Source organism: Dendrobium catenatum, unplaced genomic scaffold, assembly GCF_001605985.2.
Source record: "Dendrobium catenatum unplaced genomic scaffold, ASM160598v2 fragScaff_scaffold_266, whole genome shotgun sequence".
NCBI lineage: Eukaryota > Viridiplantae > Streptophyta > Magnoliopsida > Asparagales > Orchidaceae > Dendrobium > Dendrobium catenatum.
Window position 1 is genome coordinate 304,854 of NW_021318728.1, and position 57,652 is coordinate 362,505.

Genomic DNA, 57,652 nt, shown 5'->3' on the forward strand with positions numbered 1-57,652 from the left:
TTTTGACATCTCTAGACAAAGGAGGCATACCCCTCTCGATTCAGCCGTTGATTCAACAGTTCCAAGAGGTGTTTTAGCCACCTCAGGGATTGTCATTGCAGAGGGAGCACGAGCATGCCATCATGTTGAAGGAGGGAGTGTCGCCCATCAGTGTCCGACCTTAATGCTACCCTCAGTTCCAGAAGGATGAGATAGAAAGGTTGATTAGAGAGATGCTGGAGACAGAGATCATCAGACCCAACATCAGCTCTTTTTCTAGCCCTGTTATGTTGGTGAAAATAAGGATGACAGCTGGCATTTTTGTGTGGACTACAGAACATTCAACAAGGAAATTGTACCTGACAAATTTTCTATACCAGTCATTGACGAGCTGCTAGATGAATTGAGTGGGGCCGTGTTCTTCAACAAGATAGACTTGAAATCGGATTATCATCAGATCCGAATGAAGAAGGAGGATGTACCCAAAACGGCCTTTAGAACTCATGAAGGACATTATGAGTTCCTGGTGATGCTGTTTGGCCTTACCAATGCTCCAGCTACTTTCCAGGCCCTCATGAATAAGGTTTTCAAACCTTATCTCAGATGATTTGTACTGGTATTCTTTGACGACATCCTGGTCTACAGCAGGACAGAAGAGGAGCATTGGGAGCATTTGAAGAGGGTGTTAGTGGTACTACAGGAGCACAAGCTGAGGGATAATTTGATGCCGTTTGGCCTTGTATCAATCTTATCAGTCGCATCATGTTCATGTATCGATCATATCTTATATTATGTATATATCATAGTATATCATATCACTTACACAATTTATTATGTATGCTCATGTTATCTGCATATACAATCAAGATAGAACCCTTATCTACATGTAGTATATTTCCTATATCACACCCTGTAGGCCAACCCTATAGGAATCAATTTCAATCATACCAGTCATATTGTCATGAATCAATCTTAAATCACATGTGACAAGTCAGGTGACTTTCATGTAATAAGTCATCACTTCATGCACATTAGCATTATTGATGTTCTATGTTGAGTAGTTAAAGACATTTTTCCAATCTAAAAGCTTTAGAGAAGGATATGGAGTCTTCTTGTTTGTAGAAGAGTGTCTAAATTGTTTGTAAGAGAGAGGAGGTGAGGTTGAGAGAGATTTTTCCTTGAGGGTGTCAAGAGGTGTGAGGGTTTCACATGGTTGTTCTTGTCATCATGCACTTTAGGTCCTCTATGTTATGGTTATGTAGCTCTTGGAAAGAGTTCAAAGGAAAAGTCTTTAGGGGAAAGATTTACTAACTAAGGATGCTAGGGGATAAAATTTTCACCTTAGTGAGGAGTTGAAGGGGGGAGTGACATCTCCACCACGGGAGAAGCAAAAAGAGGATTTGGCATCTCCATTATACAAGGAGCAGAAGGATGGAGCAACATCCCAGCCATCCCAGGAGGCTGAAGAAGGGAGAATTTTTTAGGTCAAAAGAGTGTAAAGATCATTCTCCACCTGGTAAGGGAGAAGAGTTTCTTAGTCTAGTTGAGTTCTAAAGGAGCGTGAGTTAGAATAATACTTAAAGAGGAGAACCTTAATTTGGAGAGAGAGAGAGAGAGAGAGAGAGAGAGAGAGAGAGAGAGAGAGAGAGAGTGTGTGTGTGTGTGTGTGAAGCAATAGTGGAATGTAGAGAAAGAGAGAAAGAGAGAGAGAGAGATAGAGAGATATATATATTGAGAGAGAGAGAGAGAGGAATGGAAATAGAAACCAAGTTTGCATTTTTTTTTTATTTTCTACACTTTATTCTAGTTTGGTTTTGATTATTTTTGGGAGATTTATGGTTGATAATATATTGGTTGAAATTTTGATTAAAAGTTAAAAATAATTATTTTTCTAAAAGTTTAAAAAATAAAAAAAAAATCTAAAAATATTGAAAAATAAAAATATTTTCTTTGTGTTTTTTAATTGAAAATATTTTTTAAAACTTCCGCACATTACTTTGATTTTAAGAAAAAAGTTTAAAATATTAATTTACCTCCCATTTTTGTGTGACATAACACTTTAAGTAGCTTGACTACGCCGACGCATGCTGAGTTTGTCACATATTATCATCAATAGCCTCGATGTATGTCATCACCTATAAAGCTAATGCACACTATCGACACTAATGCTGACCTCCAATATCTGCACTTAGTCTCATATTGAAGTTCATGGCTCGTAGTTTTCTCTCTTCAAAGGAAAACAATCAAACATACAATAAACGATGACTGAAAAATAGCTCCCCATGTCACAAGGCTCTTCAACTTATACTACAAAATCTATTATATGCAGTTTATGTTCACTATGTTGTATCGATATCTTCCACAATCATGGAGACGTATATGTAAAACCCCTCAGAAGCTGATTTTTGTGAGTGCTGTTAGTCCGGACGAACTGACTTTAGTACGGGACGAACTGAAGAAAATTGTGAAGAATCTGTCAAGTTCGTCTGGACGATCCTGTAAGGGTCGGGACGATCCGTCGGGACTAAATTTGTACCGAGAGCAAGTCGTCCAGGGACGAAAACTGTTCACGTCTGGACGAAATTCGTCCAGAGGACAAATCGTCCTGGGACGAATTCGGATCGTCCGGGACGATCTGAATGGATATATATTGGATGGAGATATTTTTGATCATTTGAAGAGAGAGAAAGAGAAGGTAGGAGAGAGAAAGATAAGGAAAGAGAAGGAAAAGTTTGATTTCGGAGGCCGCGGAGCGCTTTTCATCCGACGATGCAGTTGGAAGATTTGTTTATCTCGCAGTAAGGAATCCGAATCCTATTTCTGATTTCAAAGATTTTGAGTTTTGGCATTTTTCTGCTTAGTTTTGTGTTTCCGTTACCGAAAAACGTGTTTATCTTTGTGTGGACGAAACTTTTACCGCGTAACTTTTGGTATGTTTTTGAGATGATGATTCTGCATATTTTGAGTATTTTCTGGAAAGTTTTTACCGGATATTTTGAGTTTTGTGTGATTTTTATCGAATAGAAAATTATTTGGCTGTTGGAAAGTCTTGCTTCAGTACAAGTAAAGCTTTGAAACGTTGTTTTATTCGATTTCTGGTAATTTGGTACGTTTCGAGAATTGTGTATTTTTTTGCAACAACTTCTGTCTACTATACGATAATTTCAGGGATTTTCGACATTGAGCTAGATTGTGTTTATTGATCGCAATACCTTGTGGATATGTGATTGAATACTATTACTTTACTAAAAGACAAGTGAAGACTGGTTGAACTGTTAGTTGGAGATTGATTTGACCTGTACAGGATGGTGGGCTGACGGACTTTCCATTAAAAAGGGTTTGGTGTTATTCTCTATGGATCATGGATACAAAGATTGGGAGTCATAAAGAGTTTATGCCGACAGGCACATAGTGACGACTCTTATTGAGCCAACAAATATGGATATAACGACACAGCGATACTGTAATATCAGTTCTGCTCCAGGTTCGTCCGGGACAAAGTTGGATCATCCGGGACGATCGGTACAGGTTTGTTCAGAATTGTGAAAATTGGGCAGTTCGTCCGGGACGAAATGTGGGATCGTCTGGACAAAAATTTTCCAGAGCCCAAGTCGTTCTGAGACGATAATTAATTTCGTCTGGACGAGAATTTTCTAGAGCCCAGATCGTACCGGGATGAAGTGCGATCGTCCAGGACGATCTGAGTATTTTAAAGAGGAAATGAGATATTTTGAAGAGAGAGAAAATAAAAGAAAATATCAGAAATTCCATCCGTGAAAAAAGGAAAAAAGAGGAAAAAGGAAAAGTTGATTTCATGAAGCCGCGGGTCCGTTTTCGTTCGTCGAGACTGTTGAGGATTTTGTTGTACGCAAGGTAAGGCACAATCCGACTTTCTCAATTTTCAGAACCGTCGCTGTTGGCGGTATTTTCTGTCCGAAGTTCGTTTTTGTTAGCGATTTTCGTCCGTATTTTCCGACTGGTTTAGTTTTTACCGCGTAACTTTCTGTATGTTGTTGACGTGCCGGGTGTGCACATTTTGAATATATTTTGGGGATTTTTGTCCGGATCATTTTAATTTGACGACGTTTTATTCCGTCTGTATTTTTCTGTGTGAATATTAAATGCTGTGGCAGTAGAATAAATATTCTGAAATGTTGTTATCTATATTCTGTGCAAATTTGGTGAATTGTGATTTTCAGGAAAAATTGTGTAAATTCCGTATACTGCCGTTGTGCTGCCCGATTTTTGTCTGTATTATAATAATTTTTGTTTTATTTCTGATTCTGATATGATTTCTGATACTATTCTGACACGATTCTGTTCTGTTCCGATAGGATTTGAATTCTGAATTATGTACGATTCTGATTCTATTGATTTGATATGTCTGATCTGTTCTGTTTCTGATTTGATATGACTTCTGTTTCCGTACAGTTCTGTTTGCTTTGATATTTGTTTAGTTCAGTTCTGATCTGTCCGATTTGATATCTGTCCGATTCTGTTCTGATTTCTGTACGGATTTGTCTGATATGTTGGTTTTGGATTCTGAGAGTTTTGATTGGAGGTTTGTTGTCTTGCTGAGCTGTTGAGCTCACCCTTGCTTTCTGGTGATTTTCAGGTTCTGGGAAAGGGAAGGAAGTCCAGGACTAGAGTTCAGAGTCTGATCTGTTATAGGTATCTTTTGTACTTTTTGATTTTTGTACAGTCATGGCTCTTTCTGCTTTATTTTTCTGTCAGCCATGTACTGTATTTTTAGATGATTGTTTTGAGAAAAAGAAAGAAAAATATATATGATTTGTTCCGCTGCATTTGATATTTTTAGTAGCTCTGGTCTGTTTTGTATAATATTTGGAAGATTCAGTTCAGTAAGCAAATTTCAAAGCCATATCCTGGTTAGTTTGTTAAGCTGGTCGGGATCCGGCTCGGGCGGGATCCGTCCCCATCGGGTCGGGTCGTGACAGATACATCGATACTTGAAAAATGCCTTAATAGCCAGTGATTGTACTTGTCGAGTAAGACTATGGTATTGTATGGCATGTGTAAGTACTGTTCTTATGATCTCATTATGAATTTTTTATTGATCACTATATGCATTTATTTATACCGATGGCTTTATTGATTTTGAATGAATTTATAGATTTCTTGATATTTATGGATTTAATGTATTGGATTTATTTCATGACGAATGGATTTACTGATGGATTTATGGGTTTACTGATATTGTCGATTCATTGATGCTGCATATTGTACGTGTCACTGTACATAGATATTGATATTGATATGGATATTGATGTTGTAGTGATTCATTGATACTATGGACATGGATAATATTGATTCATTGATATTGATTCATTGATACTATCGCTTCATTGATACATCGTATTGAACTGCTGCATGTGATTCATTAATCAATATGGAATAGGTTTTATTGTATTGATTTGATTTCAACCGTTCTTACGTTGTATTGGTTTGATTGTTTTATATGATTTCATACCGATTGATGTTATTGACCAAAGGTGATTGATTTGATTGATTCCATTGTTACGATGTTGATGTAATTGATATTATCGAGACGACAATTTTTTTTCTCTATCGATTTGACTGATCGATTTAACTGAGATTCTTCCGAATATAGATTTTTCTACTATTTATGGATTCTTCTGAGATTTGACGTATGTACTGATTTATTGAGCTTTATGGATTTCTTCCTATTGTTTATCGATTCTTTTATCGATGATTGTGAATTGTATCGATCATGCATTGACTATTGATTTTTCGTATCTGCATATATTCAATGATCATGTACAAGTAACTGTTATGGATTTGATTGATTGACATGCATATTGTTTCAGTACCGTGCTTTTATTTCAGTTGTAGGTATTAGGTGACCTGCTGGGCTTTTTGAAGCTCATTATATGTGGTTAATATTTTCAGGGCAGGGCAAGGGAGCAGGAGATTGAGGTTGATCAGGGATTTTTAGGTTTTTGTTCTTTTTAGTTATAGTCATTCTTTTGTACTCAGGGCAGGATACATTTCATATGATTATTGTGTAAAACCTGAGTATTATATATGATCTTTTGGTAAATGAATAGAATTGTACATTGACGTTTTAAATTATAGAATTTTTGTTAGACTGTTTGTTATTAATTGAAGACTATATATAGCTCTGATAAATGATTGATGATTTTAATGGATTGACTGAAATTCTTTCCAAATTAGATCTTGGGGCGTCACAGTATATTATTTGTATTCAATAATAGGGCATTTTATAAAAAGGAGCGGGTTTTAAATTTTATTTAGCTTAAGGAGTAGATCTTAAGCAGATTAAGAAAAAAATTTTAAAAATAGTAAATACGAAACTTAATTTTCCAGTTTCAATAGAATTCAGAACTTCATTATCCAGTTTTTACTTTGATCATAGTTTTAAAAGAAATTGAACTTGAAATTACGGTTTCTTAAGAAACCATATTTAAAAATTTTGGTTTCTCAAGAAATCGGAACTTCTTAATTCAGTTTCTTAAGAAACCATATTTTAAATTTACAGTTTATATTAAGAATATTTTGTTAATTTTATTTCCATGTTTGATATTTTAAGAATATGAGGCTTAATTAAAAAGGAGCTTTAACATATTAACTTTTAAAAAACTGTTATGTAACTTTGTTACTGGCTAAAATATACGCAATGATAGAGTTAGAGACCTACGTCTTAGAATTGCACGGATATTCAGTTCGCACACAGAGAACACAAAGTTTTTTATGTAGAAAATCCTGGAAAGAGAAAAAACCACGGGGCCTGACCTAGATGAGAATAATTCCACTAGAACTCGAGTAGATTATAGCGGGCTGACTCGTCCTTAAAGCCGATCAGATTACAAATGTCGATTGTAAAGTTGAAATCTAATGATGACTGACTGGGGATGATAGTGCAGTGTTACTTGGTGGTTTGACAGAAGGCTGTCGTGACTTAGAAATTCGGATGTTAATTACTAGTCCAACAAAACTCCAAGGCCTCAGGTGGTCGTCCGACAGAAGTCAGGGCCTCATCTGATCATCTGGTAGAAGTTAGGGCCTCATGTCATGGTTCGGTAGAAGTCCGGGCCTCAGGTGGTGGTCCGGCTGAAGTTAAGGCCTCAAGTGATGGTTTAGCAGAAATCCGAGCCTTAGGTGGTGATCCGGTAGAAGTTGCTTATTTTTTAATGATAGTATATTTTTGAAGATAAAATTTCAATTTTTATCAAATATTTATGAAATTAAATGTTATATAACTTTTTAAATTTTTTATTTTTAATTATAGAACTTTTAATTTTAAACTAAAATATAATAATAAGTTGTAACTAAAAAATAATATTTATTTAATAATAATTTATAAGTTATACTAATAATAGTAATTTAATAATAATTTAATAATTTATTATAAAAATAATAATATAAAGTTATAACAGTATAACTTTATATTAAAGTTTAAAATTTCTTAATATAAACTTATGTAATTGTTGCGTCCTAGTTTATTCGCGGCGGTAGAGAAATATAAAATTTAATGTTTTAACTTTGTATGAAGATCCAACACGCAATCAGATAGGAGAGAGGGTGTAGCATTCATATGAGACACTAAGGATTTTACGTGAAAAACTTCTGAAAAGGGGGAAAATCACGGGGCATAACCCAGTTTGAATGAATCCACTATTAGTCGCAGTCAATTACAAATGAGACCCTTCCTTAGGGGAAGGCATTGGCTTGATGTACATAGTATGAAGTACATGATGGGAATACAAAGAGTCATTGTTGACATGTTTGTTCGGTCGGAAGCACCGTAGTCGATGGGCCACGTAAGTCGGAACGACCGTAGTCGACAGGTGACAGAGGTCGGAAGGACTCTCGTCTGACGACGGAGGTCAGAATGATGACGTAAGGTATAAGTCCATCAATGGACAGAAATACAACATCGGATAGATATCCGACGAAAATCTAACAATGGACAAAAATCCAGCTTCAGGTAGAAATCTGGCGACGAGCGGAGGTCCGACGTCGCGTAGAAATCCAACAATGGATAGAAATCCAACATCAGATAGATGTCCGGTGAAAATCCGATAACTGACAGAAATTTGACATCGGGTAGAAGTCTGACGTTAGTCGGTGGCCAGAGAGAACTATGATGTTATATGGTATTCGAGTAAAACTCCAGAGTCACTTGAAGATCGGACAGAACTCCAACATCACTTGAAAGTCGGGCAGAACTCCAACGTCACTTTAAAGTGGGTCGGAACACCGACGTCAATTGGAAGTCGAGCGGAACTCCGGCGGTAGTTGAGAAGGAGCTTCTTCTCTCATTCTCTTCTTCTATTCCCCTCTCTTCTTGCTTGGAGTCCCCCCTTAAGAGAAAAGAGGAGCCATTTATAGTTTTTTGAGAGTGGCATGACCCATAAATAAGGGAGGATCAAGGACAAATGTGGAGTGGTTTGCTTGGATGGCCGATATTAAATCCCTTAATTGTGGACCGTTCGTCAGACATTTGAATGTCTTAATGATATCGGAATTTGATGATCTTGGCCTCGTTGGATTCGTCTCGTCGAGCCACTCGATTTGACTTTAAGCATGTCATGTTTTGAAATAGTTTGGTAATCCAAATTGTGGTTTGAACCTTCCAACAACGCTTCGGGTCTTCGATTCGAACTCATTTGGGCTCGGATTGAGTTGAATTTGGTATCGTTGGGTTCGTATTTCCAAGACGATCAATTCAACTGTAAGTTCGCTGAAATCGGGGTTGAGACGATCTCTGAATTGATTTTGGAAGTTTCCAACTTGATTCTGCCTCGAGATTCGTGCCCGATCAAGTTAATTTTTCGTTCAATAACAGGTTTCTAAAAGTTAATACATTAAGACTCCTTTCTAATTAAGCCTTATATTCTTTTCGGATTCTTAGGAAATAGAACTTGGAAATAAAACTAAGAATTTATTCTTAATAGAAACCGTGACTTGAAAATCCAATTTCTTAACAAACAGATTTAGAAGTTCGGGTTTCTTAAGAAATCATAATTTTCTAATCAAATTTCTTAAGAAACCATAATTTTAAGTTCCGGTTTTTTTTAAAGTTATGATCAAAGTAGAAATGATTAATGAAATTCCGATTTCTATTGAAACTGGAAAACTAAGTTTTGCTCAGTTTTAAATTTTTTTCTAAATCTGTTCTGTAAACTAATTTAAATTTAAAACCCACTCTTTTTTATAAGTTGCCCTCAATAATATATTATAATAAAGTCATTTCAATTAGGCCAACTCTCTTTATTTTCCTCTTTAAAAAATTATCATCTAAAATTATAATGTCTATTGTAACTCTTTATTCATCTAGATATGTGATAGATCTTCACGCTTAAACAATAAACTTCCTAATTTTATCCCCCGCGAATATTTCTTCCATGCAACAAATGAAAATTCCAAATTATTCTAATCATATAAGTATAACATTTTTTAATTAAATAATAAATTTTTATAGGCTAAATGCATTAATTTGTTAATATTTTATTATAGAACTTGCTATAATAATTAATAAATTATTAATTATTACAACTCTATTGGTAACTCACCAATTAGGGCTATAAGTACAATACATGCCCAATCACATTTCAGAATTGTCTATGCCACCAATTATGAAACAATGATGATTCTGATTTTGTTATTAGTGATTTGACTATATAAAAACCTTACATAAAAATTAATAAATTAGCTAGTTGTAGGATCCGATCATTCCATCATGAAATATTAAGATATTAGCTTGCAACCTATTATTTAAATGAGTGCTAATGATGTTTATTGATTATAAATTGTGTGATAAGATCAAAATAATCTCTGCTTATTTTGAAATTTAATTTTAATCTCTTACTTTTTTTAAATAGAAATGTAAATGATCTCATGAGAAAGATTAATTTAACTCCTATTTAAAGAATTAAAAGATCAAATTAATGATTTTGTATAATCAAAATCATTGATTCTTAAGAAAAAAAACAAATACCAAACGGAAGCGAATTAACTAACCCTAATCTTTTTAAATTTTCTTATAATTTTCCAGATTTATATTTTCGAAATCGAATAAAACATAAATGAGAAGTCGAAATCGGAAATTATGAATATTTACAAATCCATATTAAAATTAGTGAAATTCTATCCCCATTCCATAAACATCAACGGATCAATACTATTATTATTCATACAGAAATGAGCATAGATCCATCAATCAAACAGAAGAGACGCCTTCTTCCTCTTCCTAATCCTCAAAGTTCGGATCCTTTGCATCGATCGCTCCCTTAACCATTACCTCGTCAGAGAAGCGCTTGTCGCCGGACCAGGTGAACTTGCCGCCATACCCACCCTTCTTCGGCTCGCCGCTTATCCCCGTCGCCGATCGCCGATCCTTACGTTCATCGGCCGCCTTCGCTTGACTCTTCGAGCCCTTCTTGCCGCCGTCCATTATTGTTGCTTCTCCGGTACTGCTGCCATCAGATCTTACGACGATTATATAGGGAGGGAAAGGGTATGTTGCGCCGACTGAGTAAGTTGGATTTTGAATGGTGGGTCGCAGTTTAAGGAGTTCCTGCGGGACATGGGAACGGGAGGGCGTGATTGAACGCATGCCATGTGAAAAGATAAGATCGAGGCCATTCCTTGCGAGACACGACTACCAATAATACTATTTTATTATAGCACTCTTTTATGTGTTTGAATGAAAAAATTATTCTGTGCGGGCACATTATGTGGAGAAGGGATGTAAATGAGTCGAGTCGGGTCGAGTTTAGATCCTTATCGAACTCGGCTCGTTACATGGAAAGTGAGCTCGAGCTCGTTTAACTGTAAACGGGCTCGAGGTTTTTAAAAATTTGAAAAATTAGACAGGATTTTTAAAACTTAAGCGGAATTTTTAAAACTTAGATAAAACTTAAAATATATATATAAGAGAATCATAAAGAAATATGGGTGCAATGGAGTTCGAGTTCTAGCTCTAGCATTTTTTGAAGTGTTTGAGGGCTCATGAGCCGGTTCGTTTAGTTTAAATGATAGTAAATATTTATAATTCAAGTAAGTAATATAATAAAAAGAGAAATTCAAAAAAGGGTAAGAAAATCAATTAATATAAAAATGAGATATAAATTAGAAACATTTTTATTAACATTGTATTCAAAATTTTGAATAATAATATATCTTAAGTATATTTTATTTTCATATTTTTTTAATGAGGTAGTTTGTGAACTAAGAATGGAGTTAGATTTGGCTCAAGTTTGACATGTTAGCTATTCAAGCTTGCATGTTAGCTCATTGAGCTCGCTCACTAGTCATTTTGACACATTTACACCCCTAATTAAAAATCATTGCTAAGGCTGATAAATTAATGTATGCTAGCTATATTTGATGGTTAATTAATGTTTAATTTAAATGATTTTTATATTTATTTAAGTAAATATTATTTAAAATGAACATAAATTTTTTTATGAGTGCATACAAGTATTTTATATATACATATATATACACAAATCCAAAATAATTATAGATATATCATGAAAATTATCTTAATTGGGCACGAATCTCAAAGCAAAATCAAGTTAGAAATTTCAAAAAATTAATTTGTAGATCATCCCAACTCCGATTCCAGTAAACTTACATTCAAATTGAACATCTCAGAAATACAAACCTATCGACACCAAATTCAACTCAATCCGAGCCCAAATGGGTCTGAATCGAAGACCGGAAGCACTATCGGAAGGTTCAAACCACAATTTGGATTACCAAACGATTTTCAAACATGACATTCTTATAGTTGAATAGAGCGGCTAGACAAGACGAATCCAACGAGTCCAAGATCACGAAATTCCGACATCATTAAGACCTTCAAATGTTTGACGAATAGTCTACGATTAAGGGATTCAACATCGGCCGTACATCCAAACTACTCCCCATTTACCCTTGATACTTCTTATATTTACGGGTCATGCCACTCTACAAAATCTATAAATATACCCCTTCTCTCTCTTAAAAGGGGGCTCCAAGAGAGTAAGAGAGAGACCGGAGATCGCTCTTACCTCATCGCTTCTCCTCGACCACCGTCGGAGTTCCGCCGAACCACCACTCGATGCCCTGTCGCCCTGAGCTTCGCCGGACCACCACCTGAGGGCCTGAGCCCGAAACACCGTATGATGCCGGACCACCACCTGAGGGCCTGAACTCCATTGAACCACCGCGTGGCATCAGAGTTCCGTCGGGCCACCACCTGAGGGCCTGAGCTCCGCCGAACCACCGCTTGACACCGGACTTCCGCCGGATCACCACATGAGGGCCTCATCTTCGCCCATCGCCTGACACCGGAGTTCCTCCAGACCACCACCTAAGGACCTGAGCTTCGCCGGAACACCAACTAAGGCCCGAACTTCTGCTGGACCACCACATGAGGCCCGAACTTCTACCGGACCACCACCTGAGGCCCGAACTTCCGCCGGAACACCACCTGAGGCCCGGACTTCTGTCGGACCACCACCTGAGGCCCATACTTCTTCCAAACCATCACTTGAAGCCCGGACTTCTGTCGGGCCACCACCAGACAATGGTCTTTCTGACCCCGGTCTCCTGCATACTATGGTCCTTCCGACCTACATCCCCAAACAATGATCTTTCTGACCCCGATCTCCTGCCTACTACGGTCTTTCTGACCTCTATCCTATCAATTATGGTCCTGCCTACCAAACAAGCATGTCTATGTTGATTATTGTAACTCCCACCATGTAATGCGCTTTATATGATGTACATTTGTGACACCAAGCCAAGGCCTTCTCTCTAAGAAGGGCCTCAATTGTAATCGACTTTAAATACTAGTGGATTCAATCAAACTTGGCCAGACACCGTGGTTTTTCCCCCTTTACAGGGATTTCCATGTAAAAACTCTAGTGTCTCTTATGAACGCTACACCGTCTCTCTTATTTGCTTGTATGTTGGATCTTCGTACAACGCTAATATGCTAAACTTTATATTTCTCTACCGCCGCGAATACTCCATGACGCAACAATTATATATAATAATCATAATTTTATAATAAGTTTATAAAGAAAAATCGCATGATTACATAAAAAAATCATTTATCATAATAAACAATAATTCCAACAGTGATATAATGACCACACTCCATTGGGGTGCCCAACCCTAAAGTATATAAATATAATTGATATATCATCAAAATTTTATCTTAAGAGGGGGGGGGGGGGACGTTACCCCACAGCCCCCAAATCCGAATCCGAATAAATTATTCAGTGCGGAGTCCGGTCATCGTCCACAGACCAATAAAATTGTGTAATGTCATCAAAAAATGTGCTGCGCCCGATACCAAGCAGTGTGTCCGCACAAAATAATCTCTCTAGGGCCAGTGCTCATTTGTAATTAGTTGTAAACACTAGTATATTCATTCAAATTGGGTCATGCCCCGTAATTTTTTCTTCTTTTCAGGGGTTTTCATGTAAAAACTATGGACGTTCCCCCACAGCCCCCAAATCCGAATAAATTATTCTGTGCGGAGTCCGGACATCGTCCACAGACCAATAAAATTGTGTAATGTCATCAAAAAATGTGATGCGCCCGATACCAAGCAGTGTGTCCGCACAAAATAATCTCTCTAGGGCCAGTGCTCATTTGTAATTAGTTGTAAACACTATTAGATTCATTCAAACTGGGTCATGCCCCGTAGTTTTTTCTTCTTTTCAGGGTTTTCACGTAAGAACTCCGGTGTCTTTATGAACGCTACACTCTCTCTTTTATATGGTTGTGTGCTGGATCTTCGTACAAAGCTAAAACATTAAATTTTATATTTCTCTATTGCTGCAAATATTTGAGAACACAACAATAATAAAAAGATAAGTTAGTAAGTAATAACCTAATATGTTGCACGAAACCTACAACTATATTCATTGCATAAAAATAAAACAAAATAGATATGAGAGTAATCAGTTTATCAAAAAAGTAAATAAATAAATCCTTATCCTATTATGCATGTATAGACAGTATATATAGTATAATTATGGCCAAGGAAATCATTTTAGAATGATGCTTTTATCAAGTGATACTTCACCAACTTATTTAAGAAAAAGTTTATCTGGCCATCCTCTTGTATACTGTGTCATATACCTGCCATTTTAAATCATAATAGTTATTCACATATTCCACAATATGTATAACATAATAAATATTTAAAATAATACTTGAAATCCATATCATTAAATTTGATTAAATGATATATTCAATGTCAAAGCAGGCCATCTCAAATTTGATACTTTAATCAAGTGCAAATGGGGGGGAAGAGTAAATGAGATATCATATATCTCTTGCCACAAAGCTATTCCTCGACCATAGTCTGACAATCGACTTTCATCAAACTTTCGCCCGACCACCAATTATCGCTGGACTTATACTCAACCACAAACTATTGTCGGTCCTTTCAACCTCCGTCGCCAAATCATTAAAATTGATTAAATGAAATGATAGTTTAAATGATATATTCAATGTCACAGCAGGCCATCTCAAATTTGATGCTTTAATCAAGTGAAAATTTCTAATGGATGCTCAAATTTTTATTTTGAATGAGGCTATTGGAACTTATTTTGAAAAAAAAATTGTCACTTTCCTTTTATATATTATTTCTTTTGCAAGTCAGTCGGTCATTAATGCTTCATTCCTTGCAAAATTATCACAGATATTTTTGGATCTTAGCTCTCTGTACAAAAGAAATGTCATTTTACTCATATAATACTACAATTTCTATCTGTGCTGTCATTACAGGAAAAAAAAAGAGGAAAATTGAGTTAGATGAAATCCACAGAGCACATATTAATTTCATTGAACACAAGCTTTTGAAAAAGAAAAAAAGATGTCAGTTTTACTGTAAAGTGTCACTGATACAAATACAGAAGTAGCACGCATATACGACACTAACAGAAGATGGAAAAAAGAATCACATGAATCAGTTCTAATCTCTAATATGTACGTATAGCTTCACCCACCATCCAAAATGATGCTTCTTCTGTGCGGATGCTGAATGCCGTCTAGAGACCAATCAGAATGCACCACGCCACCTTCTGCTCGGTACCCAACTCAGTATCGTGGCTCGATACCGCTAAGTACCTGACTCGGTACTGTTGACGTGACGCATTCTGGTTGGTCTCCGGACGGTGAACTGCATTCGGCGTCCGCACAGAATAATTTCTCGGATTCAGGAGAAATTATTACGTGCGGAGTCCGGACCGTCCGGACCGATCTTGAGTCATACATAGCAAATACACAATATTTATAAACACTATGTATTTGCTATGTATTTACTGTATACCCTCATAAAATCCGGACCGATCTTGAGTCAGGACTCCACAAGTAATAATCTCTACTGAATTTAACAATGTGGTGCTTATGTAGTGAGTTTTCAGATCATGAAAACAGAACATACAGAACTAACGAATTTGGAAAAGTTTCATCAGATGACTAAAATGCAGCTACAGCTTCAGCAACATTTGTACAAATAAAGTACTCTGCTGTGATTGTCTAATTCCAGGAATCTTTCCCAACCTTCTTTCTTGATCTTCTTTTTTCATGGGAGAGCTTTGGTAGATCAATTGGCTCTATGATTTGTATCATTCTTTGCCTCTTTGCATTTTCTATTCGTTGATATCCTTCACGAAGCTTCTTCTTTGCAACCTCTAGCTTCAACATTTCTGAAACTTCCTCAGGATGCTTTCTCTTCACTATAGCTGATAAATGATTGCATGGCTTTTGCTCCGAAGTTAACTTTGATGAGCAGACAAATTCAGAATCAGTTATTGATGATTTTTTCAGATTGTTAATAGAATCAGTAGTGATATTTTCAACAATTGGAGCTCCAGATTTTACTGATTCATCAACCAATATTTTCCAGCCATCAATTAGACTCCTAACAAGCTTTTGAATTTGGTTGGAGTTGTGTTTTTGCAGAGCACTCACTGTTCTTCCGATTTCAGTTGAGTTCAGAATTTCTGCAGATAATTGCATCATCTGCAGACTCCTCAGTGATTCATACAAGACAAAATCAGAATCAGACTCGTACAGTCGCTTATGGGAAAGGATCCTTTTTAACCTCACCACCTCTCTAACTATCAGATCATTCTCTTTGGAGTTGCCAGAGTTGCTACTATTTTTCTTCTCTGTGGAATGTTCATGATTGCCATTACAGAGGGAAAGCTGGCTAGTGTAAAGCTTCTCAACAATCAGATTCTTTCTGTTCTTAAATTCCTTTGGGCAATCCACCGCCGCAACGACGATCGCGTTGTGAATCAAATCAAAAATATCAGACTTTGCGCAGTTGAAATACTTCCTCCAGTAATCCAGCGACTGTTTTGCGTCCGCCATTGCCACAAACACAGATCCCTTCCCTTTATAGAGAAATTGGATTTCATTATTTCAGGAGAAGTAAACTAAACTGTTGAAAAAACGAAGAAAATAGTACACTGTTGCATCGTCCATCCAAATTAAATCTTGTGGAAGTATCAAATCTACAATCTCTATTCAGAGTAAAATATTTATACATTATAAAGAAGAACTGATAAGTCAGGAACAGAAATCAGATTCAAAACCCTAAACGCTTACCAGAGCCCAGCAACAGTTGTTTTCCGGAATTTCTTCGATGATCAAAACGACGATCAAATCCGCCGATACGAATAGTCAAGAGCAAGCATTCAACGCCTTTGCTGGTAGTTTTTCCTCGCTGAACAGAATAATCCGATAACAATTTGATCTTTCCAGTTTCGATTATATAAGCAATCTGATCCAAATATTCGGAGAAGTAATAAGCTTGCAGAAATGGATGGCGCCCAGACCGGATTTTCAAACTGACTTTCCTAAAAAAAAGCCTGAAACTCACTCCACCTGTAAACTCTTGAAATTACGTATTTACGTGTTTCTTAAATTATTAAAAATAATTACGTCATTAGTTGGATTTACATTATTGATTGTTCTATCATCAAATACTAATCTTCTAAGCATGAAAGGTGCATCAAATTTATGAAATAAAGGGATCGGGTTGCGGGAGAAATTATTATGTGCAAAGTCTGAACGTAACTCTACGTCCGGACTCCAAAAAAAATGTGATATGTATCATTATGTACAATTTTGTACATATTATGTATAATTGTATACATAGTGTTTATATAATGTATATAAATTTGTGCATATTATTATGTATAGAATTTTGTAATTTGTATATAGTGTGTACAATTGTACACTATGTACAAGGACACATGTCATATTTTATTGGAGTCCAGACATAATCGGATTCCGCACGTAATAATTTCTCATGTTGCGGACTTTTGGTCTACGTAAGTAGTTCCTTCCAGCGATCATAAGCTCGAATCCCCTAATCTACCTAAAAAAAATGAAATAATTGAATTTAAATATTTAGTTAAATTTTGTGTCTGTGTGCGTGCTTTTTTTTTTTAGATTGGGGTATGCACCCGCTGCACCTTAGCTTGTGAGGCGCTTGGTGGTGTGAATAATCCTCGGCTGACTTGGAAGAGGCACCCATCATAGAAACCTCTTGGTCCGCACTTAATTGTGACCAACTGAAGAGGCGCTATTACTCGAGGGGAATCGAACGCGGATTGGGGGTACCCAACCGCAGTCGCCCATCAACCAAGCTAAACTGCAACGGTGGGTAATTTTGTGTAATTTTAATGATAATATACGCGCGATTTTTTTTAATTTAATCATTAATGCATGTATCTCCTTATATGCAATACTATGTGTTAACTTAATTTACGATATTGGGGGATGAAGTCAACCGGTTTTGGTGTAGATTACCTATGAAAATGTAGCGGGGATACAATAATTTAGGAGATCATAAAAATATGATAATTATTATGGGATTATAACCAAGTGATAGTGGTTAAATGATCTTAATCGAACGACAATAGTTGAAGGATCATAGTTAGGGTCTTAGAGGTGTTTATAAATGACCTAATAGAACAATTTAACATGGAATTGACTAAAAAAATTCAAAGTTTGAGTTGACCTCATAAAAATTTGGGTCATGTTCCAATAAGAAAGATTGATCTTAAAAAAATTTGATTTAGGTTTGGATTAACTCGTAATAAAATGGTTAGGTTCAAATTAAACATAACATTTTTAGTTAAATTGGTCATATTTGGATTAAATGAGCCATATTGATTGTAAAAAAAAGTGTAATTCATATAATAAATGAGTTAAATTAGTCTGACTTTTTGTTAGATGGATTCAAGTCGAATCGGGACTAGTTAATTTAATTGGCATGAAGCATGCCTTAAGAAAATCATATATTATTTTAGAAAATTTAAGATTTCTACATTTTTAAATGTAATTAAAATTTAAGATTATTTGAAACAAATTGTTTGCAAATTATAGACTATTATTTCAACATTTGAATGTCTTAATGATATCATAGTTAAGTAATCTTTGGATCATTATATTTATTTCAGCGAGACATTTGATTTGATTATAAGTGTGTAATACTTTGAGATCAATAATTATAAGCAAGTCATCAATTAATATCCAAAATTTCAAGTGCTTATTTTGAGCTTATTTGGAGTCAGAAAAATGTTGACCTCAAATTTGGCTTGCAAAATCATCTTGTTGGTCGCCAGTTAATTTCATATTGAGTCAAGTTTAAGTTAATTGAAGTCGTTTAGATAGTATAAATTTAATTTGATGATGCCGAGTCTAAGTTGGCTCGATTCGAGCCAAACTTGACCATGACGTCATCGTCAATAGTTAGATTGAGTCAATTGAGCTCAATTTATTTAAAATAGATTTTATTAATAATCAAATAAATTTATTTGAGCATTGTCACCTGCGTATTGTAGTCCTTCTGACCTCTGCCGCCAGACTACGGTCTCTCCGACCACCATTACCCGACTACAAACTTTTCGACCTCCGTCGCCCGCCGACTACAATCAACCCGACTAAACAAACATGTCAATATTAATTCTTATGATTCCCATCATGTAATGCACTCTATATAATGTATATTTGTTGTATCAAATCAAGGCCTCGTTAACGAGTCGATTTCGAGCCGGCTTACGAGTCAGCTTGACTCAGTTACACCCCTACCACTATCGCTCTCCGATTACGGTCTTTTCAACCTTCGTCAACGACCTCCGTCACCCGCGTACAGTTTTTTTACTCTGTCACATGCCGACTATGATCCTTCCGACCTCTGTCGCAAGATTGCGATCTTTTCGACCATCGTTACCCGACTATGATTTTTCCAACTCCATCGCCCGCCGATTATGATCCTACCGACTAAATAAACATGTCAATAATGATTCTTTCAATTCCCATAATGTCATGCACTCTATATGATATATATTTGCTACATCAACCCAAGGCCTTCTCCTAATGAAGGGCCTCAATTGTAATTGGCTACAAGCACTACTGGATTCATTCATACTGGGTTAGACCTCGTGATTTTTCATATTTTTCAGGGGTTTTCACATAAAAACTCTTGTGTCTTTTATGAACGCTACACTCTCTCTTTTATATGATTGTGTGTTGGATCTTCGTACAAAGCTAAGACTATAAACTTTATATTTCCCTAACGCCGCGAATATTCAAGGGCGCAACCATAATAAAAGATGAACTAAAAAATAATAATCCAATAAGTTGCATGAAACCTGCAACTACATTCAGTGCATAAAAATAAAACAAAGAATATATGCTAGTAATCAATTTATCGAAAAAGTAAATAAATAAATCCTTATGCAATTATGCATATATAGGTATTATATAGTTCAATTATGGCTAAGACAATCATTTTAGAATGAAACTTTATCGGCCACTCTCTTGTCTATGGTGTCATGTATCTGTCATTTTAATTAATAATAGTTATTCTTTTTGTATATACATATTTCACATTATATATAACATAATTAATATTTAAAATCATACTTGAAATCCATATCATTAAAATTGATTAAATGAAATGATATTTAAATGATATATTCAATGTCACAGCAGGCCATCTCAAATTTGATACTTTAATCAAGTGCAAATTTCTTATGGATGCTCACAAAATTTTTTTTTTGAATGACGCTATTGGAATTTATTTAAAAAAAAAAAAGTTTTGTCAGTTTCCTTTTAGATATTATTTCTTTTGCAAGTCAATTGTTCATTAATGCTTGATTCCTTGCAAAATTATCACAGTTTTTTTTTTTAATCTTAGCTCTCTCTGTACAAAAGAAATGTCATTTTACTTTCTACAATTTCTAGCTGTGTTTATCATTACAGAAAAAAAAAAGGAGAATTGAGTTGGATGAAATCCAAAGAGCACAGATTAATTTCACTGAGCACAAGCTTTTGAAAAAGGAAAAAGATGTCAGTTTTACTAATACAAATACAGAAGTAGCACACATATACGGCACTAAAATGGCTAGAAAATTTTGCATGAATCAACGCTTCAGTTACATCATCACAGAAGATGGAAAAAAGAATCACATGAATCAATTCTAATCTCTAATATGTACGTATAGCTTCACGCAACATCCAAAATGAAGCTTCTTCAGTGCGGGTGCCGAATGCGGACTAGACCCGGCTTGGTAATGCTGATGTGGCACATTCTGGTTGGTCTCCGGACGGTAAACTGCGTTCGGCGTCCGCACAAAATAATTTCTCGGATTCAGGAGAAATTATTACGTGCAGAGTATGGACCGTCCGGATTTGTGAGGGTACACAGAAAATACAAAGCAAATATATCGTATTTACAAACACTATATATTTACAAAGTATTTGCTACGTACCCTCATAAAATCCGGACGCATGTGGCCTCCGGACTCCACGAGCAATAATCCCTACTGGATTCAGCAATGGGTGCTCATGCAATGAGTTTTCATATCATGAAAACGGAACAGATACTAATTTGGAAAATTTTCATCACAGGACTGAAATGCAGCTACAGCTTCAGCAACATTTGTACATATAAAGTGCTCTGTTGTGATTGTCTAATTCCAGGAATCTTTCCCAACCTTCTTTCTTGATCTTCTTTTTTCATGGGAGAGCTTTGGAAGATCAATTGGCTCTATGATTTGTATCATTCTTTGCCTCTTTGCATTTTCTATTCGTTGATATCCTTCACGAAGCTTCTTCTTTGCAACCTCTAGCTTCAACATTTCTGAAACTTCCTCAGGATGCTTTCTCTTCACTCCAGTTGATAAATGATTGCATGGTTTTTGCTCCGAAGTTAACTTTGATGAGCACCCAAGTTTAGAATCAGTTATTGATGTTTTTTTCAGATTGTTAATAGAATCAGTAGTGATATTTTCAACAATTGGAGCTCCAGATTTTACTGATTCATCAACCAACATTTTCCAGCCATTAATCAGACTCCTAACAAGCTTTTGAATTTGGCTGGAGTTGTGTTTTTGCAGAGCACTAACTGTTCTTCCGATTTCAGTTGAGTTCAGAATTTCTGCAGATAATTGCATCAACTGCAGACTCCTCAGTGATTCATACAAGACGACATCAGAATCAGATTCGTACAGTCGCTTATCGGAAAGGATCCTTTTTAACCTCACCACCTCTCTAACCATCTGATTATTCTCCTTGGAGTTGCCAGAGTTGCAACTATTTTTCTTCTCCGAGGAATGTTCATGGTCGCCATTACGGAGGGAAAGCTGGCTAGTGTAAAGCTTCTCAACAATCGTATTCTTTCTGTTCTTAAATTCCTTTGGGCAATCCACCGCCGCTATGAGGATTGCGTTGTGAATCAAATCAAAAATATCAGACTTTGCGCAGTCGAAATACTTCCTCCAGTAATCCAGCGACTGTTTTGCGTCCGCCATTGCGATTGCCATTGCCACAAACACAGATCCCTTCCCTTCACAAAGAAATTGGATTTCATTATTTCAGGAGAAGTAAACTAAACTGTTGATAAAAAAACGAAGAAAATAGTAGACTGTTGCATCGTCCATCCAAATTAAATCTTGTGGAAGTATCAAATCTACAATCTCTATTCAGAGTAAAATATATATACATTATAAAGAAGAACCGATAAGTCAAGAACGGAAATCAGATTCAAAAGCCTAAACCCTAACGCTTACCAGAGCGCAGCGAAAGTTGTTTTCCGGAATTTCTTCGATGATCAAAACGACGATCAATCCTCTGATATCAATAACCAAGAGCAAGCACTCAACGCCTCTACTGGTAGTTTTTCCTCGCTGAACAGAATAATCCGATAACAATTTGATCTTTCCAGTTTCGATTATATAAGCAATCTGATCCAAATATTCGGAGAAGTTAATAGGCTTGCAGAAATGGATGGCGCCCAGACCGGATTTTTAAACGGACTTTCCTAAAATAAAGCCTCATCACTGTAAAACTTCTTGAAATTATTAAAAATAATTACTCATTAGTTGGCTTTACATATTGATTGGTTCATATCATCAAATACTAATATTCTAAGCATTAATGGTGCATTAAATTTATGAAATAATGGGATCGTGTTGCGGGAGAAATTATTACATGTAGAGTCCGGACTCCAATAAAAAATTGACATGATGTTCATTTGTATATAAATTTATATATATTTGTATCATAATTTGTAATTTTTATATAGCGTTGTACTATGCTGTACACATTATGTACGAGGGCACATGTCACATTATTATTGGAATTCGGACATAATCGGACTCCGCACTTAATAATTTCTTGTAGTTGCGGACAGGTTGGTCTACGGTAGAGGGTGCAACCGAGTCAAGCCGGCTCGGCTCGACGAGCCGAGCTTATTCGAGCTCGCGAGTCGAGCTCGAACACGAGTTCGAGCTCGGAATGCTAAACGAGCTCGAGCTCGGGACCACTGGGCTGATCGACTCGTTGGCTCGTCGAGCTACTCGGGTCGCGTCTGCGGGAGGCCGCGGGTTGCGCCAGCGAGCTGCGCCAGCGGGGAGCGGGATCGGGCTACGCCGGCCGTGACGGGATCGGTACGCGTGGGGGGTAGTCGCGCGGCTGTGCTCTGCGGAGGCGGGACCGCGGAGCGGACGCGGGCTGCCACCAGCCAGAGCGGGATCGTGCGCGTTCGGACGCGGACCGCAGGTCACGCGGGGCTTGTCTGCTGAGAGCTCGACGACGGGCTCGATTTGTCGACGGGACGCGGTCACCCGGGCCGCCCGTCACGGGCGCGACGACGGGCTCGATAGCGAGCTCGACGAGCCGCTCGATTTGACGACGAGTCGAGCTCGAGCTCGGATTTTGAGCTCGACTCGAGTTCGAGCTCGAGCTCGAGCTCGGGTTTTGATTGTCAGGCTCGACTCGAACACCCCCTGGCTCGAGCTCGACTCGACTCGTTTGCACCCCTAGTCTACGGTAGTAGTTCCTTCCAGCGATTACTAGATCGAATCCCCTAATCTACATTTAAAAAATGAAATAATTGAATTTAAATATTTGATTAAATTTTGTGTAATTTTAATTTATTTTTTGGGAACGGGGTATCCACCCGTCACCACCTCAGTTTATGAGGCGCTTGGCGGTGCGACTAATCCTCGACTGACCTGGAAGAGACACCAACCACAGAAACCTTCTGACCCGCATTTAATTGTACCTCACTAAAGAAGCACTACGCTCGAGTGGAATTGGATACGAGTTGGGGGTACCCAACCGCTCTCACCTGCCAACCAAGCTAAACAAATGTGGGTAATTTTGTGTAATTTTAATGATAATATAAGCGCTATTTTTTTTTTTAATTTAATCATTAATGCATGTATCTTCTTATAGGCAATAATATATGTCAACGTAATTTGCAATATTGGGGGATGAAGTCAACAGGTGTTGGTGTAGACTTGTGATAATAGTTATGAAAATGTAGCAGGGAGACAATAGTTTAAGTCTTTAAGAGATCATGAGAAGATGATTATGATTAGGGGACTATAACCAAGTGATAATGGACAAATGATCGTAATCGAGCAACAATAGTTGAATGATCATAATTAGAATCTTAGAGGTGCTAATAAATGATCAAATACAACAATTTAATATGAAAATTGACTAAAAAAAACTAAGTTTGAGTTGACCTCATAAAATCTTGGGTCATGTCCGATATGAAAGCTTATCTTAAATAATTTTGATTCAGGTTTGGGTTAACCCGCAACAAAAATTGATTAAAAATTAACCAAAATACTAGTAGGGTAAAATGGTTAGGTTCAAATTAAACATATCATTTTTAGTTAAATTGGTCGTATTTGAATTAAATGAACCATATTGATAAAAAAAAAAATGTAATTCATATAATAAATGAGTTAAATTGGTACACATCATGTTAGATGGATTCAAGTCTAATCGGGACATCAATTTTTTTAATATGTATAGGCATCAACTTTTTTTAATTTAATTGGCATGAAGCATGCCTTAAGAAAATAATATATTATTTTAGAAAATTTAATGTAATTAAAATTTAAGATTATTTGAAACAAATTGGTTGCAAATTATAAAGTATTATTTCAACATTTGAATTAATCTTAGGATCGTTGGATTTATCTCATCGAGACATTCGATTTGATTATAAGTGTGCAATATTTTGAGATCAATAATTATAAGCTAGTCATCAATTAATATCCAAAATTTCAAGTGTTTAATTTGAGCTTATTTGGAGTCGAATAATTTTGACCTCAAATTTGGCTTGCAAAATCAACCTGTCGGTCGCTAGTAAGTTTCATATTGAGTCAAGTTTAAGTTAATCGAAGTCGTTTAGATTCGAGCCTGATTTGACCCCGACGCCATCCTCAATAGTTAAATTGAGCCAATTGAGCTCAATTTATTTAGAATTATTTTGATTAATAATCAAATAAATTTATTTGAGCATTGTCGAGTCATTTTTGATTCGACTTGCACCCAAAATTATCATAAAAATAATTTGGTTGTTAATTAAATAAATTCAAACGAGTGAAATCGAGCCTGTTTGGCTCGAACCGAACTCGATTTAAAGCTCGTCTGCTTCAATCAACTTAATTAAACATGACCGACCCTAACCTGAATCAAATTGGAGTAATTTAGCTCAAATCAACTTAGCCAAATCAGTTTTCAAATTCATTCCTAACCCAATCTTAAATCTCAGCCTTCTTGGTTAGGTTAAATAGGCCTTAGTGGCTGGTTTCGGCGGGATCTTGAAGATCATTAGGCCCTTTTCTGTTCAGAACCAGAGAGCAGAGGCGAGGTTTTTCTTAATATGAATGGGTTCAAACTCTTGTTAAGCATTAAACATGACATGGATTCGTGTGTTATTTCATCTTGCTCTCTTTGAGAACTGTTTGACTACAAGTGAGATTTAATTTTAATAGTATTTAGTAAATACTGTAAATCTGAATTTAGTAAATTCGAAATGTGTTAAATTCTGAAAACTATTTAATATGTTAAATATTAAATCCTGTTAAATCTCGAGATATTTCAAGATTTATGACAATTAGAAATTTAAATGTGAAGAAGATAATTATAAATTAAAAAATAAATATATAATTAAAAATAAAAATTAATTTGTTATGAATTTAATAATATGTTAAGTAAAAAGTATTTATTAATTATTAATAACATTATTAATTATATAATTAGTAATATATATTTTAAAGTTATATTAATTAAGCTAATTATATTAATATTTAAGTTAAACTAGATAATTAATTTATGCACTAATTATACAATTAGTTATTTTTTAATTTACTTAATTATTAATAATTTAAATTATATTAATTAAGTTAATCAATAATAACATAGAGGCGTCTAGTTTGCCTTTCATCTTCTTTTTTCGTCGTTGCTGTTTGGCTTCGTTGCTCAGCAGGAGGTGTATAGATTGCACGCGTCGCTTCTTCGGCTCCTTCGTGGCTGTTCGACTTCGCTCCTTCGACGCCTTCCTATCGGATCGGAAGTTACGACATTTTGATCGGAAGCAAGCACGGGAGCTCGCTGGCTTTGAAGGTAACTCTCTCCCTTTCGGGCGCTTCTTCTGCCGTTAAGCCGAACCGAGGGATTTAATAAATCCGGGATTTAAGCCGTAAATCCGTAAATCCGGGATTTTAAGCCCGCGCAAAAACCGTTTGGCTGGATTTAGCATAAATCCGACTTAAATCCCACGAATAAATCCGATACCAATCAGCCCCTAGGGATCGTAAATGGATGCAATATTCTTTATCATGCCATAAGATTGTATTCTTTATCTGAAGTCTTGGGGAAAATACTTCAATGATTGGAAGAATGGTAGTTCAGAGATTTTGTTCGTTATGATTGATTTAGTTTTCATGGCAGATTTGCTGATTATTAATCGGTCTTGTGTCTAGCCTCTTCACATCCTAATGGAATAATGAGGGATTACGATTCTGTTTTTTTATTTTTAAGTAAAGGGGGATCGGCTCTTTTCAAGAATGCAAAGATGAAGTTATAATTCCTCTCTTATTTACCCTTCATTCCTTGAATTTTCCTAGTTGCAACACATTTCTCTTCTTAAAAGAAGTTCAGTGGGAAAATGTTACCTGTGCTGGAATGTATTTGGCTAATGCAAGTTATCTTGTATATTTATTAAGTCTCTCTTATCAACCATTTTGGCAAGCAAAATCTGAAAGGCATTGCTTAAGGTTGTCATTTCCTTGTCAATTTTAGGTGTGTGACAAATACATTTTAGCACTGTGGTTGAGAAGTTTAAAATTCTCCTCAAAGAATTCTTTCCTTGTATGATACGATTGTTTGAGAGGAACATGGTCATCCTTCTTTGCTCCAATCCGTCTGTTGGGTATGAGTTTCTTTGATAATTAATATTGAAACATAGGGTTGGCCTTGGTTCTTAGCAAGTGAAGTTATATTAAAATGGATATTGATTAAAACAAAGAAGTATTTATGTGTTTCATGCTCCGATGTTGGTTAAAATTGTATGGTCATGATACAAAATCTTCTTATGCATCATGGGTTGTAGCATTAAGATGATGTTTGATACAAAGGTTTATAGTTATATTGGATAACTTCACGTGCTTTGTATTTCAATATTGAGTAGTACATGTATATCTATGCCTTGGTTGGAGCATATTTGTCTTTAGAGAATCGTAACTAATGATCGCATAGTGATGAGGATATCGACAGACGTTATCAACAAGTTTATCGGCGTAAGAATTGTAGATCGGCGGCTACAATTTACAGTCTTTATTTTTTGATGCATTTATGTATTATGTTATATTTATTTTCTAGTTCCGATTGTACCCTTTTACTTGAGTTTATTTGAGTTGTAGACCAAGGGGCATTTGAGTCTTTTCTTTATTTTTATTTTAGGCCTATATATTGAGGCCTCATCTATTGTAAAAGGAGGAATGATTAAATGAAATTTTATTTTGTCTTTTTCTTCTTATTGTGAGTGCCACTAGAGGGAAGAGAGAGCCCAACGTGTGGGCAAGCGCAATGCCCACCAGTCATCGGAAGAGTCCGTGGCTCGTGGTCTTCGTCTATGTTCTCTATTCTATCTTCGTTATCACCCACCAACTTCTCTTCATTCTTCCACCATCATCCCACAACCAAAATACCTCCCTTAAATCCAATCCAACTCCCCTCCCAAAACCCCATCCACCGGCCTAGCCCTTGGCCACCTAACCCGACGCCAAGCCCACCCTCTCCCTCCTTGACCGTCGGCCCCATCATTGTCCCAAGTCATTATGGTGATTCCAATCATCATAATGACTCTCTAAATTGGCTTAAGCAATAAAGGAAGGAGTTAGAATATTTTGAAATTCAAAATTGAATTTAAAAAACTTTCCATATTTACAAATTCTAAATAAGGAAAGTTTTCAAATTTGAATGCAATCTAAATTTAACTTACAGAGGATTTAATATTTCTCCCTCCTAATTTGTCATAGCTTGTTTGGAAATTATTTAACTCCTCCCCAATCCCTCCCTCCTCTCTTTTGCTGCCGCTGGCCCTCCTTTAATGGGAATTTAACTTGTTTTCCTATTCAAACCCTAAACCTTACTTGAATTTGAATTTAATTTCAAGTCTAATTTCCCTCCAATTCCACTTAAACCTGAAATGAATTTCCACTTAAACAAAATCCCCTAACCCTAATCCTAATCACTCCCTTCTCCCACAAGCCGTCGGCCTCCTCATCACCCAAACCGCCGGCCCTCTTCCTCCTCCTCAATCCTTACCTCCTCCTCCCCTCTTCCCTACTTGTCTACTCCCACCCTTCAAGGCAAGCATATATGGCTGATCCTGAGATCGACCACATATTTGTTTTTGACGAGCAAGGAAGGACGGATATTCTTGGATCCCCGTTCTTTGACGTGTACTTTGGCAACGATGAGACTACCGACGGATACATCGACTGCATCCTATAACAACTCACGCTGTCGATCGAAGAGCACATCCGTCCGGGCCGTTGGATAATCGTCGGTCACCCACCACCTCCTCCACCTCCGGCTACCTCTCCATCAACAAAGGTCTTCGACTCCATCTTCCTAGTGGTAATCTCCTTCCTCGTATGGTTCGTCATTCTCCGCTAAATCCCAAGAGTGATTGAGTGAAAAGGTACTCAAGGTGAACCTCTCGTTATTAAGTGGTGGATTTTGTTATGTGCATGTAACATTTACTTTCATCTTTGGATTTTGATCGAATTGTTTGGTTAATCTCAAGAGCGCTTCTTTGCCTAAGCAAGTTGAATGTTTTGAATTCCGAAATCTTCCTTTATTACAAACGATAAGTTTATATTAGCAAGTTTTGATCAATTATTCATTTAATTTCTCGAGTAACTCCTAGTAGATTCACATCACATAGTTATATGCATTCTTGAAATCTAGAACATTATGTATTTGTTTGAAATCATATTGTGGAATAGTTGGTAGCTTTATGGGAGGATCTTCATGTACCTTTTGTGTCAAGTTATGAGCATTCATAGATATTATGCAAGGTTGCTATATGTTGTTGAGAGGTATCTTGAGTTGATTGGAAGGGAATGTGAGATCTTTGTAAAATTTATCATATGCATTCTTAACCCATTGTAATGAAAATACATGTAAGGTGGCATGCTTTGTCTCATGTGAGGGCGTGGGAGAAGAATATTCGGCATAATTTTTTTTTTTAAATGTTTGAGGTGTATGAATGTTGGAGAGCATCTTCTCTTTGAGGAGAATTTTAAACCTCTCATCTTCATCTTCTTCTTGTATTTTCTTCATCCTCCTTTCCACTTCTTCTCCTTCTTCCTTTTTTTTCATGCTTCCTCTCTTTTTTTCCCCTTCTTCTCTATTTTCTTCTTCTTCCTCTCCTTCCCATTCTTCTTCTCCTTTGTACTCTTCCTACCCTTCTTCCTTCTCTTCCCTCTATTTCTTATTCTTGCTCATTAGTTATGAAGTTCAAATGTTATGTCTAATTCTCTAATCATCAACACACCGGTAAAATGATCGAGTTTTAACTTGTTGTTGCTAGGACTTTGATAATACACCTATCATCAGTGCTTGTTGCTTAGCTTTTCTTTGTCCATTTGATTGCTAGATGATAGATTACTTTGAAGAGACATTTGTTAATAAATTTGGTTATGTTTGGTTCTTACTCTATTCTAGCAACGAAGCATTAAGGATGGCATGATGTTCTTCTAGCAAACCACTTGTAGTATTGTTAAATTTTTCTATATCATTTCACCGATGTCGTTGCTATTACAAGTGTTTATACATATGTTCTAACTTTATTAAATATTTGATTTGTAGTCAACATATATAATGAATTAGAATGGGAAATGAAGATGACATTGAATACCTTTCTCTTCTTAATATACACATTAAGTTGGAATAATGGATATGAGTGATATGGAATATTTTTCTCTTATGTTAATGATGCTTTCATAAGTGGTTCCACTCATTCTTTTTTCGTTTGAAAAGTTTAACGATAAGATAAACAATGAGAGTTTATTGTCATTGTTCAGAGAAGAGTTGGGGATATCTTCTTTCGTTAGAAGTGTTGAAGGTGTGAACTATCCCATAAGAATTTATTGGTTTCTTAAGTTAACTTCCTTCAATATATATATATATATATATATATGAAGAAAAAACACTTTGCGTTGGTTTAATATGAAGCAAATATTGATGATGGTCGACCAATTTTGCTCAACGTTGTGTGGCAAGATTAGCAAAAACAGTCAATGTCATGTCAGTTACAGCAGAAATCTAGCTGTAGTGCACAGGAAAGTGAGATTCTGAATCAATTACTGATGGATGCCTGCTGAAACTAATCTGGGATTACAAACAAGTTTTTTTTTCCTAAAATTTATATCATCTATACAACACAAATATGTCAAATCTGTGTTGTACATATTCTTCTCAGGCTCTTTGATTCTGTTCATCTCTTTAAAGTTGTTGTTGCTCCTGAAGCGCAAACGGGTTCAATAAGCTTCTTAAGATTCCTTCACAACCTGCTTCTTGCATATATATATATTTAATATAACTGCAATATTGCTAAAATATTGTACCTTTTAGCTGAATTTAATTTCTAAGAAGGCAGTAATAGTTCGACATTAGAATTGCTAGAATAATAAATTCTTGAATCTTGGCTTGCCAATCTATACTAACTCATTCAGTTGAATGTTTTAGCATAATGTCTTCAATATTTTCCTAAATCGATTGGTGATGGAGCCATTTATTGTCTCATGACTAGTTATATATTTAGTTCTTTTTAACTATCTTGTAATTAATTTTTCTCCTTTCTCTTGCACCATTTAAGCTTATTGTTGATGCTTTATCTTTTGTTATATTCTTTTTATTGTTTTTTTAGAGATGGCATTTCGAGGGGGTCGAGGCCGAGGGCGTGGAAGGGGTGGATCTTTTGAGTTTAGGATGGCAAAGCACGAGCCATTTATCCCTTTCCCGGTTAGTTGGCCTAGCTTATTTTAATAAGTTCATTCAATTTATTCATTGTATAATCTTTAAAGCTATATAGCTATAGATGCATTTTTTTCCTAAACAATACTTGAAAGCCTTCTAACTGAACTTATTAAGAACAATCTAAATGAACAACATTTTTTTGTTCATTTTTGTCATGCAAACTTATATATCTTTTAGTTGATATTATGATTTTATTTGAAATATTACGTCTGTTTCTGTTAAAAGTTTGACATGTATGCATTAGCAATTTTTCTTATTGTTATACTTGCTGTCTACTCCCTCTACCTCTGCATTAGTTCATTTTATTGCTTCTTGCTCTGAAGCGTGGACATTCCTTGGCGTTTGGACTCTTAAACACAACACATGTACAACAGGCCATTTTGTCGCATCTTCTGTCTATACCCATTTTAAAATCAAAATACTCATAGTATTACCCCCTATTAGGCATTGTTAATCTCATTCTCATTAATTTTCAATATTTTAGTTTTGATATCTTTTTCAACTTTATGTACCGTACTTGACAACATGAAAATGTATAATGACATATGGTCTATGTGTAACATCCTGAGACAACGATCTATAATATTTCTAGTGTTCACTTTTCAGAGGATTGTTGTGCACTATACTTTTAAATTCTATTTACCGTGTTCTCTATTATGTCGAGCTTTTGTTATATGCCCATATCCTTGCTCCACAGTTTTCTTGTAATTAATGTATGCACGCATACTAATTTTACTATTTTAGGTACTAGCTTGTCTTAGGGTTTTCATGGCCCGTGCTTATAAAGGTTTTTATTTACTGCATTCCTGTCGTCTTGCTTTTGTCATTTGTCCATAAGCTCCTCAGGATTCTTGGAATTGCATAGCTAAATTTAAAATGCTTGTGGATTTGTTTCTCTTCTATTTATTTATGAGATAACAGTCATATCTTTCTCTTCTATTTTTACAAAAGGCTTGTGGATTTGTATCTATTCTATTTAATATGATGTTGCATTGAGCTGATCATATCTATGGTCTTGGATACTCATATAAGTTTAAAATATCAGCATACATAGTATTTCCTCTTCCTTGTATGTATTTTCTATATTAGACTTGTTTATTCTACCGAGCTTTTTAGCTCATCATATATTATTATAATGGTTATTCAGTAAAGGAAGGGAGCATGCTTGGCCTTGGTAAGGTGACCAAATTTTGTCCTTCAACCTATGATTTGGGATATATTGTTTAGGGTTTATCATAGAAGAAGAACGAGCATGAATGCATGATATAAAATTATAAATTAAAGATTTCTGTATGTGGTAATTGTTTATGAAGTTTTTTAGATGTTCTGTAGTTCATTTAATGAGTTCAATTTTATAAGCTTCCATATAAATGGATGAGTTGGACCTATTGGATGATTATGAAAAGTTTGTTGTATGTTGTGGAGCAATCTAGGTAGGCTACTTTTCTACCCGTTTGGTCTTGATTAGTTAAATTTAGGATAGGTGCTGGTGGGAAATGCCTTGAATTGCCTACCTTTGCCATGTCTTCATGCAAGGTTTAAAATTGCGCAATTAGATATTAAGATGCCTACCATCTATGAGGCAAGGCATAAGCTTCATAATTCAAAAATTGTGTATATTGAAAATAAAGGTTAGAATAGGCTTTTTTGTATAATAACTAAATAATTTATTAATGAATAACATTAATATTCTATTGAATTATGAAGTTATAAATTTGCATAAATATGAAATAAAAAATTTGCACAAGACATAAAGTGACAAGTGATAAATCGCATGAAATAAAATAGAAATGTAAACATCACAAAATAATATACAATATAAGAATTGCATAAAAGTATCATATAACATAAAGTTCAACTCTTAAGTTCTTTCTTACCTAGTTTCCTACTCATCCACATTTAATTTATAAAGAAAACAGTAATGGGATGTTAACAACTCAAAAGTCATATGCGTTATCATTACAAAGGTAGTCTTTATTTGAGTCGTCATTGTAATAAATTGCTTTCTCCTTTGTCATCACTTGTGTAGTTCAATATCTCACAATGTGCTTCTTCTTCTATATCAATAATCATCCTCTTCCCTAAATATTTGTGATCAACATAAAGATGAGAGTAATACTTCAAATTAAGAAAGCTTAAAAAATTTTAATTCTTTTTTATATACTTTTTTTTGGTAAGTCTTTTTGTAGATGACCTATGGTGGATGCAGATGCTTATCTTCAATTATCATAAAAAAATTAATGTTCAAATCTTCTTATTGTAATTCAAATGATGTACATCTACAAACCATTCATCATAGGATATCATATACTCACAGAGCAAAGGATCATCGTCATCCTTCAACCCTTTCTTCAAGTTTTTGTCCTTTAGTCTCTTGTTATACTTGATGTACACCAAGGAATTCATTCTTATGGTTGTCAAATGATTTCTCCTCATCGTGTAAACTTGATTATATGTGTTCCAATTGCGTTCACATCCATATTAGTACGCTAATCCCAAAATCTTAAAAGCAAAACGTTTTAATTCTAACTGTCATCACTAAATTGTATCCACCACGCAACTGAGGTATTAGAAAATGAATATAATAAGTAGAATGAATTATGTTGATTGATAAAATTTCTCTAATAAAAAGAAACATATCAAATTACCAGGAGATCACTTTGAATTTGTTTTTTACCTGTTGTAGTCGAAAAAAGCCCTCCTTATTTATGAAAAGTACCAATTGCATGCCAACAATTGCTCTTTCAGATGAATCTGCTATAAACCTTTCCATGCAATGGTATAATCCCAATTTTATGTCAAATTGTATCGATTTATTTTCTGCATATTAAACTGAGAATTTAGATTGTAGTCAATTGCATGTAAGTGATGATGAAGTTCTAGCTCCCATTTTTCATTAATAATATCCCAATATTTCCTAGAGTTATCATCTTCTCCTTCTAAGTTAGGCAATCAACTCCTTTGCTTCATCCATTGTATAATATATGAAATCCGTTATAGAATTGTTCTTAGTATCCATTAGCATCAAAACTTGCAATAGTGGCCTGATTGTTATAATAACATAAAACACACTATGCTAGAATCTGTCATTCAAAACAATCTTTTTAACTTATTTTCACTCAAATGTTCTTGCCCAAACGCAGTGTTGCTACTGTGTTGAAGTAAACTGTTGGACCGACTGATTTGATTGATAGAATTAGAAAGTTTCCTAATCAAAAGAGAGCTATTTAGGAAGATTCTTAATCAAAGGGGAATTATTTAGGAATGTTTTAATTTCAATTGGGAGGGCTTTATTTAGGGAAATATTATTAAATTTGAATTCAAAATCTAAGAGGAAATTATTTAGGTAAGAGGAGGATGAATTAAAGGGGATTATTTAGGAAAATTTTAATTATAATTGGGAGGTAATTAATTAGGGAAATAAATTTAATTTGAATTCAAATTTGAGTGGGAATTATTTAGGAAAATGGGACTGATTTGGGAGGGAATTATGGGAGTCCATTTAAGATTAACAGTAGGATGATTTCGGGATTATGTTTTGAGTAGCTGAAATTAGAAATTTTTAGGTTGTGAGGGCTCTAGTTGCCGGCTAGGGATTTGGGAGAGCCGGATCTTCCTCTTCAATTGAAAATCCAACTGTATCTTACTATTTTCTTTCATATATCTTTCAATAAAAATGGGTTTGATGTATTTTTCTTTCTAATTTCTTATTGTATTTTGCTTATTTCAAGGAAATTGTATCCAGTTCCTATCAAATTGGTATCAGAGCACTTTTTTGTGACCTATGACTGCAAAGAAATTTGAACCTTGGAAGAGCATCTTAAAGAAAAAATTGGCCAATTTAAATTGGCTTTTGAGGATATAATGACATCAATGGAGGAAAAGTTTTCCAACCTAAAAGGAATGATAATGAAATTATTGGAGCTTCACACCCAACCAATAACATCGAAGGCGAGAGGATCAGGAGGTAGAAATTTTGGGGGAAGAAGAGGAGATGCCATCTTTGGAGTCACTTCCAAGGAGGGGAAAGGGTGAAGGAGTGAGATTTTTGGTGGAGCTGAAAAGTTGGGAAGGAGAAGAAGATGGGTAGAAGATAGAAACACCATATATAGTTCGACCACTCCTACAACAATATCAAGTGTTGTTCCAACTAGTTCAGGGGTTTCCTCCTCCGCAGGAATGTGAGCATGCTATCATCTTGAAGGAAGGAGTCTCACTTATCAGTATTCGTTTGTATCTTCATCTCGAAATTCAAAACAAAGAGATTGAGAGATTAGTTAATGAGATGCTTGAGGAAAGGATCGTTCGACCTAGTGTCAGTCCATTTTTCAGTCAAGTGCTTCAACAATAGTTTATTTCGTTCCATCTTGAGGACAATGTGGCACTTTGGGATAGGAGTATTGATAGACCGGCTGATTTGATTAATAGAAATTAAGAAGTTTCCCAATCAAGATAGAGTTGTTTAGGAAGGTTTTTAATCTAAGGGGAATTGTTTAGAAATATTTTAGTTACAATTGGAAGGGAATTATTTAAGGCAAGAGAATATAATTTTAATTCAAAATTTAAGAGGGAATTATTTAGGGAATAGGAGGACAAATTAAGGGGGATTATTTAGGAATGTTTTAATTATAATTGAGATTGAATTAATTAGGTTAAAATAAATATATTTTGAATTCAAATTTGTGAGGGAATTATTTAAGAAAAGTGATGTAGAACTACGATGAATGCAATAATTTTATTAAGATTTTGCACAACTTCTTGATTAGAGAAATAACAAAGAAATCTATTAGCAAATAAAACGATGAATCAAAATGTAAGAGGGATCACGACCGTTTAGGCTAAGTTGCATATCAAAAGATTTGAAGCTTCAGAATAATGTAGAAAATAACATCATGCCAAGATAGTAGTTTCAACAAAATTCATAGTCTAACAATAAGATAAGTAAACAATGAATGCACTCAAATTCCTACATTTACTAAGCTTAGCAGAATCAGACGAATGCGTTCTTCGTGATTGCAATCAAATCACAAGAGCGGGTTAGACTTGAGAAACACGAGAAAAGGAGTAGAAAACCTTCGTTAAGGATCGGCTGCAATCCTCCACTCGACGATCTCTAATTGCTCTTCAATAGCTTCAACCAAAGTATCCAAGATGCGTTCGATGCAGTCTTCAACCGTATGGTCGCTCCTCAGGTTGACGTCGAAGTTGAATGGAGAATGCTTACGAAACCGTGCTCGTCATAGGCAAGTCCGTAGTCAGTGTCGGGATCGGCCATTCATGAATGCTAGATGATGATTTCTTCCCAAGGGTGGCTAGTACTCTCGAACGTCGTTGAAGAGAAAGAAGTTTCTCTTCAACTTGAAGTAGGGTTGAGGTGAAAGGGATCGACCAAGGGAGGAGAGCAAGGTTAAAAGTTTTTTTTTTTATTTCAGATTTTTAACAAATAGGTGGAAGGAAAAGTAACTTGGAAACAAATCCTCAATTAATATCTTTGATTGAGATTAATTAAGGAAGAGAAGGGGGGGGGGCAGCGGACCTGAGAAGGGGAAGGGTTTTATTTCTTACCACAAGGAGAAGTTCTCTTATGGAAAGAAATCAAGTAAGTGAAAGCTTGGAAATTTCGGCCAAGAGTGGGCGTGGAGATTTGGAATTATTTCCAAGAGAGTTTTGAGAGATTTGGAAATAAATCCCCATGGGATTTATTAAAGGGGTTGGCGGCAACAAGGGTGAGGGAAGGATTTAAGGCAAGTGTTTATGGCTTGATTTAATTGGGAACTTAGATTAGGAAAGAGAAATTAAATCCTCTTTAATTGAAGATTGATTTGGATGAGGTTAATGACTTTCCAAAAATAGATTTCATATTTTAGGAAAGAATTTGAATTTCAAATTTCTTGGATTTGAATTTCAAAATCAATCCTAGTCATACTCAATCCCTATTTTGGAAATAAGAAAATAGGAGGGAAGGTGGGAGGGGCCGGCGGCTAGGTTGGAGGCTCTATGGGTTTTTGGTGGGGGTGAGGCTGACGGTTAGGGGAAGAGGGTTGGTGACCGGCGGCTTAAGGATGGGTGAATTCCAGAGGCCAGCGGCTAGATGAAGAAGAGAAAAGGAAATTTCGATAAAGGCGAAGAATCACGAACCCGGCCGTCTCCAAGGTTGGTGGGTGATCCAAATTCCCTCTCCAAGGGATTCGCTCCAATATCTCTCAAGCTCACCGAAGAACTCAAACAAGAGGGAAAAGTTTTATCATTCAATAATTCATTAACATGCAAAGAGAAACATAGGGGTTATAAATAGCCTCGTACATAAGACTCAAAAATAGAAAAGATGATAACGCCCTTAGGGCTTATATACAACATCCCTTAATAAAAGGGTACATCGGGAAACTAAATAAAACAAATACAATACGACATCGTAAATAAGAAAATACATGAAATAAATATACAATGACTCAATCGTGGCCGTAGATCGGCGGCCACTACTTTGATAAACCTTCCATGATCTGATGTCCCCATCAGAAAGGGGATTGATTTGGGAGGAAATTATCGGAGCCCATTTAAGATTAACTATAGGATGATTTCAGGATTATGTTTTGAGTTCGCTGAAATTAAAATTTCTTAGGTTATGAGGGCTCTAGCCATCGGATAGGGATTTGAGAGAGTCGGATCTTTCTCTCCAATTGAAGATCCACTTGTTTCTTGTCTTTTCTTTCATAAAAATTTCAATAAAAAAGTATTCTTGTGTATTTTGTTCCTGATTTTCTTGTCGTTGACTTTCTGAAATTGCTAAAATCATATTTCAGTCAAGGCTTTTCCTAAATTTCTGCATGCCCTTCCTATCATAAACATAACTTTCAAAGGCTACTTCACCTCCAATGTGCTTTGCAAAGTCAAAATAAATAGTGTAAAATCTTATTGCTGCAGCTCTTAGTATTTTTTTCTTTGAAGGTTTCCTCGTGAGGGTCAAAATCAAAAAATGATTATGTATACATTTGCTCATCTTTTTTTTTCCCCTTTGTCAATATAATCTTATATTGAAAAGGTTGGAGTAGCTCTAATGGAAAATAAGATTAGAGAGAGTCACCTTAGATGGTTTGGTCACATAAAACGACAGCCTTCTGATGACCTGGTTAGGAAAGTAGATGTATTAGATTTGTCTTATGTTAAGAAAGGTAGAGGTAGACTTAAAAAGACGTGGTTAGAAAATATTAGAAATGACATTTCTTTTTTAGATTTAGATGATAATTTGACTCTTAACAGGACACAATGGAGAAAAATGATTCTTGTAGCTGACCCCTTATAGTTGGATAAAGGCTTGTTGTTGTTGTTATCAATATAATCTTATGTTGTTGTAGTTCCCCAAGTTTTTTAGGGTCGTATCAAAAATTTGTGAGGATATGGGTTAAATGATGACGATAAGCCTCCACCAAGTTTGTCATGTAGTGATTTGTGAGGATATGGGTTAAATGATGACGATAAGCCCCGACCACTCGTATTGTGAGCCAACATCAAATCTGTCATCGGACTGTTGCTATGTTAGATTCTTCGACATTGTTGACTAATTCACATATACTTTGATTACCTCTTGCACCATATCTAACACTTTGGCATATGGTGCCACATTCTTAATGGGATATGGATAGGTGCTCCTTCATTCTGTTTACACCACCCTCCATCATTTTCTCACAATAAATACATTTCAAGTAAATACATGTCTTCTTGTCGCCTCCCACATCAACTTGAATGTTATGTTTTCACGTCGGATCCTCTTATGGCCCGATTTGATATTTTCCTTCCCTCTTAACTATTTTCTATAAAACAGTACAATAGAAAGTTGATAACAATAAAATATTTGAATAATGAAACGACTAGAGTTAGCCATGTAAATTAAATGGAGTCAACAACAACAACATCAAGTTTTTATCCCTCTATGTGGGGGCGGCTATATGAATCATTTTTTCTCCATTGTGCCCAGTTAAAAGTTAAATTCTCATTTAAATCTAATAAAGTAGTGTCATTTCTAATATTTTCTAACCAAGTCTTTTTGGGTCTACCTCTGCCTTTCTTTTTGGGTCTACCTCTACCTTTCTTAACATAAATCAAATCTAATACATCTACTTTCCTAACCGGGTCATCGGAAGGCCGCTGTTTTATGTGACCAAATCATCAAGGAGACCCTCTTTAGTATCTTTCACTGTATCTACTCCAACCATTTCACGTATATGCTCATTTCATATCCTGTCTCTAAAGTAAAGCCTGTCATCCACTTGAGTATCCTCATCTATGCAACACTTAACTTAATATTATGCTTCTCTTTTAATGGCCAACATTTTGAACTATAAAACATTACAGGTCTAACCATCATCTTATAAACTTTTCCCTTAAGTTTGAGGGGGACTTTTCTATCACACAACAAGCCCGATGCATTCCTCCACTTCTACCATCCAACTTGAATTCTAGTAAAAATATTCCAATCTATTTCACCATCACTCTGAATAATAGATCCAAGATATCTAAAATATTTACACTTATTAATGACTTGATCACCCAAACTAGTTCCCCACAAGGTGCACCTCAGCCAAGCTGAGGCATATGCCTCAAAAATATTCCTTGAGATGTGTGCCTTGATGTGTTTTTCCTCATAATTACGCTAAGATGTGCCATATATTGCACAATGTTTAAGTAGTGGTTTCATGCTTGATTGAGAGTGGTCAAATTGATGCATGACAGATACTAAGTCTTTATTCTCAGTTACATGAAATTTCATATGCATGATTATAATGCATGTATTTGTAGTGTACAAGAAAGTACAAAATGTTGATGATCATGGGGTTCTATTTTTCACAGCTGTAAAAAGAAAATAACTTTCTATTGTAAAATGCAATGCATGCATATGATGCGCCAATAAGATGGGATGTTATATTTGAAAGGCATAAAATTGTACAATGGTAGAGCAAAAGTTGGGTAGAATGAACACCAGAAGAAATGCCAAAGACCTCTAGCTCTAGCAACATACTCCTAAGCTTTCTGCATTGAGGCCACAAATTTGAGTACTGCTCATGAAATTTTTTAAACTAAATATTTTCTAGGTTATTGCATGGAATTCTATCTATAACTAGCCTTATGCTCTACTTAATAAAATATTTAGAATATGTTTTCTATCGTTAACAAAAATAGCGGGTAATTTGTATCAGCTAATGATGAAGTGACATGACCTTCGTAGAGTGTACTTTTTATATTTTATAATTTTTATGTTCATATATCTCTGATCTGTCTTATAGTTATCTGCCTTGTATCGTTGTAATTAAGACCAGTATTGTATTGTTACAAGGTTGTGGAATTACAATATTTTCATGTATAGCTTTTTAGAATTTGTGTTTGGCGTGCTTCGGCTAAAAAATATTAATAGTAGACATACTTTTACTGCATGGTTTATGTATGATATAGAGAACAGAAAACATGCCTTAAGCATTGGTATCTTGTGTTTCAAGGGACCATCGTTTCCTCTCCATCCTCTTGTCCTTGACTGGGCATTGTAGATTCTACCTGAAATCACATAATTTTTAGTTAACCATGTGTTTATTTTGGCAGGAAGACGTAAAATTACCTGATGTGTCAAAAATTGAAAATTTCTCAAATGAAGAGAAGGTGCTTATAAATTGGAAAATAAAGTTTGAAAGATTTTGGAAAACCTCCTGTTATTATCTGGAAGATTCGAGTAAGTAAAGAATTTAAAGTCTTTTCATCTTAGATCATTATCATCATCATCATCATCATCATTATTAGCCTTATCCTAATTATTTGGATCAGCATATTGCCGGCTGTTATTTAGAATGTCTTAGTCTCAGATATTTTTGCATTTCTTTTATTACATGCTATTTTTTCAGTCTAGAAAAACATGATTGTGCTCGACTATTAAACCTGTGATTTTAAGTGATATGGGTTGCCTAAGATGTAATTGAGAACAAATTGGGAACAAATGATATGATATTTTTCTAAGATGTAATTGATTTTATTCTTTAGATGTGAAATTCTGTATTACCTAAACCTGATATTTTTTGTGATATATTTAGTTTAAGTTGTTGCTAGTATATGTGGAGCAAGTGTCATGACGGTTTTCTAAGATATAATTTATTTCTATTCTTTAAATATGGAAATTCAGTATTACCTAAGAACTTATTTGATAGTTGTATTAGTTCGTTCGCACTGAAGTTTTTACCCCTTTTTTCATCCCTTGAAAGTTTTTTTTTTTTTTTTTTAACTAGTATAAGCAAATACTTTAAGAAAACGCGATGTTCTTCAATTAAGCACAGCTCATGTATGGGGTGCATTGTAACTCCATACAAAATATGTCAAAATATGAAAAACTACAAGAAACTCATGCCTAAGACCATATAAACATAAATATTTGCACAAACAGTCACTGTGATACACATGTGCCTGCATGCTACTGTGCTGTATGGGTGCATGAATGCGTATGCATGATTATGGTGTGTATTTATTACTACATAAAAGGAATATCGCACATACAGAATAGCAATTTGCTTTTTTTTTTTCATGGTGTCAAACATTTAAATTATAATGTCAGGAGAAGGTAATAGAGAGAAAAATCAGTGTCGAGTATATAACTTACGATTAATTTAGAAATTTTCATGTTAGAGTGGAACATGTTGTATTCATTGCATGCTCCCATTGTTTATATAGCTGTTAATCAAGTCCGTGCAATATTTTTAATTGAAATATGAAGTATTAGATACCTAATGATATTTTGATATAGGGGGTCTTATGATCTAGGGTTTACTAATACAAACCAAAGATGAGATGCATAAAGAAAAACTCATAATTTGTAGTTCCAACTATTAATTCTAGCAAACATAAATCTCTTCTACTATAAATGTTAAATCTCAGCCGTCCCTTAGCAAGTTGATCCCACAGCTAGGATGAGGATCCGTGGGAGGCCCACTTGGATCACGTTAATCTCTTTCCATAGTTAGGTGGTTGATGTAGGAAGGATTATATTAGGGCAATAAAGTTAAGGTAGGGCTATCAAAATCAGGTCATGGGGTCGGGTTCGGGTCCAACCTGAAATTGACGTGGGACTGTTTGACCCAACCCGAACCTGACTCGTTTTTGCAAACGTGTTGATTTTTCGGACCCGAACCCGACCCACTTCGGTTTCGGGTCAACCTGAACCCGACCCGCATATTTTTATCTTCTCTTTTTCGTCGTTGCTATTCGGCTTTGTTCCGCAGGAGGTGTGTAGATTGCACGAGTCGCTTCTTTGGCTCCTTCAGTTCTTCGTTGCATTCGACTTAGCTCCTTTGACGGTGAAAGTTACAACTTTTTGATCGGAAGCAACCACGGGAGCTTGCTCGCTGTGAAGGTAACTTTCTCCCTTTCTACGGTTTGCTTTTCATCTTCTCTTTCTCGTCGTTGTTGTTCAACTTCGCTCCACTACACGGATGATGTTCCCTTCCGATTGAATCAGAAGTTACAACATTTTGATCAGAAGCAACGACAGGGGGCTCACTCGCTCTTTATCTTCTATTTCTCGTCATTGCTGTTCGACTTCGCTCCACGGATGATGTTCCCTTCCCATACGATCAGAAGTTGCAACATTTTGATCGGAAGCAACGACGGGAGCTCACTTGCTCTTTTTATCTTCTCTTTGTCATCGTTGTTGTTCGACTTCGCTCCACGGATGACGTTCTCTTCCCATCAGATCGGAACTTACAACATTTTGATCGGAAGCAATGAAGTTCGCTCGCTGTGAAGCATGGATAAATTCTGTAAATACTCCGAACAATAGGATCCCGGGTCAAAATTAGGTCATTTTCAGTTTTCCTGGTCAACCCGAACCTGACCCAGAATTCGAAACGGATCGAAAATCAGTAGTTGAACCCGACCCGTTTCAGGTTCGGGTCAAATATAGCCTTCATTGCTATCTTTTGACACCACAATGTCTGAAGTTAATTCCCTCCTGAATTTCGATCAAATTGAGGATTCTACGGTAAACTGAAGAGGAGATATCCAAAATATTCAACCTTCTTATCGCTTAAATGAGAAGAATTATTTGAAGTGGTCCTAATTTGTGAAGACCTACTTGAAAGGAAAAGGGAAGATGAATCGCCACATTGGAGCAGGACCAAAAGAAGATCCTTGATTTTGGGCATGGGATGAAGCGAACTCCATGATTATGTTATGGTTGTGGAATTTCGTGACTCCAAAAATTACTTTCATGTTCCTATCTACTACAAAAGGACATATGGGATGTCGCCAGACAAACATTTTCAAAAAACTCAGGATGCTGCCCAAATTTTTGAAATTAAGGTCAAGGTGTGAAGCACAAGACAAAGAAGCAAGACCGTGTGATGGAATACGTCACTCTCCTTGAAAACTTGTGTCAAGAACTTGATCACTACAGATGCATAGAGACCATGTGTCCAGATGATGATGCTATCCTAAAAAAAATTATTGAGAAGGATAGAGTATGATATTCTTGTAGGACTTAATGCGGGGTTTGATTAGGTTAGAGTTCAGATCCATGTCAAAGAGGAGATACCATCGTTAAATGAGACATTTCTCTCATTCGTGCTAAAGAAAGTCGATGAGGGGTAATGCTAGAGCTAAGGGTGTCAATTTCGGGTCATGGATTGGGTTCGGATCGAATCCGGATCTGACCTGGCACTATTCGGGTTCAGGTCAACCCGAGCCATTTTTACAAACGGGTCGATTTTTCGGACCCGAACCCGATCCTCTTCTGGTTCGGGTCAACCCGACCCGACCCGCTACGGGTTAGGTCCTCCGATATTTTCCAGTAGCAGGACATGGCAGCGGCCGCATGCGGGCAGCGGCAGCGCCGCAGCGGGTCAAGCAATGCGCGTTACGCCCAACGGCGCAGGCGGCGACGCGACCCTTGACCTGATGTGATTCGACGCGGACCACAGCTTCAGTGCTTCACACGGTCACGTGGGCAGCCGAGGCAGGCAACGCGGGGCAACGTGCAGACGGGGCAGGCAACATGTGGCAGCCGTTTTTAGGGTCATTCCCGGGTTTCCGGGTTAATCCGAACCCGACCCGGTTTTGCAAATGGGTCAATTTTTTGGATCCAAACCCGACCCGCTTCGGGTTTGGGTCAACCCAAACCCAAAATTTTCGGGTCGGGTCCAATATTGACAGGTCTAGCTAGAGCCAAAGTTTGTTGAAGGTTTAGTAATGGTGACAACCAAAGAGATATTATTGAAGGAAAAATGTAAGGACTCCTCAAAATATAAAGACAAAGACTCCCTTTGGTGCAACTATTGCAAGAAATTAAGACATACAAATGAGACGTGCTGGAAGATACATAAAAAGTCCCATAATAAAGAGTGGAATCAAAGAAGTGGACAAGAGAGCACATCACAAGCTAACACTTTAACAAGTTAGCCCATCCCAGAAACATAGTCCAACCTTTGAGAGCTTAGTAAAAAAGAAACTAATAAGCTAAAAGAACTCCTGGTATCCCCTGAAAAATCACTTGCATCTTTTTTCTTTTGCACTTTCATGTAAGTTTTTTAATTTTATTGGATTAAGTGCTTCTAGAAATCATTTGAAATGTTTATGGATCATTGACTCAGGAGCCATATATCACATGATACAATCCCCTATCCACTTTATTAACTATACTCCCTGCCCAAGTGATAAAAAAATCATCACTGTGAATGATTCTCTCACCATAGTAGCAGGACAAGGAGGCATCCTTATATCCCTCTCGCTCTAAAAAATGTGCTCAACGTACCTCAATTATTCACAAATCTAATCTCAATACAAAAACTTATTAGTGACCATAATTGTCAAGTCTTATTTAACCTTATTGCTTATTTCAGGAATAGGGATCAAGAAAGAAGATTGAACTTGTTAAGGAGAAAGATGGACTATACTACCTGGAAGAGTTGAACAAATTTAATAGTATTGGCTGTATCGTTAATGTCTATTATACGTTATCCCTATTTGATAAAAAATCTATTATTTGGCTTCATCATTTTAGATTAGGACATTTATCTTTTGGTGTCTTAAAAAATATGTATCCAAAATGGAAAATGAATATTTTCATTGTGAAATTTGTGAATTAAACAAATATATATGAGTTTCTTTTCTAAACAAAAATGAGAGATGTGATACCCCTTCTATCTTTGATGCAAAAAAAAAAAGGCTAAAGCCTAGGTATGCAAACTTAGGACACAAGACTTCCTTTCTTAAAACATAAAAACTAACACAAATAAAACAATACAATAGTTTAAACAAACACAATCACTCCTTACAATTTCAATAAAAGTACACAACAATACCATATGACTAATCAAAGCTTTGAGAAGAAGGATACAATGAGGTGTAAACCATGGGTAAAAGAAATATATTAGAAGACCGAGATAAATTAGAAGAAGAAGAGAAGAAGGTAATAGTTTGCAAGCTATTCCAAAATCCTCAGGTTTTTATCCAAAAATAACTACATTTCACTCCCCTAAAACTGCTACAAACAACCCTTATAAATAGAGAGAAAGAAGCTTAAAAGACACCCAATCAGCCGCCCAAAACAGCCAACCAGAACAGGGGAAAGCCAAGGGACAGCAGCAGGAACTGAACAACCACAACAAGGGGAATCGGGAAAGCCAGGGAGCAAGAGCAGAAACCGAACAACCACATCAAGGGGAATCGGGAAAGGAACTTTTATTATGTCCTCTGACCGGACGTAGCTCTACGTTCGGTCAGAGGATTGTTACTCGATTTTTGCTCGGTATTTGGTCGGTATTGTTAGGTATTGTTTGGTAATAATGAGGAATACCGTTCTGTGAAGACCAATACCGAGCAATACCGAGTAATCCCAAAAAATACTGAGTTTTTCTAGAAAAAAATCGATATTTTTTGGGATTCCTCGGTATTGCTCGGTATTTTGTCTTCACATAATGATATTTCTCGTTATTGTTGGTATTGCTCAGTATTTGCTCGGTATTTCTCGTTTTGTGCCTGCGGTTTTAGTGCCGGCCGAACGTAGCTCTTCTTACGTTCACCGGACGTAATAAAAGTTCCCAGGAAAGCCAGGGAGCAGGAGCAGAAACCGAACAACCACAACAAGGGAATCGGGAAAGCCAGGGAGCTGGAGTAGAAACCGAACAACCAAGCCAAAGGCAACAACCCCCCCCCCCCCCGCAAAGGGCAACCCCCCCCCCCCCCCCAAACCATCCCAAAAAGGTGGGTTGGAGGGGGGGGGGGTGTGTGGCAACATTGCTTACATCATTATGGGTTAGAAATTTGGAGAAAAAGGACTGATCTATAAATCAGTCATGTCTTCGTAATTATATAAAATATCAGTAAAGACTGTCAAAATCAAATCAATGTAATAAAATCATATAAGAATGTATGTACTAGATTACTACTTTATAAATTTGACTGATTTATACATGATTGATTTGTAGATCTGACACTCATACTAGATTATTACTTTACTGGCTTCCATACTGTAGTATTTTACTGTTTATAGATTCTACTATTACTGCATGCAAATTTTACTATTTCTACACTGATTTAATAATCATATGAATGTAATTGCTATGATTTGACTGTTGACATGCATATTACTCCTTTGCAGTGCTTTGAATTTAGTTATAGGTTTTGGTAACTTGCTGGACTTTTTAGCTCATTATATGTGATTAAATGATCTCAGGTCAGGATAGTGGAGCAAGAGTGTGAGCCTGGTTAGGATTCTTCAAGTTTTGTTTCTTTTAGTTATTCTTTAGACTCATGATGTAGTAGTTGTGATATGATTATATAGATTCTGAGTATTGTATATGATTTTTGGGAATGAATACATATGTGTGCTTTGATGTTCTAAATTATAGAATTTGTTTTGTTGTTTATTATTGATAGATGATATTAGATAACTCTGGTTTTATTTATTAAAAGATTAAATGAATAATTCTTTCAATTTAAATTCTGGGACATTACAATAATTCGTGCAAGTAAAATACTTCGATCAAAATACTATGGTGAAGACAGATTGCTATTTGGAGTTATAATGACTCTAGAAAAAAATTGGCAAAATCTAAATACGAGCTATTACACCTTGGGGGAGACCAAGGTCAATTGGGGAGCACTCATGATGGAGTTGATGGTGGATGGGAGAAAGGTGGTGATAAGGGGAGATGCAAGACTATCCAAAATTATGATATCTCTTAAAACCATGGTAAGTAGTATACAAGAGGTGGGGGAGGGCTTTATGGTGAACTGCACAGACTAGAGGGAGTTAGATTGTAGGAGGGAGGAGACATACCCCTCTCAGTATAGTCGTTGATCCAACAATTTCATGAGATTTTTCAGCCACCTCAGGGATTGCTACCAACAAGGGAGCATGAGCACTCGATCACTTTGAGGGAAGGTATATCACCCATCAACGTCAGGCCCTACCGTGATCCTCAATTTTCGAAAGATTAAATTGAGAAGTTGATTAGAGAAATGCTGGAGGTAGGAATTATCAAGCCCAGTGTTAGTCCTTTTTCGAGCGCATTATTATTGGTTAAGGAAAAAGATGACACTTGGAGGTTTTGTGTGGATTACAATGTAGTAAATAAGGAGACTGTGCCAGACAAGTTTCTTATACCAGTGATAGATGAGTTGTTGGATGAGTTGAGTGGGACGATGATCTTCACTAAAATAGATCTGAAGTTAGGATATCATTAGATCAGAATGAAGAAGGAAGATGTGCCCAAGATTGCTTTCAGAACTCATGAGGGGCATTATGAGTTCTTAGTGATGCCTTTTGGCCTCACTAACATTCCAACCACATTTCAATCACTCATAAACAAGGTATTCATATCCTATCTCAGGCGATTTGTCTTGGTGTTTTTTGATGCTATCCTAATTTACGGCAGGATAGAGGAGCATTAGGAGCACTTAAGGAGGGTGTTAGAGGTGTTGTAGGAGCACTAGCTGAGGGCCAACCTGAAGAAATGTTGTTTTGCCCATGCCAGTGTGGAGTATTTGGGCCATATTGTGTTTAGAGAAGGGGTGGCAGCAGACCAATAAAAAATTGAAGCTATGTTGATATGGCCGTTGCTGAAGAATCTGAAGAAGCTGAGAGGATTCCTAGGATTGATAAGATATTACATGATGTTCGTGAAGGGGTACAACAACATAGCATGGCCACTAACAGAGCAGTTGAAGAAGGATGATTTCCTATGAGGGAGGCAGCCACAACAGCTTTTGAGAGCTTGAAAAAGGCTATGACAACTGTATTAGTCTTAGCATTACCGGACTTCACTTAGGTATTCATGGTGGAGATAGATGCTTATGGATATGGATTGGGGGCAGCACTCATGCATAATCATCGGCCCATTGCCTATTTCAGCCAAGTGTTGATAGCTAAAGCCAGACTGAAGTCTATTTATGAGCGGAAGTTGATGGCCATTGAATTAGCCATCCAAAAGTGGCGGCCCTACTTATTAGGTAGGCATTTCATTGTTAGAATGGATTAGCAGAGTCTGAAGTACTTGTTGGAGCAGTGGATGGTGACAGAGGAGCATCAAAGGTGGCTGTCCAAATTACTGGGGTATGATTGGGAAATCCATTACATGCCAGGAGTGGAGAATAAGGCAGCAGATGCCTTGTCCAGATGTATGGGGGAGTTGAAGGCAACAATAGTGTCGATCCCATTGATGTTAGATTGGGAGGCCATAAAGGAGGAGAGTGATAGGGATGAAGAGTTGGGAAAGATCAGGGATGATTTATTAAGGGAATGGGGTAGCCACCTAGGATATTCTTTGGAGGGGGAGAGACTTCTTTACCAGGGAAGGTTTGTGATGCTTAGGACATCAGTCCACATTCCACACTTGCTACAGGAGTTCCATGGGAGCGCTGTTGGGGGTCACTCTGGGGTGCATAAGATATACATGAGACTAGCTTCAAAGCTGTACTAGAAGGGAATGCATAAGATGTGAAGGAGTTGGTAGCCAGATGTGAGATCTATCAATGGAACAAGTATATGATCATGTCTTCAGGAGGATTACTAAAACCATTAGCTTTATCAGGTCGGATATGGGAGGAGGTATCCATGGATTTCATAGATGGATTATTCCAATTAGAAGGGTTCATAGTGATCCTGGTGGTGGTGGACCGATTGAGCAAGTATGCTCATTTCATTCCATTATGACATCCATACACCATAGTGACAGTGACATTATCTCTCATCAAAGAGGTGGTTAGATTGCATGGAATACCATAGGCTATAGTATCCGACAGGGATAAGATGTTCCTCAGCCATTTTTTAAGGGAGTTGTTCAGGCTATAGGGGACAGTATTGTAGAGGAGCACCGCCTACCACCTACAGACGGATGACCAAACAGAAGTGGTCAACATGAGTTTGGAAACTTACCTAAGATGCTTTGTGTCGGAGACACCCAAGTTATGGGACAAGTAGCTAGGGTGGGCCGAGTATTGGTAAAATATCTCTTATCATTCTACTTCTCAGATGACTCCATTCAATGTGTTGTATGGAACAGACCCTCCTCATCTAGTGAATTTTGGGCATAGGAACACACCAATTTCTTCAGTAGAGGAGCATCTGGACGAGCGAGATAGGGTGCTAGAAGAACTGAAGAGGCATCTACTAAGGGGCCAACAAATTATGAAGAAACAGATAGATGGGCATATGAAGGACATCCAATTCGAGGTAGGGGAGAGGGTATTCTTGAAGCTCTGGCCTTACAAAAAAAAGATAGTCATCAACAAGAGGAATAAGAAGCTTGCCCCATGGTATTTTGGGCCATATGAGATAGTGGAGAAGATTGGAGCTATGGCTTATCAACTGAAACTACCATTAACGAAAACTATACATCCGGTATTCCATGTATCACATCGATCTAAGGAGGGCAATTGGAGATTATGCAGCAAGCTCTGAGTTATCAATGACGCTAACTGAGGATCTAGAGGTGATTTTTGGACCCTTGGAGCTGATGGCGGTTCTCCAGAGAGAAGATGGAGCTAAGGAAATGCTGATCAAGTGGAAGAATCTTCCGGACTACGACGCGACATGGGAGCCTTGTGAGAGGATGAAGCATCATTTTTCTTCCTTGCGCTTTGAGGACAATGTGATTCTTTGGGAGGGAGGTATTGTTAGGCCGGTTCAGCTTGAATCGACCCCTTTTAATGGGCCGGTTCAGGTTTACAAAAGGAGGGATAGTGGCAAGAGAGAGAGAGAGAGAGAGGAGGTGGGGTCCACTAGAGATTCAAATTCAAATGTTTGGGAGCCCGACAAGGGCTGATTTGTCTTTTGGCTTTAATGATTAATTGTATGCTTTAAGTAGGAGGGAGGAATTAGGGTTAGGGTTATTCTTGATTATTGTGGTTGATTTGGAGTCTTGTTCTTGGTGTCTTGGGCCCTAACTTCGTCTAGGGATTGGGAGAGAACGATCCTCTTTCTGAATTGAGGATTAATTGTATCTTGTTTTCCTTGCTCCGTTAGTTCTTCCTTTGCAATAAAACTACTATTTTTGTTGTGTTTTCCATAGTTTTTGTGAAGTTTCTCGTTGTTTTGTTTCTATTGTTAGTGTTTACTTGAGATCTTCAAGTGTTTCCTAACAACATCATTGATAGTAGATTTTTGAAATAAAGTCATTTAGATATCACATCTATGGACTTAATGATATGAGCTGTGAATCACCATCATGAGAAATTTTACTTGAGAAAAATCCAGCAATTAAAACTAAATGAACATGATGTTTTTTGATCTTTCTTGAATATGATGTACAAATGAGTAAAAGCTTAAAATAGTTTCTTGACTATCAATAAATGTCCAATTTAGTCCCAGAGTTTTGCACTGCCCTATTTTAATTCGTTGACTATTTAAAATTGAGCCAAATTGGCTCTTGGCTGTTTAAATTAACGGGGAGAGCCAAAGAGATTCATTTCATTGGGGGCATTTAGGTAAAATATCTGTTTACGCTTCCCGTTATAACCCCTCGACTCGTTTCTGCTATATGCCCTGGCGATCGATTTGTGCGAGGTGAAGCTACTTAGAACGAGACGCGAACAACCCAGGGTGGCGCGAGCGAGCAAGGCGTGCTTCGATTTGCATTTTGGATTTGCATGCAGCTGCAAGACAGACGACACACCACAAGCGGGACACCATGCAGGGCTATTTGGACACATGAAGAAAGATGGCTACCTTCACAATGAGCAAGCTCCCGTCATTACTTCCGATCTTATAGAAGAATGACAAGGAGGTGTTACTTCGGATTTAATAGGAAGGAACTTAGTTGAAGAAGACAAAGAAGTTATTTAGTGACTCATTCAAAACTCTATCTCTTACGCGAAACAGGCGATGTCGAAGAGCAACGAACAACCAAAGAAGAGGAAAAAGCAAACTTGCGACTATAGCCAGATAGCATAATAGGCATTGCCAGAGAAATATAACATATGAGGAATAAGTTGGCACAATTTTAATGTTTTAGGGACTAAATTGGAGGAATGTGAAACTCTGAGATTATATTGGACATTTATCAATAGTCCTGGGACTATTTTGAGGTTTTACTCTTGTCCAAATCATAATATAAAATTATGTAATTGAACACAAACTAGATATGATCCCTGTATCATAAAATCAACGACAACTAGGAACATGAACAATGCTTCTTGTATATGATTGATTTGATTTTCATAGATGGATTATCCCGATTAGAAGGGTTCATAGTGATCCTGGTGGTGGTGGACCGATTGAGCAAGTATGCTCATTTCATTCCATTATGGCATCCATACACCATAGTGACAGTGACATCAGCTCTCATCAAACAGGTGGTTAGATTGCATGGAATACCATAAGCTATAGTATCCGATAGGGATAAGATGTTCCTCAGCCATTTTTGAAGGGAGTTGTTCAGGCTATATGGGACAGTATTGAAGAGGAGCACCGCCTACCACCTACAGATGGATGGCCAAAAAGAAGTGGTCAACATGAGCTTGGAAACTTACCTAAGATGCTTTGTGTCGGAGACACCCAAGTTATGGGACAAGTAGCTAGGGTGGGCCGAGTATTGGTACAATATCTCTTATCATTCTACTTCTCAGATGACTCCATTCAAGGTGTTGTATGGAACAGACCCTACTCATCTAGTGAATTTTGGGCATAGGAACACACCAATTTCTTCAATAGAGGAGTATCTGGACGAGCGAGATAGGGTGCTAGAAGAACTGAAGAGGCATCTACTAAGGGGCCAACAACTTATGAAGAAACAAATAGATGGGCATATGAAGGACATCCAATTCGAGGTAGGGGAGAGGGTATTCTTGAAGCTCTGACCTTACAAAAAAAAGATAATCATCAACAGGAGGAATAAGAAGCTTGCCCCATGGTATTTTGGGCCATATGAGATAGTGGAGAAGATTGGAGCTGTGGCATATCAACTGAAACTACCATTAACGAAAACTATACATCCGGCATTCCATGTATCACATCTAAGGAGGGCAATTGGAGATTATGCAGCAAGCTCTGAGTTATCAATGACGCTAACTGAGGATCTAGAGGTGATTCTAGGACCCTTGGAGCTGATGGCAGTTCTCTAGAGAGAAGATGGAGCTAAGGAAATGCTGATCAAGTGGAAGAAACTTCTGGACTACGAAGCGACATGGGAGCCTTGTGAGAGGATGAAGCATCATTTTTCTTCCTTGCGCTTTGAGGACAATGTGATTCTTTGGGAGGGAGGTATTGTTAGGCCGGTTCAGCCTAAATCGACCCCTTTTAATGGGTCGGTTCAGGTTTACAAAAGGAGGGATAGTGGCGAGAGAGAGAGAGAGAGAGAGAGAGAGAGAGAGAGAGAGAGAGGGAGGGATTGGGAGAGAATGATCCTCTTTCCGAATTGAGGATTAATTGTATCTTGTTTTCCTTGCTCTGTTAGTTCTTCCTTTGCAATAAAACTACTATTTTTGTTGTGTTTTCCATCAGTTTTTGTGAAGTTTCTCGTTGTTTTGTTTCTATTGTTAGGGTTTACTTGAGATCTTCAAGTATTTCCTAACAACATCATTGATAGTAGATTTCTAAAATAAAGTCATTTAGATATCACATCTATGGACTTAATGATATGAGCTGTGAATCACCATCATGAGAAATTTTACTTGAGAAAAATCTAACTATTAAAACTAAATGAACATGATGTTTTTTGATCTTTCTTGAATATGATGTACAAATGAGTAAAAGCTTAAAATAGTTTCTTGACTATCAATAACATGTCTATCCCTTTTGATATGACATTCCCAAATTATTGTATGTTATGTACATAAGATATTTACTGGAGTTTGAAGATAAAAAATTGTGAACATTTAACTGCAAATCGAATATTGTCTCATATTGTGGACCATTCTAATATAACTGAACTCTTGGTATTCATTCAGGCTTCATTTGGTACGGCTTTCTTACTGCTTCTTAAAGCAGCTTTCTAATAATTTTTATACTAGAAAGCTGCTTTAAGAAGCAGTAAGAAAGCCGTCCCAAACGAAGCCTCAGCTGATTTCCTTGCTTCACTCTGCTTCCTTGTCACATATTGTCTCATCATTAAATTAGTGTTTTTTTGGCTCCAGTTTTTTCTTACGCTCTAGTTTAAACATTGGTCTCACCGTTGTCATGGGAAAAATGTTAATGTCAGAAAGACAAGATGCTGAGATTGAGCAATATGCTGAGAAGCTTAAGCGCAAGGGACAGCAACCACAACATTTTGGAACTTATATGAAGCTTAATGTGTCAAATTTCCCTGCTGAACTGATACAAGGTATAGTGCCTTCTTTAGCAGCTTTAACTGACTGGCTCTTGAAAGTTTAACTTTTTGAGATAGAAGCTATAATCTATCTGATAAATGTTGTTCTAATTTTCTTTTGGAACTAGTTGATTATTATGGTCAAGCTACTGTAATTTTTAGAGTTTTTGGAGACAGCTGATAGTTCTCATTTGTTTTAGGTGGAAAAAGGGGACACGACAGCAAAAGACTTCGTTGGGATACAAAACGAGGTTTGGCAGAAATTGACTATTTGACTTGGTCTTCCTTAGTGAATATGTTATCTATAAGCTCTATATCAAATACTTTTGTTTAGTTCTTATTCAACGAGTGAATTAATAAAATTTATCTTAACATATTATGATGCTAACCGTTCCATAGCTAGTGATTTGGAGCCCATTGCAGTGAATTTCTCATGGTATATATAAATTCTTTTTTTTTTCTTTTTTTAATGGGTTTGTTTTCTAAATGTCGATCATTTTCGAGTTAAATTCTAAAGCAGTTTTCAAGTAGCTAGATGCTAATTCTGTAGCTACTGCTGAGGTTAACTTTCTTCTTTTTCTTTGTGATTATGCTCACCAAGTGCCCTTACTATTATTCTAAGAGGGTTCTTTTCATCAAAATCAAGTCGCTTACTAAAATTAAAAGCTTTGGTGTGCTGATGAGACTGGTATTTACCTTTGCTTTGGCGCATCCACAGCACACTTCTGCCTGATTTTGCTTCTGCTTACCGAGTCCACACACACACACACACATATATGCAACAATGTGATTTTGAAGGAACAATGCTTATTTCAAATTTTCTCTTTTTTTGGGCACTAGATGAATTCAGTTTGTTTGACAAGCTTGAAGAGAAAGAGAAGGTGAGTGAATGAAGATTATAGTTCTCTTTACATATTTTTTGAACTTTTAGCAAGTTGAACAACTATGAAGTGGTAATTAACCCATTGAAGCTGCTGTCCTTGTATTTTATTTACAATTCTTTTTTTCTACCTTTGATATTCCACACCCCTCCTTTCCATCTTTTATCCCTCCATCTCTCTGCCCCCCTAACCCATTTTTTCCTGGCCCCTTCGGTCGATCACATCTCTCTCACATTTTCGACCATTTTCTCTGTTTACGCACCCTGTTCATGGGAACACATTGCTTCACATCGAACTAAACTTTGTACTGGTCACTCGAAGTCTTCCTGTACCTTGTGCTTCTGATAATCTTCCAGCAAATGAAAATGCAAGCATCTATCTGATTTTCCAGGATGGTGATGGAAAGGATAATAGTGTAAAGGAAAAGAAAGATGGTGATGAAGAAGAGGAAGAAGATTTAGAGAATGAAGAGGCAGAAAGCTCGGAGGATGATTATGCTCAGGTATTAGCTAAATCTTGAAAAACCTTTTAGTGTGGTTATCATGTTATGATCTTTTCAGGGATGTTTTTGTGTTATCACCTTCTTTTTCAAGTATGTTTGATGTTGTTGTTGTTGTACAACTCCATTGACTTCTCAGAGTGTTCGATGAGGTTTGTTGCCAGGATGGTCTGTGTGTTTGGTCTATAGGCTGTTTTTGGATTACATTACTAAGGCTTCGTTTGGGACGGTTTACTACTTCTTAAAATAGCTTTCTAGTATAAAATTTTTAATTTTTAAACTAAAAATCTGTTTAAAAAGCAATAAAAAACTGTCCCAAACGTAGCCTAAGTTTTATCCTTCTCTAATAGTAGATGGATGACCTAGTAAATAATCATAATAACTTGAAGGTATATTAGATAGTGATTAAAAAAAAAGAGAGGGTATATTAGATAGTGATTTAATGGATTTTAGCTTGTTCACTGAGTTTCTATTTAGTAATCTTGGCCCAATGTTCGTTAAACATCTCTTAAGACTGAAAATTGAATTAGATATATAAATAATTGCTGGAAAGTCAACTGAATTATATATTTTTCTGCACAGAATGAATACTTTGATGATGATGAGGATGATTTCAACAGAGATGACGACCCAGGTAAGCATATCAAAGCATCCTCTTCTCTGTGGATATGCCAGTTTTTGGCCTCATGACAAAGTTGCTCTATTATGTTACATCTTAAGCCCAGAACAGATATTGCTGAACTTCTTTGATATTTGCCAATTTTTTTTGCTTTTAATATGTTGATAAATTTCTTAATTCGGATTCTTCAGTGGAAGACTACTATGACTGAAGGAGCAGCGCTTCAATGTCAGCTGTAAGCAAAGGTAATAAATATCTGTCTTTTTGTATCCTAACACTAATTTTGCCCCCGGATTCTCAAATCTTATGTGGACCTGAAGACTCTCTTCTGTATTATGTCTTATAGGCCATATGGGAGCTAAAACTGGACGCGGTAGCAGATTTATGTTATTCTCTTCTTCAAAAGGTACATTTGGTGCGGATCGAGCTGTGGCTTCTTGATTGAGATGGCTTCAGATTAAGGATCCAACTGTAAAACCCGAAAAATATTGATCATCGGCGTCACACATATTTCGATGTGCCGCAACTAAATTAGACGAAATTTTGAAGTCGTCGGAATTCGACGCAATTAATTTTGTTAGATTCTACGCGAAATTTCAATCGATATGATATAAAAGACTTGTACTTAATTTCATGTGAATTTGAAGTTAAAGATGGATGAAGAAAATATCAATAGGATGAAGAAAATATCAATAAAAATTATTTTGCTAATGTCTAAATAGCCCTCCTAACTCTTAAGGGAAGTTTTAGGCTTGAAGGGCACATGTGTAATTTTCCCACACACCTTAAATCCTTAAGGGACCGAATATTTTGGTCCCTTGTGTTTTGCTTCGGTTGGCATGTGTTATGGAATGGATTATGTGTATGGGAGGTTTCCTTAAGCATGTGTTATGTAATGGATAAAAATGAGTTTTCAAAAGTTAAGGTTTTGATGAAATTTCAAATTTAGAAAAATTAGAAGTAAGATTAATTAGAATTGGGAAAGGGTTAAATTAGGAAGTTTAAGAAAACATATGGGTAGGTTCTTTATTCTCATAGTTTAGGGATTTAAGAAAGTTTATGTGGGAACATGTGACATCTACACATTGTGTTATGTTTCTTTTAGATATTGAACGTGTAAATGAAGAATTCGATAGGGCAATCGGTAAGTCACACACTGCGGTGAGGTAGATAAAAATGTAGCTCTTTAAAATTTGAAAATTTTTATCTTTCCGAACGATATCATGGTCTTATACTCTCATGTGATTAGTTTATCTTTTAAATGTAATTTGTACTTTCATATGTGGCTTAGCATGTTCTTACGTGAATACTTTAGAATATATAATGCAAATGCATATCTCTCATGTGATGATTGTAGAAAGTACAAAGCTTATGTTTCTTTTTATACGTAATGCATATGTAATCATATCTCCTTTTTTATGAAATTGTGTAATCATGTAGCAACATATGGGAACATTAGATCATACGCATTAATGACATGTTAAAGTTTCTTTTATGAATAAATATTGAATGTTTGCATGTGTATGTTTGATGTAGAGTGTCAATGATAAATGGACTCTTCGGAGCCAAATGATAAAAGAATGACCAATTGAAAAATGTACATGATTAGTACAAAACAAATGATACTTCTGTGACAGGTGATTAATATTATATTACTATAATATCATGTCATTATGTTATAGGTATAAGATGTATCAAATGAATCATGAATTCTTAATGAAAAAGGGTTGTAAGTTTATGCAAAGCAAGAGAACATATAGATTGACTTAGAAGCATTTTACTTTAGTTGATATATATGGCATATTGATTGTTTTTTTTACTTAGAAGTATATACATGTTGTACTCTTTCCCTTGCCTCTAAATTTTATTGAATATCATTTTATCTACTGAGTTGAGACTCACCCAACTTATGAAATCTTTTTCAGGTGAACATGTTAAGCGATAATGACGGATAGACCCCTTTAACTTACCGTCGTATGGAGACGAGGGGTGACAAGTTTCTTTTTTTTTTTTT

General features: G+C 36.4%; 2 protein-coding genes across 2 annotated transcripts; one reads left to right on the forward strand and one right to left on the reverse strand.

Annotated features, from left to right (window-relative positions):
- Positions 1-10,084: 10,084 nt before the first annotated feature.
- LOC114579293 lies at positions 10,085-10,631 on the reverse strand. Its single transcript, XM_028693393.1, has one exon. It carries the CDS (start codon positions 10,598-10,600, stop codon positions 10,235-10,237), a length of 366 nt encoding a protein of 121 aa, XP_028549226.1. The 5' UTR covers positions 10,601-10,631; the 3' UTR covers positions 10,085-10,234.
- A 15,143-nt stretch (positions 10,632-25,774) lies between these two features.
- LOC110103321 (glutamic acid-rich protein-like) lies at positions 25,775-56,272 on the forward strand. Its single transcript, XM_028693396.1, has 10 exons — positions 25,775-25,944; positions 30,761-30,855; positions 40,459-40,585; positions 53,532-53,654; positions 53,840-53,890; positions 54,480-54,520; positions 54,912-55,022; positions 55,602-55,653; positions 55,830-55,883; positions 55,997-56,272. Exons 2-9 carry the CDS (start codon positions 30,763-30,765, stop codon positions 55,847-55,849), a joined length of 618 nt encoding a protein of 205 aa, XP_028549229.1. The 5' UTR covers positions 25,775-25,944; positions 30,761-30,762; the 3' UTR covers positions 55,850-55,883; positions 55,997-56,272.
- Positions 56,273-57,652: the final 1,380 nt, after the last annotated feature.

Coding starts and splice junctions, on each gene's coding strand:
- LOC114579293 (XM_028693393.1), bottom strand. CDS start 10,600: ATGCGTTCAATCACGCCCTCCCGTTCCCATGTCCCGCAGGAACTCCTT.
- LOC110103321 (XM_028693396.1), top strand. CDS start 30,763: ATGGCATTTCGAGGGGGTCGAGGCCGAGGGCGTGGAAGGGGTGGATCT. Junction 53,655..53,839: donor CCCTGCTGAACTGATACAAG/GTATAGTGCCTT, acceptor CATTTGTTTTAG/GTGGAAAAAGGGGACACGAC. Junction 54,521..54,911: donor AGCTTGAAGAGAAAGAGAAG/GTGAGTGAATGA, acceptor CTGATTTTCCAG/GATGGTGATGGAAAGGATAA.